The sequence below is a fragment of the Chrysoperla carnea genome, chromosome X (assembly GCF_905475395.1).
Source record: "Chrysoperla carnea chromosome X, inChrCarn1.1, whole genome shotgun sequence".
NCBI classification, from domain to species: domain Eukaryota; kingdom Metazoa; phylum Arthropoda; class Insecta; order Neuroptera; family Chrysopidae; genus Chrysoperla; species Chrysoperla carnea.
In genome coordinates this window covers 15,054,163-15,126,251 of record NC_058342.1, presented here as the reverse complement: position 1 = coordinate 15,126,251, position 72,089 = coordinate 15,054,163, and the positions used below count along the sequence as shown (strand labels likewise).

General features: G+C 30.7%; 1 protein-coding gene across 3 annotated transcripts; it reads right to left on the bottom strand.

Annotated features, from left to right (window-relative positions):
- Positions 1-21,730: 21,730 nt before the first annotated feature.
- LOC123302318 (polyamine-transporting ATPase 13A3) lies at positions 21,731-52,533 on the bottom strand. 3 transcript variants are annotated; one of them, XM_044885196.1, is made up of 9 exons: positions 52,479-52,533; positions 52,339-52,413; positions 34,954-35,195; positions 34,518-34,683; positions 31,998-32,374; positions 28,600-30,100; positions 26,648-26,847; positions 25,662-25,767; positions 21,731-24,212 (listed from the first exon to the last, which is right to left on the bottom strand). In XM_044885196.1, exons 1-9 carry the CDS (start codon positions 52,510-52,512, stop codon positions 22,582-22,584), a joined length of 4,332 nt encoding a protein of 1,443 aa, XP_044741131.1. In that variant the 5' UTR covers positions 52,513-52,533; the 3' UTR covers positions 21,731-22,581. The 3 variants fall into 3 exon arrangements, with proteins under 3 accessions (XP_044741131.1, XP_044741129.1, XP_044741130.1); XM_044885194.1 differs by lacking the exons at positions 52,339-52,413; positions 52,479-52,533 and adding an exon at positions 48,436-49,079; XM_044885195.1 differs by lacking the exons at positions 52,339-52,413; positions 52,479-52,533 and adding an exon at positions 48,436-49,079 and having other exon boundaries at positions 21,731-24,209.
- Between the last annotated feature and the right edge of the window lie 19,556 nt (positions 52,534-72,089).

The following is a 72,089-nucleotide window of genomic DNA, read 5'->3' as shown; positions in this document are numbered from 1 at the left end:
TTAAAAATGATCTAGGAATTCATAGAAAATAGATTAAAAAAATAGTTCTAATAATTTTCAATAGATGGCGCCACTGGCAATAGTACAATTTTCACTAGATGGCGCTACTGGCGCAAATGTTTTTCGATTTTTCTCGAAAATTCTGGAATGTTCCATGGATTTCTATCGAATTTTCTCGAACATTCTGGAATGTTCTATGGATTTCTATCGAATTTTCTAGAACTTTCTCGAATATTCTCGAATGTTGTATGGATTTTTATTGAATTTTATCAAACTTTCTCGAACAATCTGGAATGTTCCATGGGTTTCTGTCGAATTTTCTAGAATTTTCTCGAACATTCTGGAATGTTCTATGGATTTCTATCGAATTTTCTAGAATTTTCTCGAACATTCTGGAATGTTCTATGGATTTCTATCGAATTTTCTAGAACTTTCTCGAATATTCTGGAATGTTCCATGGGTTTCTATCGATCTTTCCCTTACTTTTCCGTACACACAGAGAGTGTAGACATAATATTGGGATCGGCCAAAAAATCTTACTGTTCCGTACACACAGAGAGAATTAAAAAAAAGTCTTTCATTTAACAATTTTGATATTTAAATGTGCAAAAACAACCCAGCGAAGCGGGTTTAACAGCTAGTACATTATTATTATGTTAACATCATAATAATAATCATTTTCATTATGTACATAATTTTAATTCAATCATTTTTATTATGTACATAATTTTAATTCTCTATTTCCATTATGTACATAATTTTAATTCAATCATTTTTTTTTAATCTAATTCAAATAAAATTAACTGATTTATTATTATGTATCATCATAATAATAATACATTTTTATTATGTTATCATCATAATTTTAATTCTCATCTCTCTTTTCTCATCTTATCTTATATCAATCTCTCTTTTACTAAGATTTATTTTACAAAATATAAAATATGAAATATAAAATTTCTGATTGAAAAAAAATAATTAATTTTTTTCTCGATAAAAATTAGCCTATTAAATAGTAAAATGGCGTGCCATACTGTTTATACTAAATTCATTCAAATAAAAGATAACGATTAGACTCGGTAAAATCAGTCATTGAGCTTGAATAATGGAAAATTTATGCAGGATCCCGGATCCCGAAAAACGGTGTTTCCTTTTTTCTGAAGAGTTGCGTTTTGGAATATAAAATTTTATCGAATTTGTTTGTTAATTTGATTTTATTTCGATTGGTGCCGTCCGGAGTATGTATAGAACAGAAAATCGATATTTTTGGGTAGTTTTTCGCGCATTCTCTTATCAATTGACAATCAAGCACTTAAGATGCAATCAGTCCTAAATTTTTTACGGGATGTTGTTGAGTTAGTTTTACACCGCAAATAAAAATTTGATATATGTTAAACATCTGATTTTTTCTTGCACTTTTTGAGGGGCAAAAATCGTAAAAATCGCGAGTTTTCAAATTTTACGAATTTTTTATTCAAAAACTGGAGGGTGTAGAAAAAAAGTCCAAGAACATATTTTGGGAATTTTGATCCCAATTATATGATAACATTTTTCCGAAGCAATTCAGTCAATATTATTTATTTGTTTAGAAAAAATTTGCTTAAACAATATCCTACCCGGTTATCCACCGGCAATTTGCACTTCAGGAGCATGTTTTAAACGGGATCCTGCAAAAATTTTCCATAAGAAAATTATTCATGCTCAATGACGGATTTTACCAAGTCTAGATGTATTATTTCAAAAACCAAATTCGTCACAAAAACCGCAACAATTTAAAAGAAAAAAAGAGAACACGTTATTTACTACGTTCCAAAAAACCGGAACCGTGATTAATAATGTTATTATTACTGAAAGATTTTATAAACATGTTATTACCATTGGTTTTGACTCATCGTAAAATTTTAATATGACTCAAACTCATTTTGGAATTTGTTACAAAATCAACAATCTCGTTTGTTCCTCAAAGCAAACAGCTGTTAATTCCATTAAAATTTTAATTGATTGAGGGATCAAAATTAGAAAAGACCTTGCAATAAAATTTTGGTAATTAATTTATTATCAATGACGAAATTGTTTTCAATAATAAAAATTTTTTTTTTAAATTTTGAGAAAATTAATAAATATAAATACTTGAGGTCATTTTATTTATGTGGCATTCAAATGAAAATGAATTGAAATTCTCATAAAAAAATAAAATAAACAGTTATTAAGATTTATTTTTGTGATTCAACCAAACAAAGAAAAGTGTAGTACGTATGTAAATAACAAAATTGAGCAGGAGTCTATCATACCAAAGTAATACTTGAAAATAGGAATTTTTCACTGATGAAGTATTTCTGCCATCTATTGAGAAAAAAACAAAATGAACAGCGTCAAAAATTATTATTAATTTATAATACTATCAAACAATTTCTTTAAAACAAGTGAAAACAAACAATTGACTGAGTTAATTGTTCAAATACCATGTATAAACAGTGTTGATTACTCTATCACATTACACATAATACCTATACATGTCACACATACATAACTGATATTCCCATATAATACATACTATACAATTTGCGCTCTCACGGGTAAGCAGTGATGTTTACGAAAAAATGTTTCAAACAAAACAGAAACATTTTTTACATTTAAACTTTTGTTCTATCTCTAACGGTTTACAAGATGGATCCTACGGGCCAAAGACCCAATTGACTTATGTTGCTCATTTACGAACTCGACCTCACTTTTTACATCCTGAGCACGTTGCAATTTCAACTTGATATCTTTTTTAGATTTTCAGTAATCGTGATGACAGACAGAAAAGCAGACGACAGACAGACAGACAACCGGAAAGGGACTTATTAGGTGATTTTGTGTATCCCTATACCAAAATTTTATTCAAAGTATCAATATTTTTAAGCGTTACAAACTTGGGACTAAACTTAGTATACCTTGGTATATTTCATATACATGGTATAAAAATTAATTTGGTGTATCTAATAAATATTAATTTAATGTTTTAAAGAAAAAAGTATCTAATAATCATAATGAAGTTTAACCCCGTTTTAAAGATATTTATCTATAGAGCCCACCCACATCACTATTTTTTAATCTTTATTTTTATACCATGTATATATGAAATATACATAGTATATTAAGTTTAGTCCCAAGTTTGTAACGCTTACAAATATTGATGCTATGAACAAAATTTCGATATAGATGTTCCTAAAATCATTTAACTAGTCCATTTCCGGTTGTCTGTCTGTCATCACGATTACTCAAAAACGAAAAATGATATCAAGCCGAAATTGCAGTAAGGGAACCGTTCGTTCGAACACTTTTTATACCATGTGTATATGAAATATATCAAGGTATACTAAGTTTAGTCTCAAGTTTGTAAAGCTTAAAAGTATTGATGCTACCAACAAAATATTGGTATAGTAATTCATAAAATCCATTTCCGGTTGTGCTTTCGTCTGCTTCTCTGCTTATAGCGGGCTCAGGACATAAAAAGTGAGGTCGAATTCGTAAATGGGTGACATAGATCAATTGAGTCTTGGGTCCGTAGGATCCATTTTGTAATCCGTTAGAGAAAGATCAAAAGTTTAAATATAAAAAATTTTTCTTATAATAAAATAAACAACTTTTGTTTGAAACATTTTTTCGTAAACATCAGTGTTTATCCGTGAAAGCGCACATTAGGCGCAAATTATATAGTATTTATTATATGGGAATATCAGTTATGTATGTGTGACATGTATGTATGTGTAATCGACACAGTCCATACATGGTATAATTTCAACAATTAACTAATACAATTGTTTGTTTTCACTTGTTTATTTTAGTGGAGTCGGTTATTTCATTCTTATCCAAGCGACAACAGTATGATCAATTTTACCGCTTCATTAATTATAATTGCTCACACTCCTCTTGCCTGGATTCGAACCTCCGAAGTCAGTAGCCGAACCTTATACAGACTAAAGACGATTTAGGTCGCATGATCACTGAACCGGAGTATCTATGGAAAAAAGTGTGTACGAAAGTTTAAAATTGTGTATTAGTTGTTCACAATCAAGTATTTAATTATTTAAAATAAAAGAATGTCAAGATTGGTAGTTTTTTTTATTCAAGTAAAAGTTACTCTAGGTTCTATGGGTCATTTAAGGTCAAAAAGGCTCTTTGTGATTTCGAGATATTAACAGTTTAATGTTTGGAAAAATTCCAATAAAGCCATTTTAAAAGCTAAAAAACGGGGCTCACAATTAATACATTTTTGAGCTTATCAAAATTCTAAAATAATGTTTGAGCATAAATAACTATACAAAAATTGGACCAATAGGGTTTCTAGCAAGATTCATAATATTAATCTATACCTAAGCTTTTCTGATCAAGAATCAATTGACAAAATGCGGTACTCATATTTTGCACACTCAACCCCATCCAGCACCTGTTCTATATGTATTGATGATAAATAATGCGTCGATGAGGTCCGGTTCTAAAATCTGAATGAATGAGTCATTTATATCATAATATGTCATATTATACAGTGTCGTCATTAACACTTTATGATTTCTTATTCCATATATAGAAGAATTACAATATTTTAATTAAACAAAACAAAAATTACAAAAAATTGATCGTATCAATAACAAAAATATTACACATATTGTAAACTATTTATTGGTGACGTCATTTATTTACTATTCATTATTTATTGTAAATAACATAGTGACACTCCACTCCAACGATGAGTAAACTTTAATCATTGGAGGTAGATAAAAGTGAATTCTTAGAATACTAATTCAAATTTAGGGGAGCGTGGAGTACCGAGTAATTGACACCATCTAAGGAATATCACTACATAGTATAAAACAACGTCGCTTTCTCTGTCCCTATGTCTCTTTGTATGCTTAAATCTTTGAAACTACGCAACGGATTTTGATGCGGTTTTTTTAATAGATAGAGTGATTCAAGAGGAAGGTTTATATGTATAATAACATCCATTAAATAGTGGAGAAGTACTGCTATTTTTGAGGTTTCTAATGTGATGTCGTAAATAATTAACAATAGAGTGCACAATACTCACAGGATGTGGTACCGGAGAAGATGTATTGATTCCCCGAATCCCTCTGATACCATCGGATTTACCCTTCCAATTTAAACGTTTACAGTTTCCGGTAAAGACATCTTTTGCAATGACCATTAATAAATCGCAGGGTCAAACCTTCAACGTTGCAGGCTTAGATTTGAGCGTTGACTGTTTTTCACATGGACAACTGTATGTCGCTCTTTCAAGAGTGACCTCCAGAGAAAACATGTTTGTATTGTCTAATGACAAGAGAGCTGTGAACGTTGTTTATAAAGACGTTTATAAGTAATATGTTGTAAAAATAAAATAAATAGTTAAAAATGTAAAAAGTAAATAAGTAAAAATGTAGTGTATGAATTTAGATATTCCAAAGATAGCAGGAAATCTTCATGGTATAGTAATGAATAAATCAAAACTACTGAATCGATTTTAATCACATAGGCTATATATTTTATACCCGTGCGAAGCCGCTATGTTTTTATATACAACGTTCACAGTTTTTCTGTAGTGTATTTAGTATCAGCATTGCACCCGTGCGAAGCCGGGGCGGGTCGCTAGTTGTTAATAAAACTCATAATATCTATAATTTAAATTTTTATTTGGCATGTACGTAAGTTGTACTCATCTGGTTACCAGAAAATCATAGAAAAATCTTAAGCCTAAGTAACATTTGACGAAAATTAAAAAAATTCTAGGAGTAAATAAATGTCCTATTAATCGAATGCGAGCCATTAAAGTTTTAATCAGTTTAGGGTAGTCTCATCTTTGATTTCAATCATTTCAATCAGTCTCAAATAAATCCAGTCTTATACATCAAATAATTAAAGACCAAAAGCAACATTTGGTGACAAAATGGACTCGATTGTCCAACCATTATGGGAGCAGGTGTAGATAGCTTACGGTGGTCCATCTTTTTCAAGCTGAGACAAGTGGTGTTGGCGTGGAAAAATAAAAAGAAATGGCTGAAAATTCCTGGAGCACTCATGGCACATATTACCGTCATATTTTTCCCTATTTCTCACGAAACTTCAAATTATTATATGTACGAGGAATAAGAAATCCTGCGATGGGGTAATGAGAGCCTTACAGCTCTCATTACCCGCTTAACCTTCAATCGAACAAATAAAATTTCAAAATTACATATCGTAAACTATCATAATTTCAATAGTCATACCTTAAATTAGATAGATTTGGAGATATAATTAGCATAAATACAATATTAAATGTATGTATTTTAATGCTGACCTGGGACGTTATTCTTTTGTATTTTTTATAACAGTGCAGCAAAATACAAATAATCGTCTCGTACAACTGATTAAGTGCAACTAAGTCGTTGTGCGCTTTAGGCTAGCACTATCAAACATAAACAAAGACACTCGAACTTCATTTAAATAATTACGGGCATTAGGGGAGTTCATTTTGGACTCGCTCCCATTACCCACGGGCTCTCATTACCACATGTTCCCTTACTCTTTTTTGTCAAAATAAACCAACGAAATGGATTTTTTGAAAGGTCCCCGGACATAATACATTGATTTTTGTTTTCGGTTAAAGTTTTTTGAAAACTATGAATGAAGGTAGTTTTGATCATGCTGATCAAAAGTTCTTATGGACTCAAAAACTCTACCCTACCGAACCGATTTAAATGAATTTTAGTGCGAAATTTTAATGCAAAAAAGGGCTTTAAAGGGTTGAAATAGGGGATGCAAGTTTGTATGGCCATTACCTCATTTTTAAAGATGAAACTTGAAACTTATTATTTAGGCTTTTGATTATATATAAATAAATATGTCATTAAAGTTTCAAAAGTTTTCAAAGTTTCTATTCTACCTCTAAGTATAGGTGATAAACGGGGGCAAAGTTTGTATGGGACAATGTGATTCCTTTAGCCGTTTAAAAAAAAAAAAAAAAAAGAAGGATTCCATACCAAAAAATTAAAACCAACGAAATTTTGAACAAAATAGGGTTGGTAAATGAAGTGAAAGTTATACCACAATAATCTTTGTATTTAAAATTGAATTTTGCCAGCGAGGCGGGTGGTCAACAGCTAGTCAGAATCCGATCTAGCTATTTTACCGTTCCGGGCAAAATTAATATTTGCCGCCCTTTACATATTTTAAATGGACATTTGCTTGAAACTCAATAACTAAATTTAATCGAGGAAAATTCTTCAAACGAAAAATATTAGTTTCAAAGGGACATATCTTATGCCGGCATCGAATTCGATCTAAGTTTTGAGGTTAAATTAAAACCTCACTCTGATTCATAACTGATAAACATCAGACTAACGCTTTTACTTAGAAAGTTGTTCTTTATTATTACGCAAATATGCAAATTGGGGACGTAATTGGGTCTTGGGTCCGTAGGACCCATCTTGTAAACCGTTAGAGATAGAACAAAAGTTTAAATGTAAAAAATGTTTCTCATAGTTTCTCCAGTTTCTCAAGTTTTATATGGGTATATCAGTTATATGTGCGTGACATGTATGTATGTGTAATGTGACAGAGTAATCAACACTGTCTATACATGGTATTTCAACAATTAACTCAGTTAATTCTTTGTTGTAAAACTGTGAATTCACTTGTGCATATTTAACATTAGGATAAAAATTGCGAACTACCTAACTGTTATATAAAGAAAAAGAAAAGAATTGAAAAAAGAAAAGAAAAGAGAATCTTATATTATATAGATAGAGAGATTTCCTTTAAATTTTACAATGTAAGTCGCCTATCTGGAGGATTCGGTCGCTGCGTACTTTGTACAGCGCATCAGGCTTCTTTTTTTCAATCAACTGAACAATTTCAATTGTTTTCAATCACTAAGATAACCTGACGCGCTGTAAAAAGTACGCAACGACTGATGAATAGATTCCGTCTAGATAGGCGACTTAAATTCAGCCACGGACGCGCTTTGAAGTGTTTTTACCAAATTTCCGGAGAAAATATAATGAAGGGATTTTTATGCTTCAAAAGAAAATTAGATGCAAAAGAACCTTTTATTTGACAATAATAAAAAAAAAATTTTTAGTCATATTCGTCGTCAAATACAATTATTGGCTTCTCAAATTTTTTTAATTTTTTTGGCTTCTGAGCCGCTTTTGTTTTGGAATTATAAATAACAAATTTTCACTGGAAAACTGCTTGCTCCCTTTTTTGACTTTCGACTTAAACTACTTTAATCTATATCAGCAAAAAGAGGCACATAAACAAAAAGCTTTGAGTTTCATAAATTTAACGAAAAAAGGTAAAATTTTTTAACAGCAAATATTAATCACGAATATTTATTTATGTCAATTATAGAAACATTCACATTAAATACTAAAAAATAAAGCACAAACCTTCGTCTTCAATATAAAAAAAAAAAATTCTTACTTAATAGACCTTTTTCATGAAAAACAGAAATGTTTTTTGGTAATTTTTTACGAAAATATAGATCGAGTTACAGGCTCTACTCGAAAAAATTGTAAAAAGTCACAATATTTGAAATAATTTAAAACGATTTTTTTTTGGCTCCACCGCACACGTGATCTGTGATGTCAATTCGACAAGCAATGACAATAAAACAGTGTAAGCAGTCGTTTTAATATATGGTTATTATCAAATTTAAATGACGTCACAACGACATTCGTGTGTTTCCGGATCCTTTTCGCCAATTTGAATTTTAATAATTCTCATTCTGTTTTCTCGGTTAATGAAAAAAAAAATTGAAAAAGGTCTATTGCACTAACAAACACAGTAAACGTGAATTTAATGACACGGTAAATCATTCAATGAGAGCAACAACAATAACAACATGCATCCGTAAAAGCTAGATAGATTGTGGCTTACAAAACAGGCGGAGGCGAGGTGAAGGTTACTCAAGTGACCTATTTGTAATGGAGTGATTATCTAACTACACCAAAAACTACTTTCAATGTAAAGCAAAAGAGTTGAGTTTTTTTACTTTTGTCGGGAAATTTGGTATAAATACTCCACTGTGAGACGCTTATGCGCGGCATAGGAGGTTTCATGTCCTTAATATATATGTTCTTGGTGTGTCTCTTCAATGTCGTACTGAAATCAATTATTGACCATAAATCTCTTCTTGTTAACTGGATAGAGGATTAACAATACATATCACCCAGGACGCATTTACCTGGAGCCAGGCCCGTGCGCAAAGGAGGAGTTTTGGGGGTCAAAGCACCTACCATTGAGAATCTGTCCACATAACATTTAAACTAACTATATAGTCTCGTAAAAGCACCATTTATGAGGCGCATTTCCACTAATGAATCAGATATCCATGCATATTTTGATCTTGGTACATTATTTTACTTTTTCTTTCGAGTCGAGTTCTTCAAACAAAAAATCTGGATCTTGACAAGACTATCGTCTTGGCGAAGAGAACTAGCTGAGATGCTATGAAACATTATATGATTGAAAGAAGAGGAGGCGTTGGAGAAGGGTCCAGGAAAATTTTCAAAACCAAAAGCGATATCTGCGATTAATAAGACATAGTGCAGAAACCAAAGTTCGCGTCATAGCAAACTCAACGCTAGAATATACAGACTGATTTAGTTGAAGAGTTTTGTAGATTATAGATCATTTTGAATCATCGCAATATTTTATAAAATTAGGCTTTTTTCTTTCTCAATAAAATGAAAAATTTTGATTAAAATTCTTGCTCGACTTTTTGAACTAGAATATTCAATTTCACACGATGATTCCCGTGACACTGGGTCGACGGAATTCAACTTTGGCGAAAACGCATTGCCGGGCGGAGTGCCAAAAATTCACTCGAAAAACGATATTTGCAATAATCAAGCGTTTCCGAATGCCTATTAAATGCTTCGCGTTCTGGCAAATTTATCTGTGACAACCACGACGAATAAACAATCCTTTTCACCTGGCGTCGTCTTAAAAAAATACCTTAAATCGACAATGTTTGAAAATCGGCTAACCGATTTAGTCCTCACTCAATTTACATCGCGATGTAGAGCTCGATGTACACAAAGTTTTGGAAAAGTTTTTTTCTGTAGCTCACAAAAATAACTTATTGAAAAACAGTGACTTAAGACGGTTCTTCACACATTTTTCAACGGCGTGAAATCATTATTTGACTGGCGTAAAACTTTATAATTTTTTAAGACTCGTCTTAAACATTCGTTGGTGGAAAAAAATATTTATAAAGAAAAGCGGTTTTCCACATAAGAATGGATAAAGTTCCAATTGCATTTCAGGCACTAGGATTATACCCTTTACTCTATCGATTTTAAATTTGGTTATTTTATAGGTACTCATATTCTATCTGCCCTGGTTACTTTTATTTTTCGAAAATTCTGGTAATTTTTACAATTTTCATTGTTCACATCCATATATACCGGAATACGAAAAAGTACCTAAGTGTAAACAATGAAAATTGTGAAAATTAACAGGATTTTCGAAAAATAAAAGTAACCAGGGCAGATAGAATATGAGTACCTATAAAATAACCAAATTTAAAATCGATAGAGTAAAGGATATAATCCTAGTGCCTGAAATGCAATTGGAACTTTATCCATTCTTATGTGGAAAACCGCTTTTCTTTATAAATATTTTTTTCCGCTAACTAATGTTTAAGAGGAGTCTTAATAAAATTATAAAGTTTAACGCCAATAAAATAAAGATTTCACGCCATTGAAAAATGTGTGACGAATCGTCTTAATATCACATTTTGACTTAATTAAATGTTCTCTTACTCGAAAAAAGAATTACCTTTTCTTGGATAATCCCTGCGCACGGGCCTACCTGGAACCATTAACAGTGGGGTCGGATAGTAAGAAATAAAAACAAGATTTATTACAATAAAACAATTTTCATTTGATTTATTTTTCATCTTTTTTGTTCATTTATAATAACATATAAGTACATCTTTATTTATTTATTTTTTGTTTGTTTTTTTTTTTAAATAACTTTGATCACTATATTTTCATTTTTTTTTTAAATGTTTATTTATTAATTTTTTTTTTAAAAACTCACTACAATCGACTAGGTAAACTAACTCAATCCACAAAATAAATATTTTTTGAATCTTATATATTTATTTAAATTATGAATATATAAGGTTTTTTTTTTTTTTTTTATATATAAGATAATAATACTTTCAAAAATCACACCACTTTTGTTTTAATTTTTTTTATAGGTTTATTTTTGTGTTATATTGAAATAGGTGCTATGACCCCACCATAGATATTAAATATCCACAAATCTAGAAATTTTGTTTTCCTAAATTTTATTAATGATTAAAATCAATTGAGACCAGCTCGTTCTGGTTATATAAATATTTAATTTAATTTTTTTTTTTTTTGAAAATTCGAGTCTTAAATCTTTTTTACAATCATATTTACAATTTTTTTTTTTTAAATTTTATCCTGAATTTTTAATTTAATTCAAGAAGGACGTATTATACGTGCCAGTTCGCACTTTTCTTTTAGTCTACATTTTAGCTTGGAACAGGATGACGATCAGGACTCACAGGAAACTCCCTGAGTATAATATTTCCTTTTTTCCTAAGAAATACTTTGGAAGGAAAATAATACTCAAATATCAAGATTTTACCACTTACTACCAGGCCTATTTAGACAAAATTAAATTTGAACACCATTTAATCGGCATGTTCCCTAAAATTATTATTTTTGGGTCAAATTCCTACATTTACAACAAGTTAAACCGTATGAAAAGGTGAAACGTTTAAGTACCATCAGGACCTAAGGACCTAAGGGTTTAAATTTGATGCTGAATGCACATATTACAACAAATCGGTGAAGAATCAGTTCTTCAGACTCACTTTTCTGACACCTAGGTTTTTAATATTGAGCTTACTCGTCATTCTGGCTTGTCGTACTTGAATGGGAGCTAACTTGTTCCCATTCATTTTTTCCTGGATCATTTTTAGCTATTCAAGAAAAGCTTTGACTTCAACTGACTCTAAATTGGAGAGGTTGTGAAGGAATGATTAACTCTTTCCGTAGTTAGAACTAAGCGGTGACAGACTAAGTAAATAGCTGATTCTTCCCGTCATGCTCAACGATATAAAATTTCCTACTTTGCCCCGTCTTCTTATGAAATGTTGAAGGTGTCACATCAGACGATATTTCAAATTCTTCGCAAAAGAATTTGCAATTACTCCACTTCTGGGAATAATAAAATCTTCAATTTTAGCCTTGCTGAGCAGAGAATATACATTTATACAATCTCCAAATTATTATTTTCTTGTAGGATAATTAGAGACTGTACATTGCAGAGCCAAGATTTCTTGACAAACCCTAAAACACTCCCCGATTGCATGACCACAAATTGGTTGCCCGTAGCCAGAGCAAGACAAATGTGGCTGCATTAGCACACTAATAGAAGTATCCTGACATGAATACTCTTAATTAGTGCTAGAAATTAAGACATTACGAAAATGTAGCGATATAATAATCAAGAGAACGCGCGTAGAGAAATCTGGAGATCTAATTCCAAAAAAATTAGGATTCCTATAGGATTTATTAGGCGAACTTCCGCCATCGTATAGCTGCCCGTGGAAGAGGAATTAATCTTAAAAACCATCAATCGTCTTGCTACGTGATTTCATCAAATTTATAACTTTTTTCCCGACATGTTCCAAAATTCCAAGTCTAAAATCAATGTAGCCTAAGTTACACAACCAAAGTTTAATACTCAAAATTATTAAAAACTAATCATTAATAAAATTTCGACTATATATATATATAAGATTATACAATTTTAAATTTTATACATATTTTTAAAATTCACTAAGATATTCAATAAAGTTGGGTCCACTGGGTCCATTTCATGTAATGTATATATTTTATATATAATTTTTTTTAATAGGAAACTTTACGCGAATAGCTTAGCTCAGATGGCACCACTGTAATATGAAATAAATACACAGAGATATCAAAGATGATATAGAGGAAAGGGAATTGTCTTCATAAATGTATCAAATTATTCGTCTAGTACAAAAAAATTAAACAAAATTAAAATTATCTCATATTACATTTAACGCCTCTAGCGGAAGAAATTAGCAGTAAGGTTACCTATTTTTCAAAGTCCACCAGAATGTGGATGCGAATTTTACATACAACAAGAATTACAGTCAAAATCGATTTTAACGACATCGCTTAAAACGACGAATTGACAATTTCCTGATAAAATGACATTTCAGTTATAGTCTAAGCAAAAAGTTCAAATTGGTGAAATATAGAAATACTGGTCGTAAAAATATGTGTGATAGCTGCAAGTTGGATTCGGAATGATGTCTAGAAAAATGTGCTAGAAGTATTTTTCAGCACATATAAAATTGCAAAAGTTATAAACAATTAAAAATGATAAAAAAAAATTTCGTTTTTTGCCAATATTTTCCAAAATATTTAAGGAATTAAAAAAAAGGAAGATTCTTAAAGTGGAGGAAATTTCCAATAAAAAATTCCCACTCCCGGAAACCTATCTCCATTATTTTAATGTTAATTAAAAATAGGTCTTTTTATGCCATTATACCATGTATATGAAATATACCAAGGTAAACTAATAGGTGGTATAAGTGGTCATAAAATCACCTAATTAGTCCATTTCCGGTTATCTGTCTGTCTGTCGTCTGTCTGCCCGTCTGTCATCACGGTTACTCAAAAACGAAAAGAGATATCAAGCTGAAATTTTTATAGCGTGCTGAAGACGTAAAAAGTGAGGTCAAGTTCGTAAATGAGCAACATAGATCAATTGGGTCTTGGGTCCGTAGGATCCATCTTGTAAACCGTTAGAGGTAGAACAAAAGTTTATGTAAAAAAATGTTCCTTATACAAAAATAAACAACTTTTGTTTGAAACATTTTTTCGTAAACATTACTGTTTACCCATGAGAGCGCAAATTGTATAAAATGTATTATAATGGAATATCAGTTATATATGTGTGACATGTATGTATGTGTAATATGAGTAATCACCACTGTCTATACATGGTATTTCAACAATTAACAGAATTTTTTGTTTTCACTTGTAATTTTAAAAATTGAAAAAATTATGTTGTATTCTGAACACTTTAAATAATTTATTACTGTTGGAAATTTATCTTCAAGTTCAAGAGCGGATTCAGCCCTCAAAAAAGGTGATCGGCACGGCACAGCACCCGAAAATCGGCCAAATGTGAATCGGAGTATGAACTCGCTCATGATCGATATAGTGCATTCCTACAAAGAAGATGTTTGTTTGTTCCGTAAAATGTTAGTTTGTTCGCTCACAAAAATTGAAAAAGTAAATGTGCGATTGTTTACACATCACAGTGTCACATTTACTCTAAACTACTGAACCAATTTTGATGAAATTATTACAATTCAAATTAAATTAAACGCCAGTATACATTTTACATTAAATAATTTTATTTAGTCTCTTTACTTAAATAACAAATTCAATCTTTCGTTTTTTTTCGCGAAGGCGTTGATAATATCATCGATTACCAGATGTTTAGGAAAGCAATCCCAATGATCTTTCCTGTCCCATTGAGACAGGCAAACAAGGTTTTACCCCGTGAAGTGTAGAAAACGATCTCTCTGCGGTAGCTACGCTGGCCGGAAGAGTTACGTTAATCTTGATCCCATGCTTCAATGAGATGAGCTACCAACTCTGATATGGCGGAATTATTTTCACATTCAGTTTTCCAGTATGTAAATCGATTTCCGAAAGTACTCTTCTACCGATTTCACTAGGATTTTTGTAATCTGCTTGCTTTGAAACATATAAGAATATTTTAGGAAATATTGGCAAGAAACGAAATAACCTTTTTTTTTTTCATCTTTCATTGTTTAAAACCTTCGAAAGTTTTTATGTTCTGAAAAATACTTCTAGCACAATTTTCTAAACATCATTCCAAATCCAACCAGCTGTCACACGTATTTTTACGATCAGTATTTCTATATTTCACCAATTTCAACTTGTTGACCTAGCTATTATTACAATCAACAGTCGTTATCACTGGGTTAAAATTATAATTCGAAAGCCCGGTTGTCAAAATATAAGGGCTGGAACACCAAAAGGTCGGGTTTAGGACACAGTAAGGCCTTAATTATAAGAATTATAGAGCATTTCCGAAACCACTACCTGTTTTGAGTAGGGCCATCACAATCCGGCTCTTTGGTGTTTCAGTTTATTCTTTAACTGTCTTTTATGTCGTTATTACCGATTTTTTACTGTAGTAACAATTTTTTTTCCCTAAAATACGATTTTTGTATTTTTTTTTATAATTTTAGTATAAAATAAGGCATAATTTTTTTTTTCAATAATTTGTTGTTTCTATTTGTTGTTGAAAAGTTCTAAAATCTTTTCAGTAATAGGAAAATTTTTTATTAAAAAAAAAAAAAAAAAGAGAAAAAAAAACACATTTTTAGATTTCCAAACACCTTAAGCATTTTTTTTATACGGTTAGTTAACATTTTTACGCATTTATTCATTTTCATTCGGAATCTAAACAAATATGCCACACAATGGTAAAATTTAAAAAAAATGGAGCCATTAACATTTGATAGTTTCAATAATTCGCTTCTTTATTAAGTCTTTCGATTTCCGAAAATATTTACCCGAATGGGTGGGTAAAGCAAATATGGCATTTTCAGCGCTCGTGTCAAATTAGTCGAATCCCAGTAACAACTAGCTAGCAGGGTGTATACACAATAGACCCTTAGACCCTTATAGATATTAAATGGCTAACGAGATGGTTGCCAAACTGTACATTATTTCTCTCTTATAGCCTTTTTTTCCTGGGTACGCGATATCTTCCTTATTCCTTCAAAAAATTCCATGATTTACCCCTCATTTTAAAGCTTAATGTGACTAATGACGAAAAATACACTCGCGGTCTAAAAATGTACTGCTTAGGAAAAAACAGGCTAAAGAAATAATCGTAAGATATAATTATGTTCATTATGTAATTTTTATATCATATCTGTAATAGAATTGCCTATAAATAAAAAGAAAGTAAATTACTATTGATATTTTGTATCACTTATAAGCCTGTTTTTTTCTAAGTCCGTACGGGTCGAGCTAGTATTCTAAATAAATGAAATTCTCCTAAAATATAACGAGCAACTGTAAATGCAACTTAGAAAAAAGATAGCTTGCAATTTTTTGGATACCATTTATGGCGGCACTTATTGTGGTAGTTTCGTAAAAAATGCTCAGTTTTGAGATCATAAGAACGTTCTCTAAATTACAGATTAAGGCTATCTTTATTTGAGGGCAGTGTTTCGTTTAAATATAATGGCGTTTGATTGTGGAAGTGAATAAATAAATTCGGAAAATCGTTTCTAAGTACTTGGTGGGACCCCATTTTTTTTTTCTCCATGTGTAAACATTAGCAAAATTATTCAACCTTTGTTTTTGGTTTCAATTAATTTTTTTAAGTACGATTAAGTACATTTTTCTTTTCGTATTTTTTGGCACTATTTTCTTCATAAATGTTGAATAATTTTTTTGGAATTTTTCTTTGGTGATTACAAAAATTTAAATTCTAAAAGTGAAATTTAAAAAATATATATTAATATATTACTATAGAAATATTACTTGCATTTTTCGGGCTTTTTGAATTTATAAATTGTCATTTTTTTATTGTTGTTGTTAAAAAATAAATGTGAGACATCAAACCTCCTCCAATTTTTTTTTTTCCAGCCAAATTTGATATTGATTACCACAAAAATTGTGATTTAAGTACACAAAGATATCAAATATTGGAACATACTGCCTTAATAAATTGACATAAATACATTTTTTTTTTTGGAAGACGTTAACTTTCAAAATTATAAGTACAAAATACGTCAAAATTAACCTGTTAGCACTCGCGTCAACCGTTCGACAATCTTTAATCACGTGACGAGATATTTGCTCACGCGTTCAGCACATGCGTTAAATATTTTTTTGTAAATCATAACCTCTACATAATTTTAATTAAATTTATTTTTTAATGCACTAGCTAAAATATTACAGCAGGGAAATAATTTAAATAATTAAATTCATTTTAACTAATTTCACCATATTTCTATTAAGAGTTTTTTTTTTTTTTATTTACCGAGTACGACTTATATTAAACTAACGAAAATAGACGAACAGGGTCGAAAATTTCTGAAGTTTATATTTTTACCGTAGGACCGTAGGAAAAAAAATATATTTAAAAAAACTGTAGATAGTTTGGAAAAATCTGTCGCCCTATTAGCTCAGTTGGTTAAGGCGTAACCAATTCCGTCCGCGGTATGATTAGGTAGCGGGTTCGGTTCCCGCCGTCGCAACAAAATTAATTTAATTAATAGTTTTGATGGACCGGTGTAGTGCATGGTATATGCATGAAGGAGATGCACTCAGCCTCTGAAATTGAGGAGCTGAAAAATGAAATTATCAGCGGAAATGGGCTCTATAGCCTTAGTGTGTCCTCCGTGGACAGCCAATATAACATAACCTAATCTAACCTTGGAAAAATCGGAGAAATTCAAACTTCGAAAATAGATAAAATATGAAGATAGAAAAAGTTTCAATCACACATACCATTTGAAAATAAAGGTTATGTATGTTTTAAATCGAGCGTGAGCAAAATGGTCATAACGCGAGTGCTGGCGGGTTAAAATCCCAATTTCCTCGTAATTTATTGGACGCAATTACGGGCGATCTGTGTGATACACTCCGTATAAATAAACTAAGAAAATGTTTAAAATTATTGCTTATGAAAAAAGTTGCAATTGAAATAATTGCTAAAATTTCAAGTAAGTAATTTCAAGTTTTTTTTTTTTTAAATTAATGATTGTTTTAAGTTCTCAAGAAAAAAATCTTTTCGTTGTAAGTTTTTTTTTTTTTTAAATTAAAAAGGTACGCGAATAAAACCTCAAATTGGCAGCATGATGGCGGAAAATTTTTTTTAAAAACGAAATATATAATTTATCAATTCAAGTAGTATTTCAACATAGCATCAAAAATTAAGTAAAAATTGATTTTCTAATAAAATTTAATTATTATGGAAGTAATGTTTTGCAATTTTTTTTGCCAAAATTTAAGATCAAATAATTTCGAATGCCGGCCGAATTTAGGCATTTTCAAAACATCTTATATATTATTTCTCTTTCTCCTGTTTTTTCCTGTCCATGCGATACCTTCCTTCTTCCTTTATCAAATTCCATGATTTACACTTCATTTTAAATCTGGCTACTGACATAAAATAGACTCACGATCTAAAAATGTATCGCTTAGGAAAACACAGACTAGAGAAATAATCTTAAAACTTAATTTTGTTCATTTTGTAATATGTATATCATATCTGTAATAAAATTGCCTATAAATATAAATAAAGTTAATTACTATTGATATTATATTATTTCTCTGGCCTTTTTTTAGCCATGGGTAAAAAAAAGAAGTAAAAAGAAAATAAAACCATTTTTTATGATTCGCACACAAGGGGGCGGGGCGCTAAAATGATTTAAGAGTAAAAAGAAAATAAAAAAGGGAAAAAATACAAATTTTAATGAAAGATCCTCAAGTTAATTTACGAAGACTTAAAAAACTGGCGTTTTTCCCATTGACTAGAGGCTCCGGAGAATTGACTCCGAAATCCGGCACTAGTTCTTAAATTACCTGGCTATTCTATCTTAAGCATGTACTTCTCCCTTGCGCTTGAAGTTTAGACTTCCACGTTTGGTTTAAGTCTGCTTTGGATTCCATTTAGTCAGCTTAGAAGTGGCGTAGTTCGAAAATAGGTAAATCAGTCCATTAGTTTGATATAAGACATGGAAGAGATTGAAGACAATTTCAAAGGCGAAAAATATTCTCTTCAAAATTAATGAACTTTTATTTCGTTAACTCAAAAGATTTTTAAAGATGAGATAAAGGATTCTATATTTTTTTGGTTATGTTCTTTCCAATTTACTAAAGCAGATACCCCCCTTAAAATAAAAAAAATGATTTTTGATATGTTCTGTCGAAAGCGCTTTTGAATTAATCTGTATAAATATTTTAAACTTTGGCGAATATCTCCACAAGAATACTTCCATAATCATTAATAATTTAATCGCTTAACTCGAAATTAATTTAAGTAGCAAAAAAAATGTCTTAAAAATTTAACTATATATAATTATTCAAGATCGTATTAGTTTTAAAATAAAAATCACTTAAAATTTTCCATAGCGTGATTTTTTCTGGCGTCCCTATCGTTAAGTACCAACATTGATAACAGAAAATTGATAACACCAAAATAGTATAATCCAAAAAAATCCGGTTTTTTTGCTTTTAAGTACTTGAGACAACAGATAACATTTATTCCGCTATGAAAAAATTAAGAACGATTTTTAGTGTCCAAAGAAAATTTGGATATTTGGAAGAATTTTAACAAAAAAAAAAGAAAGGAACCTGCTAAATTTATTGCACGCTAATACTTATTTAGTGCTTACCTAAAGTAAAATTTATTATAATTTTTTTTTTTTGCATTTTCTTGTTTTTAATTTTGGATATGTTTTCCAATGGTACATGCTGAAAGTATTCATTTTCCTGTTTTTCCTCACACACATCAGAGCGATAATCATTTCAAGTTAAATTCAATAACAAATTTTTTTAAGGCGATCCCAAATCCAATGAGCGAGTATTGTCGCAGTCATAAGTCAATACCCATTAAAAAATGTAGTCAGAAATTTGATCAAACCAATAAAAATATTTTGTGAATCTTATATATTATTTCTCTAGTCTCTTTTTTCCTGTCCACGCGAGATTTTAAAATTTATCGTGCTAGTTATTGACGAAAAATAGACTCACGGTCTAAAAATGGATCGCTTAGGAAAAAACAGGCTAGAGAAATATTACTAGGATTTCATTTTGTTTATTTTGTAATTTGTTTATCATATTTGTAATAAAATTGCCTATAAATACAATGAAAGTAAATTACCGCACAGCGGAATTCCGTACGTATCGAGCTAGTATGAAATAAAACTTTGTCATTTTAAATATTTAGTAAAAATAGTATATACTTCTTGTAGGATCACCTTAAAAACTTTAACAAATTTAACTTGACAAATTCAAAAAATTACAACTTTTAAGTCAATTTCGTAAATTTTTGTTCACACTCAATACATTTGGTTACATTTTCGAATATTCTTGATTGTTATCGATTGAACTACACTTCAAAAAAAGATTAAATTTTTTTATTTGTTTAAAAATATACAATATTTGCAGGCTTGTTACTTTGTTACCTTTGATCCTTGAGATTTATTTTAAGAGCGCAGAATTGGACCTAAAGATGCGCTACTTCAATTTACTTGATGTCATGGCAATCGAAAATTCAGATTCGAAATCTAAAGCTCATAAAAGTTGAACTTTTTTTCTTTTTTACGAAGCGTCTTGAATTTCTAATGACCATGAAAACATTTCAAGTCTTAGAGTAAATTAAACACAATCTCAAGGGTATTACTTTGCCCTTAAAATGAGCCTTGGTAGACTCCAAAAAGACTAAGAATAACAAAGTAAAATATATGTAAATATTGTTTATTTTTAAACGAAGCAAAAAATGTCGATTAAATCCATCGGACTTACCGGAATCCATTGACTTACAAATCTAGATGTCGAACGCGGGTTTACTTGTTGTTCGATTCCACTTAAAAATTGTTTAAAATTCGTAAAACAGAAATCTTTTCAATTAACAATTTTTTGGTGGCTTTAAATTCGATTTTGCATTTCTGGAATGTTTAAAACTCTTGGAAGATTCCTATTTTCAATTTTCTTGTACGTTTTTCGGGGAGTCAATTCTAAAATTGTACAACTCTCCACGAAAATTTGTATAATCTAATTTATTTTCGGCGTAATATGATTAATATTGGAAGTAGAATTCTAAAACAATGTTAGTCTTGATTGTCAGGTTATAGCAGCCCATTGAGCATAAGACGACTTTTTGAAGACAATTCGCTAGGCATCCAAGAATTTACGAGTGCGGCAGACAATGACTTTCCACGAAAAGCGCAAGACAGTGTGGAATGCATGAAACTGCTTAATATTTTGGCTTCGCGTGGTGTTCGCAAACTGACTTGAGGAAGTTATATTTTACAATTCGTCAAATTTAAGACCGAATAGAGTCAAAATTTTGTTTAAAACAAGAGCAATGAATACATTTAACTTCCATATAAATTGTATTTATTACTAACTTGTCTCATTTCCCAAATTTATTTTATACGCATTTCGATTACCAAGCAATCAATTTAAGTATATAACAACAAAATGTTTTTTTTAGGAACTTTTAATACTGATAAACGAGAGGATTGAGGGGATACGTAAATCGTTTTTAATCACGCGAAATATTGGTATTTTGGCGGATAATTTGGGTTTGAAATGTAAATTCAAACCCATTCATTTGTTCCAAATTATCTGTATTTTATTTGAAACAAATCTATGGAATTTTAATTCTAAGAAAGACTCTATCTAGCGATAGAAAAAAGAACTATAAGTGTTAGCTTTGGTTACTTTGTCGATTAAATGTCGTTGTAGAGTGTATTAATGTGCAATTCTTCAAAAAAAAGTAAATCATGACTTAAGTACATAAAATTATATGTACAAAATTTATATAAGAACACAAACTACAAAATTTATATAAAAAAAACTATGAAAACTATCGAAATTATAAAATATTAGGACAGCAAATATGGCGCAGCACATTAAAATGTAAAATAAAATAGATATCTTTTGTCTTTTGTCTTAGCCGGTATGGTTTATATTCTTTTTACTTGCAGCGCCGACATCTTAGCGTTAAAATCCCATAAATCGTAAATTTGAATCCCATGTTCAAACGGTTACCGAATTTAAGGTACAAAATACAACAAATACAATCGACCAACCAATTAATTTGGCATTCACCAAATTGACCCCCATTTGATTACAATTTGAGCCGATTGAGTTCATAAAACAAAACTACTTGAAGGAGCTGTATATCGAAAAGCTTCTAAAAAGTGTTTCGATGATTCGTAAAAACGCTGTCGAAGTCTTTTATATCAAATGAGGCCTATTTTGTTTTAATTCTGTCTGTTAGATCAACGCAATAGTGGGTATGATATTGAGCTTATACCCCTTCATGAAGTAGGGAGACGGGGAATACAGCTTGCCTCATCTTACATAAACGTTTGATTGCTTATCCGCAAAACGTATGCTCAATTACGGGAATGATAAAACGTATGCGCATTCCTGAGTTGGAAACAGGTGATTAGTGTCATTTACGTAATTTTTTTTACTTCACAATCCGTACAAATAATTCCTTAGTAATCGAAATAGCTCCGTAGAAAAGTAGCATCAACCTAAGTACCTAAGAAATATAATCGATTCGAAATAATCTTCAATATATAAAAAAATTCGAATTAGAAAAAAAACTAGTTAGTGCCAAACCTTTTTTTAGCGCCACAAGAGAAAAAAAGTCGCGTAAATGCACAAAGAAAATTGAAAGAAAATATTAACTATATGAAGCTTGTATTAATAACCAAAAAATTTCTTTTAAAACTCAGCTATTTTTAAAAGTATCTAGTTCAAGCATAGATTTAGTACCATTCCGTGTATCCGCAAATTCCGAATTCTTTTTCACAAAACGATTTGGTGTTTGAATTTGATTAATCAAATCCCCACCGTCACCTAGATCCGACATAATAGGTGCTGGCGATCCAGGTATTCCAGAGGACGCACTTACAACAATACTTGGATTATTTGGATTATCTTCAACGAAACAATCAAGAATTTTATTCTCCGCACTGAATGCATTCGTTTGTTCAACCATTAAATTACATCCCGCATTACAAGCATCCTCTTGACGTGATTTCTGCCGTGACATTAAATTAAAATTATCACTTAAAATCGGCCAATCGTATTCACGTTTTAATTCCGATTCAATTTTTAAGAATTTCTTTTTCGATTTATTAATATCGTGGAACATATGACGTAATTTCTTGAATACGACAAAATCCAAAAAGAAATACTCCATAAAGGATGCAATTATAAAGTTGAGTAAAGCGTATCCAATAAGCATATATTGAAATGGATTTATATCCCAAATATCAACATCCGTTTCCTCATTGAAGGAGGTTGTATTCGAAATGAAATCAAATAAAGGCACAGTTGAGTTTTCTAGTGTAATATTATGATTTGGGAGGACAGTTAAGGTTTCTGGATGGTGATGTAGTGTATCATTGCGATTTGGTAGAACTAACTCGAATTGATTCGTAAAAAATTCGCTTGGAATAAGTGCTAAATATAAAGAAAATATTGTTAAACCAATTGCACTAAGGATGAAACCGAGATTTGTCCACATCGGTTTACGATGTGGTTTACCTTTGGAGAATACAACAGCCAAAATGATATATTGAAAACTGGAGACGGTGAAAATTGTAAAATTTTCCACACAACCCACTGATATTTCTTTATCTTTTGGATCAAACGGTACATACCATGGTTGTTTTTTTAAATGGATAAATGCGATTAATTGGAAAGTTCCAACTAAAATCATTTGAATAATTAAACTTAATACCGGTGTTAAACCAATTAAACTGTTTAGCGGACGTTCTGGAACAATTTTCTTTGTATATGCTTCCGATTTACCAAAAAAGTAGGCGAATACTGTTATTACAAACAGATCTATGTATAAAAATTCCAAATCGGTTAGATTTGATTCAATACTATAAAGTAACATCACCGAAATAAATTGGGTCAATGAATATGCAGCCATGTACTTAAAAATTGAAAAACTTGTCACTAATGCGGCTCGACCATGACTAATAACACTAGTTATTGCTGTGATGTTCGGAGTTTTCGATGTAAACGGTGATGCAACACTTGATTCGGTGTCCGATAACGAGATACCACAATGAGCGGAACGTAAAGCACCAACATCGTTTGCACCATCACCAACCATTGCAACATAGTATCCAAGTGCTTGAAGTTCTTGTATTAAGGATTGTTTTTGGTCGGGACTCATACGAGCGAATACAACACCACGTGTTGCAATACGTGGTATTAAGTCGGGAAAGTAACGACGTGCAACTGACCATGATTTTCCAGTCATTGCAAAACGATAGTTGCCAGTGTTGTGTATTTCATTTTTGACGTGTGGTGTTGGCGGGATGTCAATATGAATTGAATCTGCTTGGAAAAATGTTGGAATTAGTTTTTTATTTTTTATCCCCTAAAATAAATTTGTTTGAGAGAAATCTTGTTGCGCATTCATAAAAAATTGTCTCATATTAATTTAGAAAGAAATAATCTTACACTTTTATTTTTGGAATCAGGGCCGGATTCGATCTTTAGAGAACTCAAAATGGAATATAAATCTAACACTTTGAATTTATCGAAATTTTTTAAGGTGAGTTGTAACGGTTTTCTGTTGGTCCGGGACATATGTCAAGACTTTAAAGAAGCTGGTCCACCTCAGTTAATACTCTTTGAGCTATTTGAACTGCAAAAGCTTATGTTATAATGTCCCGCAAAAATAAAAATTCAGTTCATTTCCCGTTTGGGTCATAGAAATTTGCGAATTCAACAAGATCAAAGGCAGAACTAAGTCTGTTGATATCTCGAAAACTATATACAAGCAACTGAAAAGAGGGGAGGGGTGTTACTCATTTGGAGACCTTTTAAAAGGAGAGGCACGTCCCCATTTATTACTTTCTGAGCCATTTCAAGCAAGATCATTTTAACAAATACGAAAGAACTCATCAAATGTACGAAAATTCAATTTATTCACCGAATCGGAAAATAGTTCCCGAGATATGATGCTTCCATATTTGAATACTACCAAACAATACTGTTGGAAAAATATTTAAAGAAAGGATAAGTCTTAATAAGTCTTAGAAACTCTGAATTTCTCACAGTTTTTGGATTGTCTATTCAGAGCTATTCAGTCTGAATTAGACAGTCCATTTTTTCTTCAAATATTTTTTCCACCAGAGAATTTTCAAATCAACACAATTTTTATTTATTATAAAAAAGCAGTTTCCACGAGATTTGAGCTTTTCGAAATTACGGGTTCTGTCTTAGTTCCAAGTAGCCACTGTTTTTTTTAAATAAAATTTCTGAATTTTCCAGGTTTTCTAGTTTATTAATTCAAAAATTCCCTGACCAAATTATTACTAAAAAATTTTTTGAACGAAAGGGGAAGGAAATTTACAAATAACGAAAATGGAAAATAGTAATATTAGATATTACAATCACATGCACCATTAATTTTAAATATATAATTTTTTTTAGAACTTGGTTACGAAACTAATAAAATTTCCAGGTTTTCCAGTAATGTGACCAACATGACAATTAATAGAAAATTAAGTTTTGGTCTATTAATCGATTCAATCCCCCCAAAATTTGTTGGTTTGAATTGGCGTAATTCTTCGAAATAGAATCTTAAATTAAGATAAAATCAAATATTTTATTCATGAAATTCTTCGAAAAAATCGACAGCAATAATTCTTGGTTTTTAGGAACATTTATCCGGGAATATTATGGCTAATCCAGGGTGGAGATATGATTCTAATAACATAAAATTTTCCCACCCGTTATACTGAGGAGCGTCCCTTATTAAATAATATATTTGCTACTTACTAGTGACGTCAGTATTCACAGTACAGGATTCAATCGTAGCTAGGCTTGCAACACTTGAATTATCAGCATCGGAGCTTAAAATACTGTAATCCACAGCACTTACACTCTGAAAAAAAAAGAAAATCATTATTTGATACAACGAAGTAATTTAGTAAATTAAAGTAATTCGGCTATTTGAGCAAGTATGGTGAATGTTCATTTTTTTTTTGCGGTAAACTATAGTTCAAAGTCCCTTGATTACAATAAACACAGTTTTGGGGCCTCTTGTGGGGAAAAATTGTGAATTATTTCATTTTAAAATTGTGATCTTTAACACAATACCTTATGAAAGAACTCACAATAATGTTTATTGTACAAAAATTAATCGGTGATTGAGCTTTAAAAAAATTTATCACAGATTCTGTTTTTGCAAAAATAAAAAACATTACCTTGCGGCGTTTTCCAAAAAGAAAACATAAAAAGACTTTGGTTTTTGATTTTTTTTAATGAATGAATTAAGTTTTTCAAAGAAATTTTCATGGATAATCTTTTGAAATAATAGTTTTTTAACAATAAAAATAAATTCGTAATAGTTAGGTTATACTGTCACCAGTGTCACCGGTACCGGTAGCGGCATGGCGGGAGTGAGAGGGACAGCGATGCGATTTTATCCGAAGATTATTATAATCATGGCGGACTCAATGACTTAACTAGCCAAATTGAAATATAAATTTCATCTTTTACAATATTTTTAAAGCATTTTATTACATTTCTGTGATACGAATATTTTCATTGTCCGTGTTGATTAATTTTTTTTCATAAGTTAGATTTAAATTCAATGAATATAAATTAGTCGGCAACTTGTCTAGTCACGTGACGACCGAAAGTACTTTAAGCTCATCTTGCAGTGAAATCTTTGCAGCAAATGGTAATTTTATGGGGTATCCTAATAAAATGTATAGCTTAATTAACTGTTCAATTAGCAGTCTAGCCTGAAAAATACTTACATTTGGTAAACAAATTCCACCATTTTGTGCACGATGTGGTTCTGTATAATAATTTTTTGGACTATTACTTTGCAAAAAGAATATTTCTGGTGTGGATGAATTATCATCAGGACCAAAAGCATCAATTGTAATTACTCGTTGATTATCTGTTATTATTTTACATTCTTTGGCAACACTTAACGCTGTTAATAAATTATCACCTGAAATCAAATATTATTAATTTAAAATACTTTGGAAATGTACTCGCTCATTTTATACGTCAAAATTTTATTTTGGATAGATTCGATTGTGTGAGAAATGTATACAGGGGCGAATTGAATCACAGGTAAAACCGGGAAACTACCTGATGGGCAGATGAATAGTTAACATTTGAATCTTAATAGGAGATCTTGGATGCTCTTTCTAGACTTGAAATATTGAGCTAATTTTGAGCCAAAATACAAAGTGTTCCATAATATAAATCGAATTTTTTTGGGATTATAATTGGTGTATTATTCAAGTCATAATAATAGTACAATAAACGAATTATTTGATTCTTACGGAAAAATTGTTTGCTGGGTATATTGATTTGCGGTTTTTTACATTGGCTTCAGAAAATTATCCTAAAAAAGTCTATATGGTTTAAAGCGGAACTTTTTAGTTTTAATCCCCGCGCCGTTGGAATTAAGGAGGCTTAAATCGTAAAGTAAATTAGATAACTTTTAAAAGATTTTAAAAAGGTCAAAATGCTAAAGTAACCCGAAATTTAAGATATTTTTGTTAATAAGCTCCTGTAAGCACCTCCTCCTCCCTTTCGGAGGTCTGAAGATTCTCAAAATGAAAAGGACCATTTTTTGGCAAGTTAAGACTTTTAATGACGTATAGAGGGTTTTTGGGGTCGCTGATCTCGAAATTTCAGTCAAAATGGTTCATTTGTTACCCTCCTCCTCTTTTAGCTCACATAAGTAGACCTCCTAAATAAATAATACCAACTCTTTGAAAATTTAAGGCTTTTTAAGGCATCTAAGAGGGTTTTCAAAGTTGCTAATCTTGAATTTATGATCAAATTGATTCAATTTTCACCACTCCCCATCTTTTAGCTACATAAGTAGATCCCCGAAATAAAAAATAAAATTTTTTTGCAATATAAGACTTTTAATGACGTATAAAGGTGTTTTTAGAGTAACTAGTTAAATTTTTAATCCCCTGTCCTCTTTTAACCCACATAAGTAGACTCAAAATTTAAAAAAACACCATTTTTTGAAAATTTAAATCTTTTTAAGACATGTAAGAGTTTTTAAAGCCGCTGATCTCGAATTTATGATCAAATTGATTCAATTTTCACCCTCCCCCTCTCTTTTGATTTACATAAGTAAACTCCTAAATTAATTATACCACTAACATCAATAAAAAAGGGTGTGGATGCTGGAAATAAACCATAACAAACTGTACAATAGTCAAAGGGGCAGCCTGAGCTGTAACTCCTAGAACGTGATTTATGGTTCAGTGGTTGAGCGGGCTACCGGATCAGTGGTCGGCGGTCTATGGGGTTTGTCTTTGACCGTTTGGCTACTGACTGGGAAGTTATGGGTTCGAATCCACATGGTCGTCGCTTGGATAAGAACGAGGTAACCGATTCCACCCACATCATAAAATGTAATTGTATATATACGAATGTAGTTAAATAAATAAAGATTAACAAATAATGATGTGGGTGGGTCTTTGTAATAGGCATATATCAGAGAAACGGAGGTTAAACCCCATTATTAGAAGTATAACCAATTATGAGTTTAAGCCTATTTCATTTGGTAATTTTAAATAGGAAAAAGATATAATTACATATGCACATATTTATAAATTAAATGTTCTAGGAAATAGGATAGATACGGGAAAAAGTGGGTACTCGCTGATTCTGTGAAGAGGAAATGAATTGAGTGAAGGAATGAAGGATAGATAGTAAAAAAAAAACTAACCTGTAACCATAATTGTCCGTATTTGTGCTGAATTCAGCATTTTAATAACCGGTGTCGTTTGTGGTTTCAAACGATTCTCCAAAATAATTAAACCAACCAAATTCAAATCACATTCTAACATTTCACGACTAGCACGCTGAATTTTTGTATACGACATCTTATGTAAAACTTTATGCGCCAATGCAATTACACGATACCCTTGTTGTGTATACATTTCCAGAGTTTCATGAAAATCATCCGGCACCGAGCTTGCACTCACCAATGTTAGTATCATCTCTGGCGATCCTTTGCAAAAGTACTCGAAATAGGGCGCTCCTAATTTTCGTACAATTACGGACATCCGTTGAAGAGTACTACTAAATGGAAATTCTCTTAGAATACCGATTTCCAAGTTTTGTTGAATTTCAAAATTGTTATCTCCTCCACTAGTTCTTAAGACACGATTAAACGCATTTCCATCTTCTGGCGCGCTATGCTTACGTTGTCGATTTGGTGGGGGGCGTACAATTGTTGGAAATATCGTATCAAACTTTGTATTATCGGATATATCGGGTTCTTCCAAAGTCCATTTAGTGCTTTCGAACATCTTTAAATCCAAAGGATCGCCACGCATTTCTCCATCGATAACAGTTATCGAGTGGCAGGTAACCATTCCATACATGAAGACGTCATATGCCATATTTGCAATATCTTTGATAGGAACTTGAAAAAATCTATTAACGATTGGAACTATGCAGAGCATATCTAAACCATCTTCGGTAAGGGTTCCCGTTTTATCGAAACATACGCAGTCTATTGAACCAGAAACATTTATAGTACGCGGCGAAATACAGAAAATATTGTTACGCTTCAAACATCGTTGAGCGTACATACGACCTACAGTCATAGCAGCAGGTAACGCTGGCGGAACCACAATGGTGATCAAATCCAAAGCCTCAACGATTAATCCAACTAATCCAACTCCTTTCAAAACTTTTGTAATCACTGTATAAATAAATCCAACACTTGCAATAATCGCTAACAATACAATAAACCGATAACTATCCTTTTCAAATCGGAAATCAACGGGTGGTGGGTATAAAATACTTCGCACTAAACCACCTTTCGATGTTGAGAATCCAGTACGAATAACAATTGCTAATACTTTCTCATCCCCAATATAACGTGTTTGTAACACTTTGGTGCCAGAGAATAGTGTATGACGCGCATGTTCCTTGGAATCGTAGACTATATTCACGGAATTGGCGATTGGAGTTTTGGTGACGGGTACACTTTCACCGGTAAGCATTGCTTCGTTTAATATACAGTTGCCGGTAAGAAGTACGGCGTCACATTGCATTGTACAGCCATGAGGTGGAATCTCGAGTATATCGCCTGGTACTAAATGTTCGGTTGAGATTGTTTCATGTTCGGGTACCATCATACCATGCTCGTCAATTCGTGGACGTAAAACTGTTGCTATGTCAGAACTGTGAACAGTACTTTTTAAATTACGTTGATTCTGAAACCAAAAAGTTTATTCCCTTTAGAATTTTTCCCAGTAATTAAAATCATTTCTGGGGGCGAGCTTAGTCGTTTCAAACAATCGCTGGTATTTCGCTAAAGGCATCATACAGTGTCTAGACAAACAGGAAGACTAAGGCTTGGGTGAAGGACTATGTGTTGTTAAATATAGCAGAAAGGTGTAAAATGGAAGACCCTTTGAAATGAGGCTACATTTCTTCAAAGACCGTAAATGTTAACGCTTAGTGCAAAAATTATTTTACATAAAACCAGATGTTAACATTGGCAAATTTGTTCTTTCTTTTATAATAAACGCTTTTTAGTGTTTCGTACGGGCTTTTTTGAGTTAGTAATTAACTGTCAAAAACAACTTGACACCTTTGACTCTAAACTGTAGCATTTTCTTCCTCTTTTTTTAACTCAAGAGAAAAAAATGCAACAAATTTTGTGGGAAATTTTAAGAACTGTAATTCTAATACAACTTCGAGTTGTTTGTTTAAATGTCATTAAAATTTTTCTAAATCACCTTGTCACGACATGTAATTTCAATTAACAATTTTTTTTAAACGAAATATAAAACCAAAAGTTGGTACATACTGCTACTAATTCTTTTTTTTAGTGTTTAAGACACAAAACTCAAAGGAAAAATTGCCGAATTAATATATTTAGTCAAAAACAGAGCAGGGAGACACTTCCGGCTTTCGAATGATGCCCGTTCAACTTCTGAGCGATTATTATTCCAGAAGATACAGTCATTTAATACCAAAAGTGTTAATTTCGCTTTGACAGTTAATAACTTTCTCAAAAAGCTCGTACGGCAACGCAGAACAGAGCTTTTTCTATAGAAAAGAACAAACTTGCCAATGGTTATATTGATTTTCATGCAAATAATTTTTGCATTCGACGTTCTCTTTTTAAAATCATAAAAACTAATGAGAATTTTTTTTTCCGCCTTTTCAACTCTTGGCGTAAATGGTTTCTTAATATCTAGATAAGGGGTCTTCTGTGCCCTGCTGAAGAACAACTTGTTACCGGATGCTAGACGTCTGCTGTTAAGGGATGCTATTTTAAGCAGATGAAGCAATAGGATTCAGGAATGATGAATCCAAGGTTTCGGACTCAAACATTCTAAATATGATACCCAACAAATGTGGAAGTTTCACTCAATTGTTCTGTCATGAGCCCTACCAACCTTCTCAATTGTGTTCTAGTGAGTTTCAGGCGCACACAGCGAATAGCCTAGCTGTGGAAATACACAATTTAACTTGTTGCATGCTCTGCGCAAAGTCCCAATAATCAAGATGAGCTTTTCGTAATAATTCCTTGTTTTGGTAAATTGCGGAACATCTTATTATGGAAATGACAGGCTCGGGAGAAAGAGGTATTTGAGACGAACCCTCTCGTACCAAGGAGTCCGCTGCTTCATTCCATTTAACGCCAAGGTGAACCGGTACCCAGATCAGCCTGACCTTGTTATTCAGAGTCAGGCGATTCATTCATAGACTATCCTCGATTGATTGCCCTAATAAGATCTGAGAAGCTGTTGACATTTGCCACACTGTAACCTTTCGTGTTACAGATATGGGCACCTCTCAGCATGGCGAAGATTTTTGATTGAAAAACAAGAGATGATAATAAATTTTGAGGTATATTTTCATAAAGTTGAAAGTATATGATTTTGAGCTATATACGGTCAAAATCGGATTATTTTATGCAAAAATACAGATATCTGAAATTACGACAATTGTTTTTATAACTCTATCTGGACGAAAATTCTGTGTCAGTGAATGTATAAAGGTGGTTTTGATATATTTTTTAAAAATAAAATGAAAACCTCAAGCTAACAGACTTTAGGATTAGTTTTAGCTAGGAAACAAAATAAAATTTGAACTTACTTTCATAGTTTGAATAATTGACATAACAATACCAAAAATACTCATCAACAGAATAGCCGTTGCATACTGATAATATTCATCACAGAACCATAAAATAAAACTAGCAATTTGAAATATATAAAACGGATTCAATACTTCCAAAAATAACAACGTGATAACACCTTTCTCTGGTACATTTATATGATTTGGTCCATACACAAGTTTACGTGTAAATTGTTCATGACTAGTTAAACCCACAGCTTCATGGAATATGTTGCTGGTGACGGATGCATCTAAGCCACGTAATTTCACAAATTTATTTTCATCTTGATTCCATATGTATATCACTTTCTTGCATGTGAAAAATGATAATTTATCCACTTTTTTAAAGACACCGCCTGAAAAGAAAAGTTTTTTATTTTGGGTTTGAAAATGCACCAAATTACCTTCCGCTTAGAGTCCGAAATCTTCTATAAAGCAACAGGCCCGTGCACAGGAATTACTCAAGGGAGGGGTTCAAACATTTGTTCACCATGTTTAGATCATAAAGTCAATAAAAACAATAAATATTTTTTTTCCAATTAAGAGAACATTTAATAAGATCAAAATGTCAGTCACTATTTTTCAATAAGTTATTTCAGCGAGGTACAGAAAAAAACTTTTTCAAAATTATGTGTGCATCGATCTTTACAGCGTGATGTATATTGAGCGAGGACTCAACCGTTTAGCCGATTTTCAGACATTGTCGATTTAAGGTATGTTTTGAGACCGCAAGGTAGAAAAAGAGCCTGTTGTCACTGGCAAAACCGCCAGAACACGAAGCAGTAGGTAGACAATCGGAAATACATCTTTATCGGAAATACATCTTTATTGCAAATACGGAGTGCTTTGAGTGAATTTTTGGCACCCCATCCGGCAATACGTTTTCGCCAAAGTTGAACTTCGAGCTAAAGTTTTCATTACATTAAAAAAGGATCAAGCTAAATTTGATAAAATATTGCGATGATTCAAAAATGGATCTATAATCTTCAACTGAATCAGTCTGTATTTTGGAGCGATGAGTCTGTTATGACGCGAAGTTTAGCTTCCGCATTTCTATGTCATATACATCGCAGACATCGCTCATCATTTTTAAAATTTTCCTGAATTCTTCTCCAGCGTTTTCTCTTCTTTCAATCAAAATATATTTCGCAGCATCAGCCAGTTCGATAGCCTCGCCAAGATCTAGGTCAAAGAATGTACCGAGCTCAAAATATGCGTGGATATCTGATTCGTCGATGGAAAAGGGTCTCTTAAATGGGTGAATTTGCAGAACTATATTGATAATTCAAAATTTATGTGGACAAATTCTCATTGGAAGGGGTTTTAACCCCTAAAACCCATCCCGTGCGCACAGGACTGTATAGCAGATATGGACAAAATCGTTTTTTGCAAACAACGTCTTATAAAAACTTAGTAAATTAAAGTACAGAGCCTTAACTTTTTTTTAAATAAACTCTTTTGAAGTTAAAAACTACATATCTAATTTTTTTATATATCCTTTTACTTTAAACTTATTGAGGTTTTATTGTATAAATTATTCTTTCACGATAATAAGAGGCCGCATTAAAACTTCTAGTACCTAGATTTAGTGCACGGAGGGAATCAGAATTGAGAATCTCTGAACATAAATTTGAATTAACGATATAGTTTTGTAGAAGACGCTAGTTCAGTAAAATTTTTAAAACCACGTGCTTCGATTTGTTTCTGACACATTATAGGATCGATTTTTGAAACAGGGTCATCGCGCATTAAATTTCATCATTTAATGAAATTTTACTTGTTCTTTTCCAACAAAATGCAAAATTTTGATGAAAACTCTTTGAGACAAAGTTAAACTTTGGCGAAAACGCATTACCGGACAGGACCTCAAAAATTCACAAGTACTCGATATGTATAATGATGAGTTTCCAAATTTCTACCAAATGCTTCGCGTTCTGGCAGTTTGACCTGTGACGAATGAACGCTCCTTTTCAACTTTGCGTCGTCTCAAAACATACCTCGCGTTTGAGACAATTCTCCTCGTATCAACGAGTCCGATGCTACATTCCATTTAACGATAGAATGACATAGCGAAGATTTCTGATTGAAAAACCGTCGCATATTGACCAAGAGGAATCGATTTATTTATTTTAAGTCCATAAACTCCCGCACCAGATAGATCTTCGAACCTTGATCCACCCGTATACAGATATGTTGCGGGAGGGGATGAAAAACTAATTACATCTCGATCTCATTCCTCACGGAAGGAACGATTATTCTAAATTTGCGATTAAAACGATAAATGGGAACAGTGGAATCCTGCACCATTTCCATAAGTGGGATCACATTCACCAACCTGTTCATTATACTGGCATGATCTGTGTTTGATCCACAGTGCTACTTCTGCAGTTGCTAAGTCGGTAGGCAGCTATAATTCACCGTTAATTTGTGATCAGATGAATAAACCGAAGTTCTTTACAGTTTCAATTATTTTAAAGTTAATTAAATTTGAAATCGTACCTCCAAAGTGGACTGATAAACTTAATGGAATATCAGATGATGAAAATTGTGAAATATCTTCAACGCCATCCGTTTCACTAGCCTTTTCCATACGCATTACTTGATTCGGTGTTAATGTTTTCAAATCTTTTACATGATAACTTGTATGTTTATCTTGATACGTTTCCTACAAAAAATAAAGTATGATAAGACCACATTCATTTCTCAAGGAATTGATATCAGGAATGTTTTAATTATTGATGGATCAATTTTGAAGAGTGATCTGTGGAGATTGATCTCCAGCGATTTGAGAACGATAAAAAACAGAGATCAGAATGATTTCGTGAAATGCTCGGAATTTTCTTTGAATATATTCCGTGATTAGTATAGCTAAACTTTTCAAATTGTTTTTGTTGCAACATTTCCTAATTCAAATGAAAAAAGTTTGCGTACTTACAATAACTAAAATTTTTTGTGCCATAGATAGTGGAACTTTTCGATAAGTACTTTTTAAATATAGATGTGGATACCAATGATAAATTAAGCGTAATATACCACATGTGGATATTATCCAAAACCATGTAACACTAAATTTAAATACATCATATGCGTATCCAATAATTTCCATTTGGTCCTCTTCACCCATGTTAATGAAATTATTCTTATCCTGTTGCATATTAACACCGCCATTTTGAGCCCCTAAAACAAATTATACAAAACAACAAATTAAAACTGGTTTACTTATAAGGTTAATGATTATATTTTAAAATTCAAAATTTAATTAAAAACAGTCAATATTTAGCATTCCATAACCAAAATAAAAACAGAACACTTATGGTTTGTGAATTCATATTGCCTGTTTATCAAAATTGTTTTACTTGGCTTGATTTTTATACCATCTCTATATATTATAAATAGGAAAGTAACGATGTTTGTTTGTTACGCTTTCACGCAAAACCTAGCGAATGGTTTTTAATGAAACAGTACAGCAATATAGCTCATACTTCAGAATAACACATGAGCTATAATTTATAAAGATATATTAAAAAAATAAAATTTAATCTGACATTTTCTGAGGTGGAGGCTATAAAGCGATGTTTTTTACTTTTAAGCCCAGTAAAACGGGCGGGTATCAGGCTAGTGTATATATAAAATATATCAAGGTATATTGGAGTTTAGTCCCAAATTAAACGCTTAAAAATATTGATGCTACGAATAAAATTTTGGTATACGTGTTCATAAAATCACATAATTAGTCTATTTTCGGTTGTCTGTCCTTCCAGATAACTCAAAAACGAAAGGAGATATCAAGCTGAAATTTTTATAGGAAGGCAGTTACTCTTTTTTAGTCATGCTACTGTTATTTAAAATTTATACTCAGCACTCAAATTTAAATAAGGTTCCGATTCGCAATTAAATGAGATTACCTAAGGCACATTTAATTGCGAATCGAAACCTTATTTAAATTTGAGTGCTGAGTATAAATTTTAAATAACAGTAGCATGTCTAAAAAAGAGTAACTGCCTTCCTATACCCCCTTCTCATTCAGCTCATCTTTCTTGCTGGAAAATTAGTAAAATTTAGCTAAGAAAACTTTTTATATATTTATGTATTGTTTCTTGAGTTTTCGATACATGTGTCAATAAATAATATTAATAAATTAAAAATTAATATTTAACAGCGAAGCAGTGATTTATGTTAACAATTTTTATTTGAAAGAAGACAATAATATTAGAATTAATTATGAAATAAAAATTACAAAAGATCTAATTATTTATTTGAGATGTCTTTACAAATAAATCATAAATTATTCAGAAAATATAACGTCATTTTTTTTACAATCATTCGATTTATTAGATATTAAAAATATTAATGTCGATTGAAAAAAGTATAAAAAATGACTTTAGGAAAACCTATCATAACCTTGCCGAGTGTATAGTCTGCTTAGACTATTAAGTTACATAAACTGAGTTTCAAACGATTTTAAGCGTTCTGACAACTGAGGTAATTCCTTAGGTCAATTCCATCATGGCGGCGGTATAGAAATGACTCAAGTAATATAAAAGGAAGCATTCTTATCCTGCAATGCATGATGGGAAATGTGTCCAGCGTTTGACATATTAACTGTCAACTCAAATATTTTTATTAATTTTATAGGTATCTAAAGTATTCTTAATACTGAGAACAAGTAAATTAGTAATATCATTTAAAAAACAGGTTGTTATAATATTATTGCAAAAATCTAAACAATTTATTTGCGAACAGTTTTTGTAGAAGTACGCAAATACACACTTCGAGAACTAAAAACAACAAGATTTTGGTACTCTGATTGTAGCGTTTTATTTTTAGCAAGAATGTGAAGTCGTAAGGAAATGAATTTCTCCAAAACTTTATCACGTATTTCGTGGCATTCAGGAAAGATAAATAAGTGTTTAACAGCTTCCTGAATACTTCTTGTTAAAAGCTCATGAACATTCTGCAGATGCAATAATGATTTTCCATAGCTACTGAAAACTTCTGCTTTTTTCAGAAGTTGGTATACTGCTTTACTAGGATGTTTTAAGTGACCACGATTTATTGCATCTGTCCAAATGCAAGCATCAGCTTGCATTTCATAAAGGTACTTGGAAATTAATTGCTCTTTCACACACTTCGCAATCAGAGGACGAAACGGCAGAGAGTTAAGGTTCATGGATTTTTTTACGTGTCATATCCTATAATATACGTTTATCAATCTAATGTTAATTTTTTTAGTCGATAATTAATTATTAAAAAATATATTTATTTTTATAAATATATTTTACTCCCATAAAATATATTTATGGGAGTTGGTATGGAAGTACTTTAGTTGACAGTCAGTTAGTATGCTAGACATACTCTTGGCGGCGTTGATAAACAATCACAATGTGACAACGCTGTAAAAGAATGACGTTTGCGGCATATCGTAGCGGCAAGACCAACTCTGTACGAAAATTTCACGCGATAACGAAGGGTTAACCAAGTTAGAGCTTATAAAAAAAGTTTGCAAATATTGTATGGATGGTTAGTTTCATCTTGGAGTGCATTTTTCATTTCTATAGTTCAATTCAATTCAATTTATTCATTCTTTTTTTTTTTTTAACAATACAATATTGTACAGAACATGTCATTAAAAGGGATAGGGATGGCTGACTTTGTTAGGAAATATCCCGGCATTAATGTCATGCAAACCTAATGGAAAACCATAAAAAATCATGGGTAGAATAGCCGGCATCTGATACTAAAAGATCAAATGCCTCCCGAGTATCACTTATAGTGTGATTCGGTCAAGGATTTGGAATACAAGTGGTACTTAGATGAAGTCGATAAAAAAAATTAAACTGTAGATTACATAAGTCAAACTAAAATATTTTCTCAGTTGAATGATATGTTATAATATAAAAATAAAAAAATTATTTCTTTTAAAATGAAACCAGTATAATTTAAATTTCAATGTTTTCATTATTATCAATTCAACTGAGAAGTCAAATATTTAAGGAATATAAATCCTTACAATAACATACTTATAAATAAATAAATCTATCCATAATACAATTTGCAAAGCAATTTGTAAGTCACCTAATAACAAAGTGTTTATATCGATAGATTACAAATATAAAAAACAAATTTTCCTTTAAGGCTCACAGCAACACTTCGTCTAGAGAATACGGACAAATAGTCAATAAGAACTTTTTCAGTTCAGTTATAAAAGTCAATCCATCTTTCTCCATTATAGAATTAATTGTCTTACAACTTATAAATTTATTATATAGGCGAATTGTCTGGTTTCGAGGTCCTAAATCTACACATTTGTAATCGCATAAGGGGCTCACATAACTGCGCTGCTGTCTTGTATAACGATTTATACTAACTTTATTCGTATTGAAATAATTTTTGATACGGATCCCTTTAAATCGAATTGAATTTGATTCTAGAAATATGTATGAATATATATTAGCATAAATGACCCTTATCAAAAATTCTTTATACAAATTATTTATATTTCCTTTCCTTACAAACTATTATAAAATATTTATATTTTATTTTCTTATCTCATAAATAATATTAAATATTATAATAATTTGTGATTTGAGATTATTAATTATTTAATTGTTAATTAATTTTTTTTAAGTGGCATATTATAAGATAACGCACACATTATATTATATTTTATAATATAAATACGGTGAGAATATTTCGATGGAAATTTTTGTTTCTATTTCAAGGTTATAGATAACAATAGACAAATTTTATTAATAGATCATTCTGGTTCTGTCAAAAAATTAGTTTTCAGACAAAAAAAAAGGGCATCTTGGGAACCAATTATTAGCCTTAGACGGTCAAAATTAATGACTCGATATTAGTGTCCGGCCAAAGATTCGACTACGGGTAAAAAAACCACCTTCGGCCAAACATTCGGCTTCAAAGTCGAAAATTCCTGGTAAATGTAAAAACTGTGATTTTTTATTTTTATTGAATACTGACTGGTCGATCTGATTGTGATTGTTAATATGTTACTCTAATAATAAATAATTTTAATCATCTTTAGATTGACTTCTGGATCAACTTCTAGAGATCATAATCTCTAGATCAAGTTCTAGAGATCAACTTTAAAATTAAAGCTTTAAAATCTTCGACTTCGGCCAAAAATCAACCTTCGGTCGGACACTACTCAATATTTACAAAGCGAAAGACATTTCATTGCAGTAAGGGAACCGTTCGGTGGAACACTTTTTATACCATGTATATATTAAATATATTAAGGTATACTAAGTTTAGTCTCAAGTTTGTAAAGCTTAAAAATATTGATACTACCAACAAAATTTTGGTATAAGTATTCATCAAATCCATTTCCGGTTATGCTTTCGTCTGCCTGTCTTTCTGATATCAAGCCAAAATTTTTATAGCGTGCTCAGGATATAAATTAAAAAATGAGGCAAGTTCTTAAATGAGCAACATAGGTCAATTGGGTCTTTAACTCATCTTGTGCACCTCCTTCATGCATATACCATGCACTACACCAGCCCATCACAACTATTTATTAAATTAATTTTGTTGCGACGGCGGGGATCGAACCCGCTACCCTAGGCATACCGCGGACGGAATTGGTTACGCCTTAACCAACTGGGCTACTAGGGTTCGCTTAATGGGTTATTACTTAATACATTCGAATTTGTGAGCGCTTCATTTGAAAATCAACATTCGCATTCGCGAATATTGGAAATAAACATTCGTCCCATCACTATAATAACTAATATATTAGAAATAAATATTATTAGTGTACAATTATTTGATAAAATAAATAAAATAATAAACAAATAATTAATCCAGTACTGTAAACAATTCATTAAAATTAATTAATATTTCAACACGAAACTTTATCATGTTATATTCAGTTGTTCCTAAATACATGCTATCCAACTGTCCAGCAAGATTTGACATTTCATTCCTGTGTATTTAAGGTAGTATGGGTAAAATATAAAAATAAACTTAGAACAGTTAGCCTTTTATTATATTAAAGATAAGCATCTAAATAATGTTTTATTCAAATTTGAGGATGCCTTATCGACTTAATGAAATATTGAAAATTAAAAATCGTTGTTTTTACATTGACTTAATGGGATCCCGTGCGTTATTCTTTATATAAGACCAAAATTTTCATATTTCCAAAAAACTGTGTTCACATAATAATACACCAAAAAAAAAGCTGAATTAAAATTTAAATGCATGTTATCGATCATTATCAAAAAATATTAACGATTAATTATAATTCACATTGTAATTTCCGTATGCTTCATTATGAATATGATAACTTAAAAAATCACTAACAGATGTCGTCGACATCGGTAGACAAGTTTAATTAATGTGTCACAAAAAATTGTTTTTATAAAATAACTCGGCGCTTTAAACCGTTGTAACGTTGCCAAATCTATTATTTTCGTTATGATACAGAAGATTTCTAGAGTATAATATGTCGATAATATAGGAATTATAACTACAATAACTAATCAAATGAATGGTCAAAATACTATTTATTTTTTTGTAATATAATTTTATGTATTATTAATTGTTATAAAATCAGTTTAATTATTATGATAAATTATGGTAATGTGTGTATTAAATTTTGTAAGCTATTTAAAATTTTGAAAAAAAAAGATGAGTCTGTTGAAGACCCATACTACCTTAAACACCATCATCGATGAGCTCATAAGAAACAAAACAATGAATCGTTTAATATAAGTTATGATACATTAAAAAAAAATATTAAAAAAAGTTATAGTCTACAGATTAAAATATTATAACAAATTTGTCATTGAATTATTATTTATAATTATTTATGTTCTATAACTCAACTCAACTTATACGATTTTGATTGATATATAAATATGATGCATAGGCTTATATTGTACCAATTGTATAGTTCAACTATTTAAACTATTACAGAAAAATACAGTGAAACTTGGTTAGGTGGACCTGGATATGTGAGAAACCACCATAACTGGAACTCATGCTGAAGTCCCAATACTTTGGCAATAACTTAGTGGGGCGAAGCAAACCTCTATAATTAGAATTCGTTCTTTCGATTTTATTGTCATAGTTACCTCTATAACTGAGAAGGCGAGTGAATTTTACATGCATTAACTTCTGTAACTGAGAACTGAGATAACATCGTTTTGTTTGTTTACTTACTTATTCTAATGCTACTCGCAAATTCTGCACTGACCTAATTTTGAGCCTCAATGACCTTCAGTTTTAGTTTTACTTTACTATCATACGGATGTTTATTTGAAAAATGCCGAAACGAAGGCTTAAATCGTTACCAGTGCGAGAAAAACTGAAGTTAATATCCATTTATGAAAGTGGAAAGACACGCGATGAAGTCTGCGTCGAATTTAATGTGCCAAAATCTATTCTTTGTAGAGTATTTCAGAATAAAGATAAAATTCAATCACAATGTTCTGAAGGGCAAGGCAAACTAAAACGTTTACGCTTATTAGAATATCCTGAACTTGAACAGTGTTTGCTAACATGTAACTTGATGATTAAAGAAAAGGCACAAGATTTCTCGCAAAGGCTCGATATTCATAACTTTGTAGCAGCAATGTTCCCTCAATGTTTCACTTAACCAGTTTCCACTGTATATATTTTTTTTTAAATTTATAATGGAACAAAGGCTTATAATAGGTTTAGAATGTTCGTTGATGGAATTAAAAGTTTATCCAACAAATTCAAATTTATTAAATATAGAAATTATAGTCGTAAAAATACGTGTGAAAGTTCGTTGAATTTGGAATAATTTCTACAAAGCTATCTTGTTGAAAAATTAACTTTAAGATAAATTTCCAACGATAGTAAATTCTTTAATATGTTTAGAATACACCAGAATTTTTTCAAATTTTTTAATTAATTTTAAATATCATAAAATTATTTAGTGTGAGATACTCGTTTTTGGTTTCATTTTACAACCATCGAAAAGAGACCAAAATAACTTATTTAAAACTTATCTTACTTAAGATAATCGATATCGTTTTGTTCTCAAGAGATGATGCTTACAATTGTATGCAAATTATTTTTAACGAGATTTAACTGTAATGTGAATCATTAATGGAATTGATACCAGCTTATTAATTATATTATATTCAATGAATAAAATGTTTTATTTTCAACATAGTTCAATTTATTATACTCAGATTATTTTATCAATCAGTATTTTTAAAAAAATCGCACTATTGAGATTAATTTGAACGAAATAAAACCCACATTATATATGTTTCGGATTAATTCAGTGGAAAACAAATAAAATATCCATACCGAAAAAATTAAGCCTTAAGCTTAAAACTAGAACACCAGATGGAGAAATACGGGGTTAGTTTTTAGATATTCGGGACTCGTGGGTTTCCAACAACATGGTTGGCTTTTTTGCTACTGGAGTAATTAATATCTGGGGAGAAATTTTAATCAGCTAGACTAATTTGGCGATTCTTTCACAAAAAAAACCATCATACAATCCTTTAGTGTTCCAGCTTATCTTTTAGACGTGTGGTCTTTAATTTTTCCTTGAAAAAGAATGCCACTTAAAAATGTTCTCGCTAAACAGGCTGACATTCCGCAGCTATAGACTGGTTAATGAGGCCTGCAGTTGAGAGTAGGGCTCAAATCGTTTCGACTAACAGTCAGGCTGATCTAACTATCGGGTAACCCTGGCATGAAAGAGGACGAAGTGGTAGATTTGTTGGCGTAGGAGAGATTGAATCAACCGCCTGACTTGGGTGCAGTTTAGAAAGAATGATGGTCTTTCGAGAAACACTGTTGGTTCCATTTTGTAGAGAGGGCGGTGAAACCTCTAGTCATGTTATTTGCACCTCTAGTCCACAAGAAGTCAGTTTTAGAAAATATGGATCCAAAATATTGATTCCCTGCGTAAAAAAGCAGCTTTCATTTTGAGGCGTTTTTGTCTCCAATTAATGAAATTTTTCCAAGGAGAGCACATTTGACTTAGAGTTTTAGTTGTTACAAACCCGACTGAAGGGCCTCTCTTATTATACAATGTATATATCAAATATATTAAGGTATATTAAGTTTAGTCCGAAGTTTGTGACGCTTAAAAATATTGATGCTAAGAACAAAATTTTGATATAGGTGTTCATAAAATCACCTAAAGAGTCCATTTCCGGTTGCCCACCTGTCAAGACGATAAATCAAAGAAATATCAAAAGAGATATCAAGCTGAAATTTTCATAGCGTTCTTAGGACATAAAAAGTGAGATCGAGTTCGTAAATGAGCAACATAGGTCAACCGTTAGAGATTGAACAAAAATTTAAATGTAAAAAATGTTCCTTATAAAAAAAAACAACTTTTGTTTGAAACATGTTTTCATAAACATCACTGTTTACCCGTGAGGTAGCAAATTAAATACATTAAATTTAAACGTTATATATATTATGTATGTGTTTGTTTGTTATAGTATATATACCTGCTATATCCACTGAGGAAGTAAAAAGAAAGATACTCTTATTACTTTGTGTGAAAGAGTGACTATCTTTCTTTATTTACATGACGTAAAAAAATAAACGATTTCGTAAGCAACACTGTCTATACATGGTATTTCAACAATTAACTCAGTCAATTGTCTGTTTTCACTTGTTCTTTATTATTATCAGACTCGATAAACGAGGACAAAAATTATAAATTAAAACAAGTGAAAACAAACAATTGACTGAGTTAATTGTTGAAATACCATGTATAGACCGTGTTGCTTACGCTGTCACATTACACATACATACATAACTGATATTCCCATATAATACATACTTTACATGTTTATGGACAAATGTTTCAGTTGTTTATTTTTTGATAAGGAACATTTTTTACATTTAAACTTTTGTTCTATCCCTAACGGTTTACAAAATGGGAAGAAATGGGAAAGATCCAATTGACCTATGTTGCCCATTTACGAACTCGACCTAACTTTTTATGTCCTGAGTGCGCTGTAAAAATTCCAGCTTGATATTATTTATTGTTTTTGAGTTATCGGATTGACAGACAGGCGGACGGACAACCGAAAATGGACTAATTAGGTGATTTTATAAATACTCTAATAATTTTTTTCGTAGCATCAATATTTTTAAGCGTTACAAACTTGGGACTAAACTTAATATACTATGATATATTTCATATATACATGGTATAAAAATGACTATATATAAATAAATTTACGAAGAAAATGCAACAAAAGAAAAATTTTAAGAAAAATCTTTGATTAGAATCATATTTCTATGATGAAACGAGAAACTTATTTCGAGACATGTCTAATATATAAATAAATTTACTAAAAGAAATGTAACAAAGGGAAAATTCTAGGAAAATTTTTTGTCATAATATTGCTTAATGGTTTTTATACACCATGTATATGAAATATACTAAGTTTAGTCCCAAGTTTGTAACGCTTAAGGACGTTCATGTGTCAACAATATTAGTAGAGAAATAAAAAACAATATGATAATGCGATAATTTAAATGATTTTCTATGATTTAAGACAGGAAAAATAACCTGTTATCGAATTAATTTAAATTTTTTTTAAGTTTAAAAAATGACTAAAAGTAAGTTTTAACATGGGACTAAATGAAAAATATAAATCGATATTTTTCAAAAATTATCTCGATAACCATACTTGAAACTTTTACCAGTTAATAATTATTTAAACTTTTAATAGAATTTCAAAAAAATTTTCTATTTTCTATTAATTTAAAATTCTTTAAAATTTACATACTGTTTCCCTATGAACGCACATAGCAAAACAGGTTGACGCATGAACGTCCTTAAAAATATTGATACTATGAACAAAATTTTGGTATAAGTGTTCATAGAATCATCTAATTAGTCTATTTTCGGTTGTCTGTCATCACGATTACTCAACAACGAAAAGAGATATCGAGCTGAAATGTGATAGCGTGCTAAGGACGTATAAAGTGAGGTTGAGTTTGTAAATTAGCAACATAGGTCAATTGGGTCTTTGGTCCGTAGGACCCATCTTGTAAACCGTTAGAGATAGAACAAAAGTTTTAATGTAAAAAATATTCCTTATAATAAACAACTTTTGTTTGAAACATTTTTTCGTGAGTTTCACTGTTTACCTGTAAGTGCACAAATTGTATAGTACGTATTATAGGGGAATATCCGTTATATATGTGTGACATGTATGTATGTGTAATGTAACAAAGTAATCAACACTGTCTATACATGATATTTCAACAATTAACTCAGTTAATTGTTTGTTTTCACTTGTTATTATTGAAATTTAAAACTGTATTTAGTCGAATTGAAAATCGTCTAAGATTTATCCAATGAAAAACACATAAACATTTCCCAGATATAAATAATGTTATTTCCCATTTAAGACAACTGATAAATAGTAATAATACATGCTCTAAAAATTCTTTGAAAAGGTTAAAAAAAAAAGCGTTTATGTAAATTAGTTTTAATTAAATAAATTACAGTTAAAAAAAATAATAAAACTAAAAAACCGCTGTACTAAAACGTGGATAGTATTTGTAATTGTAATGTATAATTCAAAGCGTGAAGTGTTCGATACCTGTCAAATCATCCAATTTAAAGACTGGATGTAGAATGCATCCCACGCTTTGAATTTTACATTACAGTTAAAATTATTATCCACTTTTTAATGCAATAAAGCGTGTTTTTTAAGTTCTTTATGTATGTATGTGTTTTCCTTAGTTTCAAGCACACTAGAGACTAAACGCGTGGGCCGATATTGATGATTATAACGTCATTCAATTTGTATTAATCTTTCGAGTGTCGCTGAAAATATGGCAGTAATGAAAATTTAACATGGCGACCACCAGACGCCATTTTGTGAAAAAGAAAAAAATAAAACTCGACGAACCATGTTAAGTGGGATATCATTGAATAGCTATTAAATAAACCAATAGTTTACATGGCAACTTAACAGTCGAGGGCCCATTAAAACCAAGACTGGCTGAAATTTTTTCAATAATGGGCACCGACTGTTAAGTCACTATATCTTTATATTAACTTTTTTATTTTTAAAATATAATTTATCTTCTTATTTTTTTAGTCTCGCTAACTTAAAGATTGTTTACTTTTTGGGTAAGAAAGTGTACGACCTTTCGCGTGAGGGCGGGCAACCTAGCCACTACACCATCGCATTGTTCAGATTAGTGAGAATATTAAAAGATAATATTATTAAAGTAATAAAGATAAAATTAACGATAATTTATCCTCATGATCTTGGTCAGGATACTAGGATAAAGTTGAATTAGGATTGAATTATTGTATTGTCCTCGGACAATTAGAAGTAGGCTAAAATTGACTTCCAAAATCTTACTACAGTGTTTGTTACTAACGAAAGCGTGTTTCCCAATTGGCAGATAAATTTTTTGTATATTTATCTTGTTATCAAAAATTCTGAAAAATTCTCGATTTGTTTATAGGTACTTCAAAAATACAAACAATTTCTTTTGGAAATCCCAAAAAATTGACCTTGTAAAACAAAAAAGATACAATTTTTGCTAGTTAAATAATAGTATATTAAATAATAGATATTTATGATATAACAACTAATGCGTTTAATTGTTTAAACATCTTTTATATACTAAAACCTATTTAATTAATCAATAGTTCACCAAATGAAAAAAAAAAAGTTCAAAGTAAATTTCGTTTTTACAAAAGGAAAATTTGTTGCCTTTGAATCTTTCTTCTATCTCTTACGATTTAAAAGAGAAGCCGAGAATCGATTCTTATTTTTAACTAACTTAAAGCCTATTTGTAGTCTGAAATTGTTCTTTTCCAATTTGATAATAGCATTGAGGAGATTTAGAAAATTTAGGGAATTAGTTAAACTAAACATATTTTTATCTATTCAAAAGTATAGGAATCCCTAACTGTTTTTCCATATTTAAAATCCTTAATTTAATCAAGGTTACCAATTGTTTATATTTAAATTTTAAAACAGTATTAGAATTAAATTTAGGGAATTATTTTGCACTCCTATAAAAAGGTTTCCAAGAGGTTTTATGGATACTAAGAAGTAAAATCCTTAAATGTTACGCGACTGTTTTAAGTAAAATTTTTAATTGACTCAAGGCTGCCATATGTTTTCATTGATTCAGAAATCATAAAATTTATAGAAAAAGAACCCTTTTGCAAAATTAGGAATATTATCAAAACTAAATCTGTTTTTTAAGGCTAAGAAGTCTAATAGTAAATTGACACAAAACTATCAAATGTTTTTACTTTAAAAAAATTTAATAGCAGCGGGGAATTATGAAGTTTATCTAATTATTAGGAGCTTGACCCTTTTGCGATAAAGCAGAATTTTTGAAAACTCATCAAAATCGATTTTCTTTTTGAAAACTAAATCGAATCTTTATTTGACTCAAGGCTGCCAACAGTTCATTTTATTTAAACATGGCCTTATCACTTAAATAATATTTATTGTAAATAAAATAGGAATCTCATCAAAATTGTTTGAAGGCTAAGAAGTAAAACCCTTAAAAAATACGAGACCTCCAATGGTTTTTATACAAATTTTTATTGCAGTATAGAATTCTGAAGTTCATATAGTCATTAAAAGCTTGGCTTTATTACTTAAGTAAAGCTTGGCTTGCTACTTAAATAATGCTGCATTGTAATTAAAGTAGGAACCTTAAAATTGTTTCAAAAACAAAGAAGTAAAATCCTTAATTGATACGAGGACTATCAACTGTTTTTATTCTAGGTTAAAAATTTTAATACAGTTAGGAATTCTGAAGTTTATATAATCATTAAAAACTTGGCCTTGTTACTTAAATAATGCTCAAATGTAATTAAAGTAAGAATCTGAAAGTCCCATCAAAATTGTTTGAAAACAAAGAAGTTAAATCCTTAATTGACACAAGGGCTATCAACAATTTTTATATAAATTAAAAAATTTAATTACAGTAAGGAATTCTGAAGTTTATATAATCATTAAAAGCTTGGCTTTATTACTTAAGTAAAGCTTTGCCTTGTTACTTAAATAATGCTCAAATGTAATTAAAGTAGGAACCTTAAAATCCCATCAAAATTGTTTAAAAACAAAGAAGTTAATTCCTTAATTGATACAAGTACTATCAACAATTTTTATTTATATTTAAAACTTTATTTCAGTTAGGACTCCTGAAGTTTATATAATCATTAAAGGATTTATTACTTAAATAATTTTCAATTTCAACAAAGAAGTAAAATCGTTAATTGACACGAGGAGTATCAACTGTTTTTATTTTAAATTTCAAAAATTGCATTATGAGAGCAAATTTTATTTAAGTAATTAAACTTGGCATTAAATACGTGTTATCGCTCTTAAAATATAATTCCAACAATAATCCAAAAATTTTTTATATGAAATAATTTTTATAATACCTTTAAGTAACTCAATATATTGTTCATTTTCAGCCCTTGTCTCACGATTAATACGATGCTCATTTTTTTTCTGCTGTGATGATTTTGTCTGCAATGAGAATTTCCAAAAACCACGTCTGGATGGTGAAACATTCATCTTGATTCACAATTATTAATAAATCCAGAAGCCCAAAAAAATTCAACAATAAATTAATATAAAATCAACAACTTAAAAGTCGAGTCTGAATCTCTCTGCCCGTAGCTGTGTGCGCTCGCTCCTTTCAACTCTCAGGTGCTACGTTTTTAGTCACGAAAATAAATACAAATAATTGTTTTTGAATAGTTCAGACACATTAATCACTAAAACACTTAAGATTTGAGAGTTTTCTATTTGTTACTCGTTGGTCGGATGTCAGTCTCCAGGATCATTTGTTTTGCGCCATGCAATTATAGGACGACCAGATGTAATCTCCTGTTCGCTCATTATTTGCCTCAAGATTTGACTTGCTGTTGTTATTTGAAATTCCCGCTTCACCAGATTCACTTGATTTAAACAGGGCTTTATAATTAAGCACATAATAGACTTATATAAGTATTCGCAAATCTAACTAAACTGTCTTTTTCTTCCAAAAATGTATATTTTTTAATTAAATTTTTTTTTAAAATTAATGGTGAAACAATTGTAACATTTTAATTAATTTCTCCAATCTAATAATATATTTAAGTTCAGGTTTCTTATTTTTAAACATTTTACATCGATTTTCGAACATAATTTCTAAGTGTTGAAAATTTACCTTGAAATATTTATATCATACCGATTAAAATTTTAAACACACAAGATTTGTTCACGAAATTATTTGATTTTTTTTAAGTAATATATTGAATATTTCCAGATTTAGCTGGTTAAAAGCGGTTAATTTCACGTTGCAAATATTACTTTTTTTTTTAAATATTTTAATATGGTGGGTATGAGATTACACATACACGATTCGGAGAAAATTTTTATATCACTTGTATTTTACTGATGAATCACACATGTGACTCTTTATATTAAAATGTTATTTGCCCAAAAATTTTTATTTTCTGAGTTTGATCGCTCGCTCAAATGCTTTTTGTAAATGTCTTAATGTGTAGCAGCATGTGTATGATATATTAAAAAAGGTACCACGTTCATGCCGTTCTTTTTTAACCTACATAAAAGGTTCCTTCATTCACAAATTATTCCTATAAGCATGCGTTGTTCTCTCTTATAGAATTTTATTGTATTTTAACCTCCATATACATGTATGATATATTGAGGTTATGTAACATTGTTTTACGTCAATGTTAAAGTAGTGTTGCTCCACTTAACCTATACTAAATCAAAGGCCACATTCACACGCTATCTCTATTAAACGTGTTGCTAGATTTACTCTAAACTTGATTTGTCAAACGAGCTAGCTAGAGATAATATGTAATGCTCTACTTAGTTGATTAAGTGCTCTAGATCTGAAATAGAAATTTTGGATTAAGAAAGGGGAGAATCAGAATTTTTGGCCTACAAATTTTATAATAAATTCAACAGTTTTTTGGCATAAGCCAAGTAAATCAATGGTAAATCCAAGTACAAAGAGGCAGCTGCCTTAATCTACCCTAGACACATGGCTCTCTAGCTAAAGCGTTTGACAGATTCAGCTCTAGAATTAATCTAGTACCAGATTTTGTAGATATAGCGTGTAAGTCTGACCTTTGAATCTAGCTAAATCAAATCCAACTACGGTGTATATGTATATACATAGCTTTTAATATGGCGAAAAGTATACTCTACCAAGGATCGATTCCACAACCTCTGGTTAGGCGAACCAACTCTCTACCAACTGAGTTATTGTATCGTACGAAAGCTGTGTATAATTCCATATCTTAATATATGCAGTTACCGAATAATTCAATAGCTCAGTTAGTAAATTGCTTGTCTGGTAGGTGTTTCAATTCCCGCTCGAGTGTACTTTTCGTTTTATCTAACATTGATGTCAAAAAGTATTCAGATATATACTTCAATGCACAAATTAAAGTAAACGCTAGTCATCTTCGTTGGTAAAAGTATGGGTATACTTTTACTCTGAAATTAAGGTTTAAATAACCACACATTTTGGAAAAAAACCCTGGATGAATCAAGATTCTTCACTTTAGAAAGTATCGTTTTTACCACACGTGGAAATTAATTTTCATGGTGAAAAATATTCTAATTTAAATTTAATCAGAGACACCCATTTTCGGATTTTTTGTCATGCCCAACTAGATTTTTATATATGTGGGTAGGATCGTTCACCATTTTTGTACTAATATCAAGTAGGCAATATCTCAAATACTATTATTAAGCTAATTTAAGTTTCTTAAATTAATTGATCGATATTCGAAAATTGATGCATTTTTATGGAATTTAATTGATATTTTTTTCAAATTAATTACATACATAAACATGTATTGCATGTGTATTTGATATTTTATTGCAATTGATATTTTAAAAAAATAAAATTAATTATGTCCCGTAAAAAGACGCCAATTTTCGTGTAGCAATAGCAAATAAATTATTAATTAAAAAACTTACCTTTATTTAAATATAGTATTTGAGAACATTTTGTCTATTTGATATTAGCATAAAACTGGCGAGCGATCTTAAGCTACGATTTTATGGTGATGCTTGACGTTAACTCTTAGCGTCAAATTTGATCACATGCTATAATTTCGATCAGAGTGCCCTACGGATAAAAAGTAGCGGTACAGCTGAACATATTTGAGCTTCAATTAATTGACACTGGTATCATTTACTTGACACTAAAAATGTTATATCGAACTGAATTACAATCGATATTTTGAAGCAGTTTTAAAATACTTCAGACTGACAGTTGCGCTTGTCAGATATTATTTAATAATTATTTTTAAAGCATTATAATAAAAAACATATTATGTTAATAAAACAATTTGTTTTTGTTGATCAAAATAGGTTAGGGAATAACGAAGATCGATAAGTCAACTTGACGCTTGACGGTACTAGTTTGGCGCTCAGATTTGACGCTGCTTTTTATATAGATGATACTCTGATCGAAACTTTACCATATGATTAAATTTAAAGCTAGAAGCTAGGTTCAAGCGTCACCATGAAATTGCATCTTTACTTACATATATAGAGCTCTAACCTAACGGTCCGTAATTCTAAAGACGATGTTAATACTATATCTTATAAAATTGAGTTCGCGAAAATAAAAATTGTATTTAAAAGTTCTTGAATTTTATCCTTATATTTTTCGAAATATACTGTTTACAAATTTGTATATGCAATTATAACATGCAAATACAACGTCTGCACTGTCGTATTTTCTATTTAGCAACACACAATACCTAACAATTCAATCTTAATTCGAAAAAATTTTTTTACAGAGGAGAGGCACGAAAAAAATATTTCCCCCCACTGATTCATAATAACTTTAACTCAAAAATATATCGTTATACTCTCCTAAAACATTTACCAGCTCTTGAGAATAATTCATAAATCATTAAAGCTTATAAGACTAAAGCTTAAAGCCTGTAACGATTTTTAAAGATTGTATGTATGGAGGTTGTGTGGAATTTACACCATATTATTAGTCGACATTCACGTCACAAATATTTAATTATTTTCAAATCACTTTCAAAAATTCATCACATTATTTTAAAATATATAATCGATTAAAATTTTTATTTTTCATTATTAATATTAACAATTTTATAAACTTAAAATTTTTTATTTTTTACCGCACTTAAAGTATGGATTACAAGACTTTTATAATACACTCATAGATGGCAGTTATAGTTTAAATAGAAAATCAATAGTAATTTGTTTATAATTTTTTGAAAATAATTTTTGGATTATTGTTAGAATTAAAGATATTAATAAATTATAATTACCTGTCAGGTTATGTCCCGTGGTAGATTTATTTGAAAGTGCAAATCGATTCTTCGATTTATTACTTTGAAAAATTCCTAAAAAAAAAAAATTAAATCAAAGTTAAAAAAAATTCTAAACAGGAAAATGTGTTTTTTTTTACCAATTTTAATAGTGGGAAGAATTTGTAAACCCATTTGTTAAATCTATTATTTATCAATAGCATTGGTAAATTTTTTCAGACATTTATTTTTTTAAATAAATAAATAAATAGACAGAAGTAATAATAATAAATGAATTCAATGTTTTTGATGTACACTGCTACAATCTGTGAGATGTAGAAAGTAACTTTTGTAACTATTTTTTTATTTCCAAAGTATTATAAAGCGTACCTGGACGAACTTCCTAAGATATCTTCAAGATAACACATATAAAATACAATAAACTTTTATGTGTTTATATATGTATATATATATACACCTATATGTATTTATATACAGTCAAAACCAGCTAGAACGACATCGAGGGTCTCGGGTATCTCGTGTAACTTTTTTACATGATTTCAAGGACTCTAAATTTAACCCTTCTGGTGATCGCATGTGTATTAGAATAATAAATATTTTACCCTTTTGTATTTATTGTGTTTAATTATAACATTTACTAGGTCGACCCGTGTGTACTCCGCAATTCGGTACCCGTGGCTAAAAAAAGGCTAGAGAAGTAATATGTAAGTGATCAATATCAACAGTAATTTATTTTCTTTTTATTTATAAGCAATTTTATTAGAGATATGGTATATAAATTACATACTGAACAAAATTAAATCTTAATATTATTTCTCTAGCCTGTTTTTTCTTAAGTGGTACATTTTGAGAGCGTAAGTATTTCTCGTCACTACCCAGCACGATAAGATTTAAAATGAGGGGAAAATGATGGAAATTGATATACGAGTAAAGAAGATCTCGTTGTGTGACAGAAAAGTGGTTAATGAAATAATTTAAATATAAGATTATCAAATTTTAAATTGCACTCGAAAGAAATATTAATAGATTTACACTTTAAACAAAAAATTTAAATGTAAGGGAAAGTGGTCTATAATGATCCCTCAGGGTAAAATGATCCCTCGTTGTTTTAAGTAAACCATTAATGCCTTCTAGTATATTTATCGATAGATGGTTTCCGCGCGATCAAATTAATCGTTCAAAAATGACTTATGGTGATGTATAAGCTAATTTGTGTTTCGTAGCAAAAGTATCAATTTTACTGCTTATGATTTATGGTAAGGCAAATTTCAACGTAAAATTTCTTTTTTTGTATTAGGTTTTGTCACCTGGCTGTTAACACATTTTCATAGGCGTATAAAATTTTAAGCCCAGTTTTTATAACGAAATTCAAATATGTCGTTACGGGTAAAATAATTCCCTTTATATAGGCAAAAATGATACCTATTTTGTGTGTAAAATTATAATTGATAATTGATAAAATTATTCCCCATCATGTATCGGGTCTTCAATGTGTTGATTTAGATGAATTTACCAGTGATTTTTGTTTTCATACTAATCGTTGATGTAATGTAAAAGAATAGTTAATATTTTATGTGAACTGTTTGACAAAAAATTCAATGGGATCATTTTACCCACTATCCTTACAAGGTCGGGCAAAACGATCCCTTTTGAGAAATATTTAATAGTTCTAAAAATTTGAACAGTTCAAAAGAAATTTACATATCAATATTGTAACATTTGAAAATAATTCGACGTTGTACATATGTCGAATAGTTTGGCTATAAATTACATTTTTTCTTAGGGGGATTATTTTAGATCACCTTCTTCTAATGTTGGCTACATTTTAGTTAGAAATTTGTTAAATTTTTCCTTACAAAAGAAATTATCAATTGTTATCCATTATAAATATTCGCCCCTAACAAAATGGTACCCCGCGGAGTTCCATAGTTAAGTCTCCACTGTTTATAAGATTGAAAATAAAGTGATTACGAATCCAAATTAAGTTATTAATGTCCAAAATAGTAATTCTAGTGATGGTTGACCGCTATAGATGGCATACCGTTTTATTCGATGTTGTTGTAGACAGTATACAGAATGTTCGACTTACATCTAGGCATATAAATATCACGAGTATGACAGAGTACATGCGCTAAGCAATGCATCTAAGTAAGAAGCATTATAGGTGTTATATGAAATTGCAAAAGTGATTTGTATCGTGGCTTATATGTTGTAGTTCATCTATTCAACTAAGAAACTCCCACTTTCCAAGCGTCTTACAGCTATCTCAACGCATATCGAAGCTTCAACACATGTATATGATACCTCTCACTTAGATGCAATGCTTAATGCATGTATTCCGTCATACTCGTGATATTTATATGCCTAGATGTAAATCGAACATTCTCTACCGAAAGATTGTACTTTCTGTATGATTGTAAATGGAATACTAAAAACCATCCCAACGCATGCTAACTCAATTCCATAGACAAGTGAAAATAAACAGTTGACTGAAATAATTGTCGAAATATCTTTTATAGACAATGTTGAATATCAGTACAGCAAAATTTTTAATAAATTAGAAAAGTTTAAAAAACCAACACATTTATGGCCGCCATTTGTTCTAATTTTGAAAATTTTGAAAAATTTTCTAGAATATATATTTTAGTTTTTCAAAAATCTTTCACAAGGTTCACTAGTTGAAGCTACCTACAAATTTTCAACTCTCAATCTTTTATAGTTTTGGATAATAAAATAATATAAATTCATAACAAGATAAATTAATAATAATAATAATGTTATTGTGACATATGCTCAATCACAGAGGCCACCCACATCATTATTTGTTAATCTTTATTTATTCAATTTCAAACATATTTACAATTACATTTTTGATGTGGGTGGAGTCGGTTACTGCGTTCTTATCCAAGCGACGACAATGTGATCAATTCTGCACTCCCATTAATTATAAATTGTTCACACTGCCGCTGCCTGGATTCAAAACCGCAACCTAAGTCTAAATAGTCTAACATTCTATGACTAACGCCTTAGACCGCTCGGCCATTTAGACTCTTAAGATAAATTAAAAACAAAGGTTATTTATTTTTTCAAAAGGAACATTATTTATAGTTAAGCTTCTGTTAAATCTCTTACGGTTTACAAAATGAGTGCTATAGATCTAAAACCCAATGGGCATATGTTGCTCCAGTGTCTCAGATATCCAGGTATAAATAAATATTTATCTCATTTACAGAGGGTTCCATTAATAGAGGTCAGAATGCAGGTTATTTCAGTTTTAAAGGTGGGATTATTAAATAATATAATGAGTTTTAATCTTTATTAGGAATTAAAAAATGTCATCCACGCTTTTTATTATTTTAATTCACAGGCTAAGTTGTAACACCTTTCAAACATCTTGGAGTTTTAGATTTTCCGATTAATAGGATAGACAGCTTTTCAGTTCCTGACATGTTAGCACCCAGAAATATTATAAAACGCTCTTTACTAAGTTTTCCGCCATGATAGGACTCATCTTTTAAGGTGAAAGTTTTATCGAGTAGACACTTAAAAAATAAATCCGCTTCGCCTGCGTTAAAAATATCATCAACAGAATAATTGCGCAGAAAAACTGGTAGGTCTTCCATTCATTGGCTAAATTTGTTAACACCAACAGCATTACTGGCTCCCCAAATTGCTTTGAAAATTATACCGTTTCTTTTATTAAATCCTTCCAACCAACCACTACTGCTACAAAAATGATGAAAACCGAGCCTTCGCTCGAAATCTTGTGCCTTTTCTTTAACCATCGATCCACTTACCGGTAACGTTTTTGTTACGAAATTGCTTGACCCATGTTAGCAAACACTGTTCAAGTTCAGAATATTTTGATAAACGTACACGATTCAATTTTCCCTTGTCCTTCTGAATATTGTGATTGAATTTTATCGTTATTCTGAATTATTCTTCAAAGAGAAGATTTTGGCACATTAAATTCGACACAGACTTCATCGCGTGTCTTCCCACTTTCATAACAATAACGATTTGAGCTTTCGTTTCGGCATTTTTCAAATAAACATATGATAGTAAAGCAAAATTAAAACTTGAGGCCGAAAATTATTTAAGTGCGGAATTTGCGGGTAGAATAAGAATAAGTAAGTAAACAAACAAGCAAAACGATGTTATCTCAGTTACAGAGGTTAATTTGTATAAAATTCACTCGCTGTCTCAGTTATAGAGGTAACTATGACGATAAAATCGAAATGCAGATATAGAGGTTTGCTTCGTCCCAGTAATAAAGGTAATTCAGTACCAAAGTGTTGGTACCTCAGCATGAGTTCCAGTTATGGAGGTTTCTCACTTATCCAGGTCCCACTTATTCAAGAACCACTGTAACAGGTTATAAAAACCAACTCAATTCGATGGGGTTGAGTTAGCACGGGTTAGAGTGGTTTTTGGGTCTTTTTTGGAAGATAAATTTACAATCTTGCTAGTTGATTTACAATCTAAAGGGGGTACAATTTTACGGTGATATATGAATTTATAATTTATTATATTCAATTTGAAATCTTGCCAATTGGTCGTTTTAAGTGATGTCGCTACAACTGATTCTGACTGTATATGTTAATATACCTGAATGTCTGGTTGTAAGTGGACGATTTGTGTTCGTTATTAATAATAGCAGTAATTCTAAAACTTTCTTTTCAATGCAAACAAGTATAGTATTTTTGTTTGAATACAAACAAAATATTTCATAATATTGTAAAAGTTGGACCAATTTTTATGTTTGTTATGTGAATAACATTAACAATGGATTAAACCTTTTTAGTTATTTCCAAATATCCTGAAAATAAATCAAAATACGACGACACTTTTTTTCTCTGCCAAAAAGTAATTATTTTCAATTCAAAAATCGAAATAAAAAGCCGTTTAGGTAAATACATTATGGCTTACACCATTATGGTACAAGTCTTAACTGCAGCTTGTGAGATTAGTTTATCAGGCCTTCAATAATCATCTAGTCTTACTGAATTGACATCAGGCTCCCCTCCACTTGTCCTAAATTATTATTTTATGTTCATAAAGAGTGCTCATTCTTTGTCATGAATGATTCTTTTGGGGATTTTTAACGAAAACAATGATCGATCATTGAAGAGATCTACAATAATGGTCGTTAGGTAAATTTGATAGTAGCTAGTAGTATTATTAATTTGTAAGGTTGCCACCTGGGTCAGGTCTCTCGCCCGGAACATTATGAAGTTGAAGTTGTGGGGGGAGGCGGTTGCAGTGAGCAGCGGGAAATTCAAAAAAGTCCAATTTCGTCATATTTACGTCTGTTTGTTTTGGCATTAATCCTTAAGCCAAATCAAAACTTAATCAGAAGGTACAGACATAATAATTTTAAACAAGCATGACTCGGACAAAACGAACAAACATGAAAATTCTGCACGAACGTGACTTAAATAGAACGAATATAAAAGTTTTACAACTGACTTCTTATCGTGACACCAACATAATAAGCTGAAAAGTACTATAAACACTAAATTCATGAAAAAATGAATTCTCACTACTCTAGTTGCTGAGGTCAAATTCATCGTGGTGGCGATTCAGTAATCATAATGCAAAAACCCGGCCACCCGTCAAATTTCGCCTCTCCCGGCAGTGACGGGCTTAGAAAATTGTATCTCACTTGGTGATTCTTACACTAAAAATCATTTTTCAAATCCTTTTGCCTCGGGGCTTCTCAATCCTTTGTGAGTGCGTTTGACATTCTAGCTCGTTTCTCGTTTGCCGGGCTATAAATTTTTCTCGGGGAAGTATGATTTAAGGGTTCTACCAACTAAATTAGCCTCCAGTAACAAAATATTTACTGGTAACTAACTCATACTAATGTTGACTAAATTGGAAATAGAAATTCATAAATATTTTCAAAGAAAAAAAAATGAACAACTGTCCTTTATAAAATAATTTTCAACATATCATTTTATGTTGGCCATTACAGACGACTAATTCAGTAATTCTGAACTAGAGGCGGGTTAAGAAATTTAGCGCCCGACGGCAGTTTTATATTTAGCGTAATAAAAAATTTATCAAAAAAGATCTTTGGTCAGTTCTTTAGTTTCAAGTTCGTTATTTCTTTCGTGGCAATTCTCTAACTCAAGCTATCGTTGTTAAATAAGAACGTACCTAGATGGATAGATTCATCAAAAATTCTTGTTTTATATTGAACATGTATGCTTCTCGCCAAAATTGCTGCACGCTTCTCGCCTCTTTCGTAGTATCTATTGGATTTTAATAATCTATCTAGCGATAGAAAAAAGAATTATAGATTGAAACGCCCATAGATACGTAATAATAAACGGAAAGGTTTGATTACAATCTTGTAAACCATACCGCACATACCATACACATATAAATGAGTACAGCACATTAAAATGTATATAATGAAGTATGCATCTTTTGCCTTTTCATTCAATGAAAAAAATCAGCGTTGTTTAAGTATGGAAGCATTTTTTTTACCCGCGACGCTGACATCTTAGCGTCTTAAATCGAATAGTAACTAGATATTGTGTCACTCTGAATGTTTCTCGACCAGATAATGAAGAAGTAATATCTTTGGCAGATTCATCTGCTGTGAGCTTTCTCTTTCGTATTCTTTTTGTATCCTACGATCCGCTGTTTGTAATCAAATCTTTCAAGTTGAATTTGACTCACTTCTCAGTTTCGAATTGAGCTAAAATTTTGCATGTAAATGTAAATGAGATCACAATGTATTTTTATGGTAAATATTACCTGATTTTCCCATCATTTCCATCATGTTTGATGTACATACGTCTTTAAGTTTTAAATTAAAAAAATTAAATAAAAAGTACTTTTGTGTATTAAAAGTTAGAAAATAATTTTCATTCATGCATGACCATGACTTGGAAAAAGCTTGAGGCGCTTCGTATCATCCTTGATATTTTTAATTTAGCGCGTGCAGTTTTTATAAACAATCATTTGAACTTAAAACCGTTTAGTGAATGCATTTTTATTTATCGTTTAGTTAATAAAAATGTGCATAATTATTTTTATAAAAATTTTTATGGTAATTATTTTTAATGGTAATTGAAATGAATTTTATCTATTGCGTGGACAAACCATTAGAACTGTAGTTAAATTACTGTTTAAAAACATTATAATATTAATTTTTAAATGGCTTAATCACAGTAGTTTTAGCATTAATTGAAAATCATCCTACTAAATTTTAATTAATTTTAAAATAGCAAGTACAGATTATAACCATAGAGATATTATAATGTTAGCCATAAGTGAGAGTAGTGATTCGAAAGGACAATTATCAGGTTATTTACCGGTAAATTATTTGGTTAATTAAGCGGTAAAACAAATGTCTGAATTATAATTATAATTAACCAAACATTTTTATAACTGAGAGTATTTTTTTAAAGTGAACTATTTAAATAGTTACTCACTAGTTATTATTGAAATTATTTATTCAATTCACTTATGAATAATAAAACTAGAATAAGGAATAAAAAATTTCATTTAATATTTATATATTCCGAGTTATGCTTTATAGCTCCGATAATACGTTGTAGATATGCTAGATAGCATTAGCAAACTTATTTGGTTAATTGTCCGGTAATTTACCAGCAGAGAGCCTAAATGGCCGAGCGGTCTAAGGCGTTAGACTTTGACCGGTTAAATAAGTAAAGATTAACAAATAATGAAACGGAGGTTAAACCCCATTATTATTATAATTTACCAGCAGTTTATTGGTTAATTAAGTAAAATATATATTTTACTGATAAAATCGCATCCCTAAGTGAGAGCGTCCGCAGGTAACAGAGAATACGCTGCCGAGCTACCGCATTCCTATGTTTCATATAATGACGCCATCATAGAAGAAATGATACGGTAGCCCGGCAGCGTTTTTTCTCTTACCTGCGGACACTTTCGTGCACTTTATTCTTTTAATATAATATTTCTACGAGTATAACACACATTAGAAAAGTTCGAGAAGAATGGAAAAATTAGTATGTGACGTCATAATGGCATGAACATAATTTGGCCTTATTTTTGTGTTTCAATATAAATGGTCTTTTTTCTTTTGAATAAAAGTAGTATTTAAGTACGCACATTCGCCAACGATACTAGTAGAGGAAAAAAAACTATGAAAATATAAAAGTTTAAAGGAAGAAGGAAAAAATAATCTTTTTTTTGGATTAATTTCGTTGTGCAAGGTTATACATGTGACTCAACGGAAAATATAAATCGATATTTCTAAAAAATAACTTCGATAACTATACTTCAAACTTAATTACCAGTTAATAATTATTATCTAAATTTTCAGAATTTCACAAAATTTGTCAACTTTCTACTCAGTTAAAATTATTTAAAATTTACGTATAAACTGTTTCCCTAATAGCAGGTTACTCTGGTAATAATTTTCTTTGTTTGGGATCTTTAAAAAAATAGTAATTTTTTTTTTCATTTCAAATATTCAAATGCTCTTTTTGAAATAAAATTTTTTTAAAATACGTATTTTTGGTTAGCCACTGGTAAATTACAAATCTATATCAATCGTCACAAAAACCAGTTTCATATATTTTCAGAAAAATATGAACTTTAAGATATTTACCTAAATGTCACCTCTTAATTAGTTGCATAATAAATATGCATTGAACTGCATTCCTCGCATCTATACACAAAATAGTTGAAGTTTTAGGCTAGCGTGCAGTAATGTTTGACACCGTTAGTATCATACCACGATAAAACGTATTCTGTTATCTCTTTTAAGATATATGCGTTGTTCTATAAACTAAGAAAGAAGATGAAGATGACTTTGGTTTCAAATTTGTTGTAAATTTTAGTAGCAAATTTCAGTCTATTATCAAGAAACAGGAATACAATGTATTTGAGGCTATGTTAAAGTAGTTCGGCCGTCACGTGATTAGGCAAATTGCCAATAGGGTATTATCGTTAGTCAAAAATAAATTATGAAATTTGAAAAAAGTTAGAATTTCTGTAAAAATTTACTTAAATATTCTGATTTCGAGTCATAAAAGCACATTTTTCTTTTATAATATTAAAATTAAAAATCGTAATTTTTAAACTGTATATCACGTGACCTAAAACGCGAGCCTTGCTGTGATGTCATATCGGTATGAGCCATAGACCTTAGTTAGTTCAGTGTAGACAGCTGGGTATAATATATCCATAGATAATAAGTATTTATAATTAAAGAGAATTGAAAAAAATACACTCGAACCAGGACTCGAACCCGGACTTCTTGGATTCATGTCAAGCGCCCTACCAATTAGGCTATTCGAGTTCTAGACACGAATGCAATTTTTTCAACTCAATGAATTTTTTACTTTGTTTATCCACTTTTATTTATTATTATTACTTATTATTGCTGTTCACATTTCAAGTAAAAAATTCATTGAGTTGAAAAAATTGCATTCGTGTCTAGAACTCGAATAGCCTAATTGGTAGGGCGCTTGACATGAATCCAAGAAGTCCGGGTTCGAGTCCTGGTTCGAGTGTATTTTTTTCAATTCTCTTTAATTAAGATTACTAGACAAGATATTTGTCAATAATTAGTTTACGATTGAATGTAACATATTATATATCAAAATTAGTCGAACAGACCATGATGTAAATATTGTGTGCATAATTAAATGTGAACAACAATAATAAGTAATAATAATAAGTATTTATATTTATTATAATCAGATGTCTATGAATATATCTGTCAAACTTATTTGTGTTATTTCGTGTAATGATACCGATATTACTTCATAAAATTGTATGCCCGCGTTTTTGACAGTTTAAAAAAGGTGTAAATTTAATTTTAGTTTTTGGCAAGAAAGCGTGTGTATTTTTCACAAAAAAATTTTTGATGGCTTTTTATTAGCAAAATCAAAATCAAAGATCAGCTGGATCAATAAAAGTTCTCCGTGGATTTTTTATAGCATATACGCACTATTATACTAAAGGGGTTTAAGAAAAAATTGACCGGAAAGTCTAGTGTTTTTTAAAAGCTAAAAATTCCAGAACCCAACATAGTCGACAAACTCAACCCAACCAACTTGAAATTACAACAATCTTCCGGACCTATACAATTTTCGGTCTATTTTTTCCGGGTTTATTTTTTCCGATTACCCTCCTAAAGTTTCAATAGGTTAAAGCTATGTCATAATACTTCATACTTCTCTTACTTGAGTTTCTTACCGTTTGGAGAGAGAAAATTAACAGTTTACCGCGAAATTTTTAAGATTTGAAAAAAATTTAACATCTAGGAAAAAACGATTTTACATACCCTGTGATCTCATCAATTCGATAATCTCACACAATATTACTTCAAAATTAAACACTGGCCTAATCTAGCAACTAATCTCATAAAATTTGTTTTTCAAACTTTCAAAAAAATATAGTACCACACGTCAAAATATAAATAAAACTGGAAAATTGTTAGTTTCCACTTGTTTTATTTTGTAGATAATGAACGCATGGCGACTTAAATGACAAGCATAAAGTATAGCTATTTTGAATATTGTACCCATTGTAAAATGTGAATGTCGAAATTTCGAGTACGAAGGGATTAACTACTAAATTACTAATTATTAATTAGATAGTTTAATTATCATAAATAATTTTTGATACCTCAATCATTTTTATGAAAACTTACAGTAGAATCTGATTTGGGATTCAATTACAGATTTCCCTTAGCAACAACAGTCGAACTCGAGGTTCGAGGAGATAGATTGAAGCTCGGTTAGCATTGTTGAATACAGGATCGTTTTTAAAATTTTGAATTTTCAAATATCTATTCAACGATACCCTATTTACCATAGTTTGTCGAATTTCATTTTTAGCCTATGTATGTATGTTTGGTCCTTTGAAGCGCTCTAGAGACCAAACGTGTGAAATGATTTTAATAATTATTACGTTAATCGATTTGTCTATTTAATAGCTATTTAATGACACCCCACTTAGCATAGCTGAATTTCATTTTTTTCTTTTTCACATTATGGCGTGTGGTGGTCGCAATATTGAATTTTCATTACTGTCATATCTTCAGTAGCACTCGCAAGGTTAAGGCAAATCGATGGACGTCAGAATTATCAAAATCGGCCTACACGTTTAGCCTCTAGTGACTGATAGACACATTACCACTCCCTTGCGTTTCTCAGTCGAGTAAAAACGAGAGACGAATTTGAATGAGAAGGGTGCCAAGTTGTTGTACGAAGACAAATTTGTATAAAAAAACAAGGGAAAAAGACAAATTTGCATATGAGCCACCGTTGGTCGATGTACTATATTAATAAAATTTATGCCAATCAGTCGCTATGTTTGCGTTAATTTTGAGCCAGCTAATTTAGTTTTTTTGGCCTAATTTTGGGTTATATTTTTTACAAAGATTTCTATTCACTGAGAATTTTACTGGAATTTTTCTTGCGGAATTCGAATAAAAATTTTATGGTAAGGTTCAGAGTTTTCTTTGTCAGATTTGGCTAGGTTTTGGTAATCGAAAATGGGAGCCAATATACGTAGTTCTGGAGGCCAGATTATTATACCATGTATATATGAAATATACATAGTATATTAAGTTTAGTCCCAAGTTTGTAACGCTTAAAAATAATGATGCTAGGAAAAAAAATTTGTCATAGGTGTTTATAAAATCACCTAATTAGTCCATTTCCGATTGTCCGTCCGTCCGTCTGTGGACACGATAACTCAAAAACGAATAAAGATATCGAGCTGAAATTTTTACAGCGTACACAGGACGTAAAAAGTTCGTAAATGAGCATCATAGGTCAATTGGGTCTTGGGCTCGTAGGACCCATCTTGTAAACCGTTAGAGATAGAACAAAAGTTAAAATGTAAAAAATGTTCCTTATCAAAAATTAAACAACTTTTGTTTGAAGCATTTTTTCGTAAACATCACTGTTTACCCGTGAGGGCGCCAATTAGGCGGAAATTTTATAATATGTACCATACTTGATTATCAGTTATGTATGTGTCACATGTTTGTATGTGTAATGTGAGAAAGAAATCAACACTGTCTATACATGGTATTTCAACAATTAACTCAGACAATTGTTTGTTTTCACTTGTTTTTAATTAAAATGACATGTTTTGATGGGATTTATTTTGAATTTAGTATAACTTTGTGAAACTACTATGCACACGAAGTGTAATATTCAATCGAGACGTCTAATATGTAGATGTTTCACTGTAATTATAAAAAATAGTAAGACAAAAGATAAAAACTATATTGTTCAAGTAGCTACTTGAAGAATTTCTAAGTATACGTGAGTGACGTAATACTTTTCACTTCCGATAAAAAGTGTTTTTTAGGAGTGGTTTTTTTTTTGTATAAATTTGTATCGAATAGCGATCATCAAGTCAGATTAAATTGATTAGAGATGAATTAATTTTAATTAAGAAAAATATAAGGTCTTTAAGGATGTATGAGCATGACAACAATGTTTGATTTAAAGGCTCAAAAGGCTTGTTTGTAGGTAGTCTTTTACTCAAAGAATATGTGGTTAAAATTTCAGCTTAGGTATCCGTGCAAATTTTTAAGAAAAAAGTCATTAAAAATCGATATAAAATACATTGGCTCTTATGGAGGAATCTCAAAAAACGACAAGTTTTTGATAATTTTCATTTGGAATGAATGAAAACAAATTTAAAAAAAACTTTTTAATATAAAGTAAACATATTAGCAATGATTTAGAAAAGAAAAAAACTAAGTGTCACCGTCCATATAAGGGATGTAAGAGCAGGGTAGATTAAGGGTTGAAATTATTTTTATCTTATTTTCAACTTTGATGATGAATTTTGTTATAACTTCATGAATGTAGACGAAAAATAAGAATAAAATTTTTCGATATGTGTCTTGGTTTTCGAAATATCGAAAGCTAAATAATTAAACAAAATTTTCAATTTCCGATATTTTGAAAATTAAGCCAGGTATCGAAAAATTTTATTCTTACTTTTCGTCTTATATCGTCAAGTTATAACATAAATTTATCATCAAAATTGAAAATATCTATTTTTAAATTTGTGCCCCCACTACCATGCTCATACATCCTTAAAAGTTATAGTTATTTTTTTAATAAAACAAAAATTATACAAAATATCAAAGTAAATTGTGCTTTATTTTGGAGCTTAAACATTGAAATTATGTTTTGAACAAAATATCTTGAAAATATTGATCACAGATTTTTGCCAACTGCGTCAGAAGTAGGGTTATGTTTTTCGAGTATACGTATCTATATATGTATGTATGTATATTTCTTAGGCTCGCTCTGTAGCTTAAACGGCTTGATCGATTTTAGCTTGAAACGTGTTGGTAGATTCATCTTAATTGTATGAGAGACACTGGTTCTATCAAAATTAAAAAAAATTACTCGACTACGCCAGAAGGAGGCGTGTCATTGAATACTATGTTAAGTGAGATATCTATCATTGAATAGGTGTTTAAAAATCCTAACCAAAAAGTGTAAAATAAAAAAATAAAATAAAAATCTCGAATGCGTTAAAAAACTGAAAAAGGAAAGAAATAAGGCCAGTAGTTTACATCGGCGACTTTAACAATCGGAAACCCATTCAAAATCTAGACCGACTTAAATCTTCCAAATAATAATGGGCCCCGAGGCTCCAACTGTTAAAGTTGCTATTACATATAATATATATCTTCAATTGTTTGTAAATTATTCACATACAAATTGAAAGAAAATAGCCCAATGCACAGAAAATAATAATTAATTCAATGAAAATTATTCACTACTTGTAAAAGCTTGAGGCGTTCTAAACCATCCTTGATATTCTAAAATGACCGCCTTCAGCTTTCACAATTGTATGAGTGGACAAAAAATTGTCTTCTACTTTTTAGTACAATCAAAATTTGTTCTTTAGAAACAATTTGGATACCATGTATATGAAATATACCAAGGTATACTAATTAGTCCATTTCCGGTTGTCTGTCTGTCTGGCGTCTGCCGTCTGCCGTCTGTCTGTCACCATTACTCAAAAACGAAAATAGATATCTAGCTGAAATTTTTGTAGCTTGCTGAGGACGTAATAGTGAGGTCAAGTTCGTAAATGGGCAACATAAGTCAATTGGGTCTTGGGTCCGTAGGACCCGTCTTGTAAACCGTTAGAGATAGAACAAAAGTTTAAATGTAAAAAATGTTCCTTATCAAAAAAATAAACAGCTTTTGTTTGAAACATTTTTTCGTAAACATCATTGTTTACCCACGAGAGCGCAAATTATGCGCAAATTGAATAGTATTATATGGGTATATCAGTTATATTTATATGTGTGTATGTTTAATGTGACAGTGTAATTAACACTGCAATACATGGTATTTCAACAATTAAATCAGTCAATTGTTTGTTTTCACTTGTTTATTTAAATTTTTATTTGTCTAAACCTAAAATTTTTTGATTCTTACGAAGTAATTGTTTGTTGGGTGTAAACAACTCGAAATTTAATCATTTTTAATAATAAATAATCATTTTTTCTTAATGAAAATCGTGAAAAACCCTTTTTTTGATACTTTAGCGCCACCTACTTTTTGTAATTTAACTCGTATGACGTTGCTGCAATGACATAAAATGTAGCTGACAATGTCCTCTACATTTTTTATTTGAAAAACTTTTCCCTTAAACCAATAGATTCCGAGAAAAACGCATTCCAAAATTTTTTGGATTTTCTCAAAAACAACGGAACGAAAAATTCTCTTAATAAGTTATTTACATAACTCCCTAACGATCTATAACCTCAGATTCATTATTGAAATTTTTTCCAGTCAAAATGCCAGATTGACTGTACTATTAGCATTTTTACATTTTTTTTAGCATATAAACATTTTTTACGATACAAGTATTTTTATAGCCTAATTTTCAGCAGACAATTTTTCAAAGGTTCGTTTATACTATCTTGTTAATCTAACAACTTTATCATGGGGTAAAAAGTTAATGTGCACTGCTTTTGTGATAAGAAAAATTCATAATTTATTATTTTTATGGCAGTTTATTACAGCATATTCAAAATTATACTATAATTTCGTTAATAATCAGTAATTACCATTATGAGAGACGGCCTTTAAAACTGTCGCCTTATAAGTACAAAATGACATAAATCAAAATTCAAAATAATTTTATATCAATCTTCTAGACCGGATCCAGAAATTTTTTTAGAGAACCCAATGTAAACTTTTCATGAGGAAGTTTTGAGTAATATGAATTTGAACATCTCAGAAAATGTTACTTTTAAATATTCCATTCTACATGCTTGTTAATTATCCACACATATTACAAATGTGAAAGTAAGGATATTTGTTTGTTTGTTTGAGTGTTTGTTACGCTTTTACGCAAAAATTAATGAATGGTTTTAATGAAACTTGACAATAATATAGCTCATACATCAGAATAACACTAATGCTAGCATCATTTTGGACCATAAATTAAAGATTTCCGTAAAAATGTTAAACGAGATACAATTCATGGTCACCTGTTCTGATACATTCAATGAATCTAGACTATTCGTTGTGTGCGTAGTCATGGTAGGGACAATAAAATCGATACCAGCGCTTCCAGTGAAAGATTTCGGCGATAAAGGAGGCTGTTATAACTAATTTGCAATTCTTTAGATGTTAATATTATAGAAAATGTCAAATTAAAACAAGTGAAAACAAACAATTGACTGAGTTAATTGTTGAAATACCATGTATAGTCAGTGTTGATTTCTTTATCACATTACATATACCAACATGTGACACATACATAACTGATAATTAAGTATAGTACATATTATAAAATTTCCGCCCTAATTGTCGCCCTCACGGGTAAACAGTGATGTTTACGAAAAAATGTTTCAAACTAAAGTTGTTTAATTTTTGATAAGGAATATTTTTTACATTTAAACTTTTGTTCTATCTCTAACGGTTTACAAGATGGGTCCTACGGACCCATGTCCCAATTGACCTATGATGCTCATTTACGAACTTGACCTCACTTTTTACGTCCTGAGTACGCTGTAAAAATTTCAGCTCGATATCTTTTTTCGTTTTTGAGTTATCGTGTCCACAGGCGGATACACAAACAAATAATACAATCTTATAAGTGACGTATATGTTTGAAATAAACAATGTTGTTGCTATGCAAATAATTGGTACTATGTGTTGTATATATAACATAGCAATTATGTTCTGAACTAATTTGCGCTGTCACGGGTAAACAATAATCTTTACAAAAAAATGTTTCCAACTAAAGTTGTTTATTTTTTTGTAAGAAATATTTTTTACATTGAACTTTTATTCTATCTCTAACGGTTTACAAGATGGGTACTACGGATCCATGACCCAATTGACCCATGTTGCTCATTTACGAACTTGACCTCACTTTTTACGTCCTAAGCACGCTCTAATTTCAGCTTGATATCTCTTTTCGTTTTTGAGTAATCGTGACCACAGACGGACGGACAACCAGAAATGGATTAATTAGGTGATTTTATGAACACCTATACCAATTTTTTTTTTGTAGCATCAATATTTTTAGGCGTTACAAACTTGGGACTAAACTTATAATACTGTATATTTCATATATACATGGTATAATTATTGTAAAACACGAATTAATTAAACTTATTGCATTAAAAATTGTGAAAATAAGAAATCAAATTGCACAAATATTATTTTTCAAATGTAAATTATCATAATTATTTATTTAAATTTGTTAGACAATAATATTAAATTTTTAATGTAAGTCATAAATGCAATCGATGCAATTATATATGCATCCATACAATTCTATAATTAAAGTAGTGTATCGTTGTCATGGAAACGAAACTCGCGCACGGTGCGAATATAATAATTTAAAAAAAAATTTTAATATTTACATTTATGATAATGATAATGGGATTTAACTTCCGTTTCTCAGACCAGGTTTATAACAGAGCCCCCCTCCCACATCATTATTTTTAATCTTTATTTATTTGTTACTACTTTGTTCTTATCCAAGCAACAACAGTGTGATCAATTTACTGCCCCATTAACTTTTGTGTTCACACTGCTGCTGCTTGAATTCGAACCTTCAACCTCCCAGCCAGTAGTCAAAGCAAGTAAAGACGCCTTAACTCGCTTGGCCACTAAGCCGGTTATCTGCACATATATTTTACCGGTGTAAAACAATCCCTACCCCTATTTCAAGTGTTGTGTTAGGAGGATAAGTGAGACCAAGAGAGGTGGAGGCTATAACGTGGTAGTTTTTTAAATCCAGCGAAGCTTACCCTCCCGCTTACAACTACTTAGAAATAGTTAAGTATAGTGATGCGATCTAGAGTAGAATTTTGTTACTCGAATCACTCGAATAAGTTTATTACGTTACTTGAGTCGTACTCGAGTTGTGAAGTCGCTCTAGCAAACTATTTCAACACCCTTCAACTCGAGCAAGATTTGCTTAAACATTTTTCAGGATTTTCTCCACAATTCCTACTCGTAGGGGTAATTAAAAGGAAATTAGGAAGAAATTGCTGATGGGAAAGAAATTAGAAGGCATCTAATTGTTGCTGTTTCTACTAATTAGATATATAATAGTATAAATGATGAAAAGAAACTTTACAATATTAATACTGGTAGAAATTCATAGAAAAAATTGTGGATATATCTATTTTAAAATATCTTCATTCAATTAGGAATATTAATCTCTATATATTATAAATGCGAAAGTAAGCATGTTTGTTTGTTTGTTACGCTTTCACGCTTAAACTAGCGAATGGTTTTTAATGAAACTGTACAGCAATATAGCTGATATATCAGAATAACACATGAACTATAATTTATAAAGATATATTTAAAAAAATAAAAAAAAATTTAATTTAATTTGATATTTGAAATTACCATAAATTACAGATATTTCGAGTGTTATAGAAAGGTTATAAGCGAAAGCAATCTCTATCAATCTTTACTTTTAATCCCAGCGAAGCGGGTGGGTATCACTCTAGTTATTAATAAACATGGAATAAAATACATACAATTAGTCAAACATTATTTATTTGTGTCATCGAATTTACTCTGTCGCACCGAGTTGACTCGGTAACACGAGTGTAAAGGAACTCGAGTCAAATTCGTTTTCATTCGAGTACGAGTTTGTAAAATTCGCTCTAGTAAAAATAGGAATCAAGTTACATTACTAGTTAAGTAGCTTCATGAGCGTATCGAGGGGAGAGCCCAGGGTAGCTATCCTCTTCTGGACCTGATTTTACGAAGGATTTAGTTAACTTAGTATTAAGGTTTCCACCTCGGTCAGGTCTCTTGCCTGTCACATTATGAAAGTAGTGTTGTGGGAAGGGGATTGCAATGAGAAGCGGGAAATTCAAAAAAGTTCAAATTCGTCATATTTAATTTATTTCAACTACATCAAAAATATTAGTATGAAGCTATATAAATATATTAGAAAGAAATTTGCACATTTTATCCATAATTTTGCATGAAAACTATCAGTCAGTTTGTTTTGGCATTAATACTTAAGTATCTATCAACACTTAATTACAAGGTACAGATATAAAAATTTTAAACAAGCATGAAAATTCGAACAAAACGAACAAACATGAAAATTCTGCGCGAACGTGACTTAAATAGAACGAATATAAAAGTTTTACAACTGACTTCTTATCGTGATACCAACATAATAAACTGAAAAGTACTATAAACACTAAAATCATGAAAAAAATTAATTCTCTCTACTCTAGTTGCTGAGATCAAATCTATCGTGGTGGCGATTCAGCAATCATAATGCTAAATTTTGCTTTTTCGACTCTACGCGGTGGTCCGACAAGATCTTCTAAGCCCGTCACTGTCGTACGAGGCCCAAGCAGGTGGCAACTACTTAGTATGTGCTATGCCAAAATACTGGCGAATTTTTGAAATTTGAAGGTTAAAATTTCTAACCTACCTTTCTTATCAGAGAGGGAAAATATTCTGATTGCATTGCTCCCTCTATATATCTGCTTGATCTCGGAAATGAATTATTATTCATTTTAACATCTGTGGTAAGCATTTGTAATTAGCAGTGTTGTTTTTGTATCTTGTACGGATGTCACTTTTAGTTTGGAAAACAATTGTAGAACATTGTGAAATTGATTTTACAGATAAATTAAATCAATAATATTGCACAACTATTGAACAATATTATTTAATATGTGGTTAAGAAGATAAAAAATATTATTTGTAATTTTGAAAAATATTAGCAGCAATATTCACGACATGCTTTAGGATTGCATGACTTCCTTCAATCCTATGGTTTTGAATAATTGTAGATTTTCGCAAAATTGCTATAAAAAATTTTAAATTATCTAGGTAATTTTAGCAACTTTCGCGCACAATTTCAAAAGACATGTTTTTGTGAAGATATTTCAGTCAAAATCAGCTATAATGACGACCTGGCTTACACCACGAAATTGCAATATCCTGTCTGAATCCAATTACAGTGAAACCTGTTTAAGCGAGGCATCAAGGGACCTGCAAATTTGTCCCACTTATAGAGGTATTCCCCTTACGGATTGTCTCAGATATCCAAGTATAAAGAAATACCTGTCTCATTTACAGAGAGTTCATTAATAGATATTGGTCTTAAATTCATTGGCTACATTTGTTAACATCAACAGCGTTATTTTCTGCACACATTGCTTTGAAAACTATACCGTTTCTTTTCTTAAACCCTCCTAAACAACCATTACTGCTACAAAAGTCATGAAT

Bases quoted from the DNA above. Each gene is read 5' to 3' on its own strand.
- LOC123302318 (XM_044885194.1), bottom strand. From the start codon at position 48,571: ATGAATGTTTCACCATCCAGACGTGGTTTTTGGAAATTCTCATTGCAG. The intron at 35,196-48,435 runs GTATTATAAAAA...AATTTGTTTTAG, and splicing joins ATATATTGAGTTACTTAAAG to GGGCTCAAAATGGCGGTGTT. The intron at 25,768-26,647 runs GTAAGTATTTTT...TTTTTTTTTCAG, and splicing joins GTGGAATTTGTTTACCAAAT to AGTGTAAGTGCTGTGGATTA.